The 71851-nt window shown below is 43.1% G+C and overlaps 5 protein-coding genes, 1 non-coding gene and 1 pseudogene across 6 annotated transcripts in view; 6 read left to right on the forward strand and 1 right to left on the reverse strand.

Annotated features, from left to right (window-relative positions):
• LOC121969534 (ACT domain-containing protein ACR6-like) overlaps positions 1 to 40 on the forward strand; it is a 2213-nt gene extending 2173 nt beyond the window's left edge. The window contains exon 7 of the mRNA XM_042519677.1: positions 1 to 40. This exon is cut by the window's left edge and continues 338 nt beyond it. The gene's annotated coding sequence lies outside the window, so the exon portion shown is untranslated.
• Positions 41 to 648: 608 nt separating this feature from the next.
• Positions 649 to 1450, forward strand: LOC121972234 (transcription factor bHLH52-like). The gene is made up of 2 exons (XM_042523928.1): positions 649 to 1140; positions 1250 to 1450. Exons 1-2 carry the CDS (start codon positions 649 to 651, stop codon positions 1448 to 1450), a joined length of 693 nt encoding a protein of 230 aa, XP_042379862.1.
• Positions 1451 to 9380: 7930 nt separating this feature from the next.
• Positions 9381 to 14510, forward strand: LOC121969535. The gene is made up of 2 exons (XM_042519678.1): positions 9381 to 9555; positions 12668 to 14510. The coding sequence occupies exon 2, from the start codon at positions 12676 to 12678 to the stop codon at positions 14236 to 14238; it is 1563 nt and encodes a 520-aa protein (XP_042375612.1). The 5' UTR covers positions 9381 to 9555; positions 12668 to 12675; the 3' UTR covers positions 14239 to 14510.
• A 936-nt stretch (positions 14511 to 15446) lies between these two features.
• On the forward strand, positions 15447 to 15527 carry TRNAL-AAG. The gene has a single exon. It is a non-coding gene; the product is annotated as a tRNA-Leu (tRNA).
• Positions 15528 to 15754: 227 nt separating this feature from the next.
• On the forward strand, positions 15755 to 16555 carry LOC121973127 (40S ribosomal protein S27-2-like). Its single transcript, XM_042524714.1, has 4 exons — positions 15755 to 15889; positions 15981 to 16082; positions 16157 to 16185; positions 16267 to 16555. Exons 1-4 carry the CDS (start codon positions 15887 to 15889, stop codon positions 16391 to 16393), a joined length of 261 nt encoding a protein of 86 aa, XP_042380648.1. The 5' UTR covers positions 15755 to 15886; the 3' UTR covers positions 16394 to 16555.
• A 1734-nt stretch (positions 16556 to 18289) lies between these two features.
• Positions 18290 to 51754, reverse strand: LOC121972235 (annotated as a pseudogene).
• A 4687-nt stretch (positions 51755 to 56441) lies between these two features.
• LOC121973128 (protein LIGHT-DEPENDENT SHORT HYPOCOTYLS 5-like) lies at positions 56442 to 57210 on the forward strand. The gene has a single exon (XM_042524715.1). It carries the CDS (start codon positions 56488 to 56490, stop codon positions 57058 to 57060), a length of 573 nt encoding a protein of 190 aa, XP_042380649.1. The 5' UTR covers positions 56442 to 56487; the 3' UTR covers positions 57061 to 57210.
• Positions 57211 to 71851: the final 14641 nt, after the last annotated feature.

The raw sequence follows: 71851 nt of genomic DNA on the forward strand, positions 1-71851 counted from the left end.
ATTGGATTGGTTCAAATGCAGGATGGTCGGCTTTGTTGTACATTCTTCCTCTATGGAATGCCTTCAATGTTGTACAGATATACAATGATCTTTTTAGCTCACTGCTATGGGATTAGACATAGATACAACAAAATACTATATAATCTACATAAGTAACTAAGTAAATGTCAAACCTGTAAGCAATGGAGAAGAGGACTTGCTCACTGCTCTCACTCTGTCACGGTCGATGGCGGCGCAAGATTCGGGCAGTGAACCGCAGCCACACTCGAACCGATTCGGCTAGCGAACCGGATTAGGACAAGAACCGTGCCATTACCCGGCTTGCGAATCGTTGACCGAGTTTTCCGGGAACGTGGGTCCGTGATCCGTGCTCAAGGGAAGGAAAATAGGAAGAGAACATATTTCACTCCCCTCCCAGTTCTTTCATTTATTACAGTACCAAATATTTTGAAAAGTACAATTTAACCCTCTAGCTTCCATAAAATCATTTCACCTGTCCTCCTCTCTCGTTTGTCGACGCCATTCAATCAGATCAAGTTTGCAAGAGGGATAATAAATAATTATAAGCAAAGAAGGAGTTAAATTGAGTATTTTTGTCGTATGCGATATATATATTACTCTGTTTTCTTGGTTCGTGTGATGCAAATCATGGAGACTGCGGATCAGTATTTCGACCTCGACGCCGTCAACAGCCACTCCGAATTGGACGCGACCATCCGCGCTTTCTTCTCCGACGGCGACGAAAATCGCCTTCCCGGACTCGTCGATCCTGTGGCGGACAGAATCGAGCCCGCTCTTCCCACCACCGACGGCGCCGCCGAGTTCTATCTCGGCCCTGGACGGTTCCCCGACTCCTGCTTCCTTCCGGTACCTCCTGCACTGGAGGTGTTTCCAGATCTCATGGATCCGCCACTTCCGCCTCCTCTACCGGAGTCTTCCTACAGGGAAAGGAAGGCAGGGAATGGCTTGTCGCCGCAGAGCATAGCGGCGCGAGTGCGGCGTAAGCGGATCAGCGAGAAGACGCGGGGGCTGGGGAAACTGGTCCCCGGCGGGAGCAGGATGAGCACGGCGGAGATGTTTCAGGCGGCGTACGAGTACATCAAGTTCCTGCAGGCGCAGGTCGGACTGCTGGGGCTCATGGTTCGTACGTATTCTTTTTTGTTTTTCTTCCTAAAATCTAATGAATTTTAGTGATAAATTATCTATCTAATCAGATTGTGAAAATAAAATAGAGAATAAAATGATGTAGGAATGGAATGCTCCCAGTAAGGTGGAGCAAAAGGTTCAGGTTCTCATCGGATCAACGCCGGTGCAAGAGAAGCTGACGGGGGAGGGACGGTGCGTGGTGTCGAAGGAGGTGGTGGAAGCCATGATGGAGGATGAAGACATTAAATCGAATCCGTTGATCGCAAGAGAGCTCGACCGTTTCGTTTCATCGATCTTTCGGTAGAATGGAGATAATTGCATGCATGTAAATTTGTTGTTATTTTCTTCCAAATTGTTATTGAATTGCGAAAAATGTTCTATTTTAATTTATTCTCCACGATTGAATAATTTCTCGTTCGTAAGTTACATTCATCTACTAAATTAGGTTTTTTAAAAGGAAAAATACCTTTCCCTTTAACCCCTTCTACTACTAAAGTAAAAAAAAAAATTATAAAAAATAATTACGTCCTTATATTTTTGTTTTTTTAATATTAACAGGAAAAAATATAATAAATTGATATAGAAAATAATTACATATATTTTCGGAGTATGGTACCCTTTGTCACTCATGTATGGTGTTCTTTGTCACTCACTCAAATTTGTGATTGATGTCAATTGAGGGTTGATATTGTATTTAAAAATTATACAGTCATTTTAAGGGAAAATTTGCATGCAGCTCCCATCGATGAAAATCTTTGTTTTTACTCCCCAGTCAAACATATTTACCTAATTGCCCATGATATTTTTAGGTACAAAAAGTTCAAAAATCAATATAAATCCTCTTAAATTCAGTATATTAAATTAGAATCTAGCATATTTTCTATCAAATTGAGTACGCTTCTATTTCACCTCAAAATATACTCAATTTTAATTTAATGTGCTGAATTTAATATGAATTATACTCATTTTTAGACTATTGTACCGAAAAATATGAGGGTTAATTTTAATAGAAAATATATTAGATCCTAGTATAGAATACTAGATTATAGTGTAAAGTGCTGAATTTAACAAGAATTATACTTATTTTTAGACTTTTTATACCTAAAAAATAAGAGGGACAATTTTGATAGAAAATATACTCGATTTTTAATATAAAGTACTGACTTTAAGAAGAATTATACTCGTTTTTGGACTTTTTGTACCTAAAAAATCTGAGGGACAATTTAGGTATCAATATTTACATGAGAGAGTTGAAACAAGTAATACTTTGTGATCATGTCCGAACGCTGAATCGATGGACGCTGGGCACGTAGCGCTCTTCCAACTGATGATGTGGATCTCTGACCGGCCGTATGGATCTCCGGCGAACCTGCAAAGAAGTCGGGTCGGGAAGGGGTTCCCGGCGACGACCCTCCGATGCTCAAGTCTGGCAAGAGGACAATGAAGTGGCTCCAAAGATGCGAGAATGCGTGATTGCGTACCTCTGGCGAAGTCTGAGGGCTCTTATATAGAGCTGTGGGAAGGCTTGTGCACAGCTACCGAGGCGTACACGTGTCCTGTACCATACCTTAGTATGGGCTTGCCAGAGGAGCATGCCTGACACCATACTATTACAGTCTGAGCACCTCTCTGATGGGACAGCAGAACCTTCCGCCGTAAGATTCTGCGTATGGCTTGGTCGTCGAACATGCCTGTTGTCAGAAGATGTCTCCCAATGTCCCCTTGTCCTTGTATCCTTTTTCCCCGGGCCGAGCGTCCCTCCGCTTGGCAGGCATCGATCCGATCGGGCGTAGGTATCGGTCCGACCGGGTGCTCGGCTGAAACTGTTCCTTCACAGTATTGTTGCTTTACGCCTCGGCCGAGCGGGCTGGCCGCTCGGCCCGGCGACCCTGTTCACCCTGAGTGTCGGAAACCCGACTCCCCGTCGGGTTGTCTTTGATTTCGCTTGGACTCGTTCGGCCGGTTGACCCTACTCTTCTCCGATCGGCTGTTTGACTTTTGACCTCCACGTGGCGTTGACTCCCCTCAAAGGGGGTCTCCTGTCTGTACATCCGGATCACTTGCCTCCCCTTCAAGTCTAGTCGAAGGAGGCGATTAGTCCGACTGACTGGACCGTTAGTTGCGCCGAGCGGCGTCTCCGTGAAACTATCTTCCGCTCAGCGCCCACAGGAGTAGCTATAACGTCAGTCAATGCCAACATTCCTCTGATCTCTTTGAAGTCTGCGCCAATCTTCGACATTAAGGTCGGGCACGCGCTCATTAAATGCACCCAGTGGCTGGCTGCCACATGTCAATGCTGCCGTCATCGTACGGCGGCGGCGTCGCGGGCGACGAGACCGAGGCGGTTTAAAATGGACGGCCCGATGCGTGCTCCGGTTCCCGTGACCTGCATCCGACGGTGGAGGTCGCTCGGGCTCAGCCCTATAAAGCCTTCACCTTCTCCGCCTTCTCGCCGCATTTGCGTCTTCGCGTGTCCCGTAACCTCCTTTGCCGTTTTAGTGCTCCGGTGATCTCGTTGCTACTTCTTCTGGCGATTCCGTGTTCCTTGTCGATCTCTATTCTTCTCTGTAAGGTTCTTCTTCTTTTCTATCTTTGGTTTTCTTTGCGTTTCTTTCCCGAGTTTTGGTCCTTTGGGCGCTGTCTCGTTTGTCGTCCTCTTCTTTCTATTATCTGCCTTTTGTGGTTTCGTCCGTTCGGACAATGGCCAGTTCTTCTCAACCTCAAGACCCAACCCTCAGCCCATGGTATACCACCATGAAGTCGCGCTTCGATCGGCGCGACGCCGATATTCTGATGGACACTTTTGAAATCCCTTCTAATTTTGAACTTATCTTACCCTCCCCCTCCGCTCGGCCACACAAACCGCCGCGCGGAGCTTTCTGTGTTTTCCGCGACCAGTTCATAGCCGGTCTGCGATTTCCAATTCATCCCTTCATCGTTGAAGTTTACAATTTTTTCGGCATTCCGCTCGGAAGCCTAGTCCCTAACACTTTCCGCCTTCTGTGCGGCATCGTCGTCTTGTTCAAAATCCACAACATTCCCCTCCGACCGGAGGTTTTCTACTATTTCTACTACCCTAAACAGTCCGAGCTGGGCACTTACATGTTCCAGGCTCGGCCCGGCTTAGTTTTCTTTAATAAACTGCTCTCTTCCAATAAGCATTGGAAAGAATATTATTTCTACCTTCGTCTTCCCGAGCGGGCCTCCTTCCGAACCCAGTGACAGGTCGGACCACCAATCTCCCCTGAGCTGAAGAGGTTCAAGACTCGACCGGACTACCTTCACACTGCCAACATGCTAGCCGGTCTGAAGTTTGACATCAATAAGTTCTTGCCTGAAGGGGTGATGTACATATTCGTCTTGAGTCCGATCAGGACCCCCCTCCCGAGCGGCTTCGGTAAGAATTTTACTTGTGCTTTCGCTTTGATTGCTAACTGATTTTCTCCTTTTTTCTTTGTAGTGGACATTGTCATGGAGTCCGTGATGGGCGGCATTTTGAAAAGGAAAGCGGCGGCGCTCGAGGCCGCGGCTGCCAAAGAGATGGAGGCACTTGGTATTGAGCCGGTCGGCTCACATGAAGGGGAGAGCGGAACTCACTAGGAGTCGGCCGCTCAAGCCTCTCCCCAGGATGTGGCAAGAGGAGCCACCCCCAGCGGAGGACCAACAGTCCAAGAGGAAGGCCCCGCTCAGGAGGAAGAGCGCTCTCTTCGACAAAAGAGACGCCGAACGGAGACACCACTCCGCTCGGCCACATCCGCGGTCCAACCGACCGAACGAACCACCGCCGATTCTCACGGCAAAGCTCCAGCGGTCGAGGCGATCTCGTCCGATCGGACCCCATCCCAGCTGGATGCGTCGGCGCACCCTCTCGAGGCCATTCTAGTCAGCGCCCTTCCGCCCGCTCCCCACCGAGTCGAACGTTCGGCCATTTTGTCCCAATTTTCTGCGCCGGCCTCCGATCCTTCCCTGGCTTCCGCCCAGACGACTCCCGGTCGGCACCGTACCATCCGGGTCTCCTTGCATCTCCCCACTGAAGAGTTGATGCCTGAATCCGATCGGCCCACCGCGCCCGAGCACATGATCACAATGAAGGGGCCCCTAGCCGAGATGTGGGCCGACGCTCGGGCGCGCGTCGCGATGATTCCGCTCAGCAATCTGGCCAACAGTCATATGCAACAGGCCACTGGGGTAAGTATATTTTCTTAAGTCCTTTACGGATTCTTTCCGGTCGGCTATTAACAATCTTGCTTATGTCAGAGATGGGTGGAGGAGATCGCCGTCTGCAACCGTCTGGCCATGGTGGACGAGGAGCTAAAGCGGCTAAGGAGTTCGGGCGGCGCGCCTTCCCAGGGTCCATCATATGTCGAGCTGCAGAAAGAGCTCAAGAAGGCCCAAGACTTGTTGGCAGCCGAGCAGAAGAAGACGGCCGACCAGGCTCACACTCTGGCCGAACTTGAGCACTAGAACAAATCACTAGATCGCAAAATAAGTCTGGCCACCGAGCGGAAGAAGACGGTCATCGCCGACCTAGAGAAGAAGAATGTCGAGGCTCGGGGGCTAGAGCAAAGGGTTAAGGAGCTGATGGATCAGCTGGCCGGTGAGAAGGCGGCCCGATCGAACGTGGTGACGAAGCTTGAGGCTGCCTTGCAAGAACACCAGGCCGTCGCCGACGCCTCCCGAGCGGCCCTCAAAGAATACCAGGAGGTTGAGCCAGGCCGGGTCGCCGCCTTGAGGCAAAATTACATCCGTTCGGCCGAATTCTCCGAAAAAGTATGCGAGCGGATGTATACTGCTTTTGAGCTTGCTATGACGGCCACCACAACTTATTTGAAGTCTAAGGGTCATCTTCCCGACTCCGTCCTCATCCCGACCCAAGACCAAGCGACGCTCCTCGACACCATCCCAAATGACGTTTATGACTTCCTTGAGTGGAAGTTTTTATGTAATTCGGTCGCTCGACCAAAAACTGTCCTTTTTTGTAATTCGGTCGCTCGACCTTAATTTCCCTGTTTTCAATGAAAAATTTATCTACGTTGTGCGCCTTCTTTTTTACTTTACTTTGCATGCTTGTGGGTGGTTGGTCGGAGCCTATGACACACAACTTGGCCAACTAGGCCTTCCGAGCGGGCGTAGGTGACATTCAACTTGTCACTACTTTTCCTCGCCGCTTATCTTCAAACGTCATTTATTCCGGCCGGAGGGTTTATAGTCGCAGGCGCGACTCTCGATATTTAACGTCGGAGCTCGACGGTCTTCCGGCCGGAGGGTTTATAGTCGCCGGCGCGACTCTCGATATTTAACGTCGGAGCTCGACGGTCTTCCGGACGGAGGGTTTATAGTCGCCGGCGTGACTCTCGATATTTAACGTCGGAGCTCGACGGTCTTCTAGTCGGAGGGTTTATAGTCGCCGGCGCGACTCTCGATATTTAACGTCGGAGATCGACGGTCTTCCGACCGGATGGTTTATAGTCGCCGGCGCGACTCTCGATATTTAACGTCGGAGCTCCACGGTCTTCCGCTCGGAGGGTTTATAGTCGCCGGTTAGACTCTCGATTTTTAACGTTGGAGCTCGACGGTCTTCCGCTCGAAGGGTTTATAGTCGCCGGTTCGACTTTCGATTTTTAACGTCGGAGCTCGATGGTTTTCCGGCCGGAGGGTTTATAGTCGCCGGTTCGACTCTCGATTTTTAACGTTGGAGCTCAACAGTCTTCCGCCCGGAGGGTTTATAGTCGCCGGTTCGACTCTCGATTTTTAACGTCGGAGCTCGACGGTCTTCCGGCCGGATGATTTATAGTCACCGACGCGACTCTCGATATTTAACGTCGGAGCTCGATAGTGTTCCGGCCGGAGGGTTTATAGTCGCCGACGCGACTCTCGATTTTTAACGTCGGAGCTTGATGATCTTCCGGCCGGAGGGTTTATAGTCGCCGGCGCGACTCTTGATTTTTAACGTCGGAGCTCGACGGTCTTCCGGCCGGAGGGTTTATAGTCGCCGGCGCGACTCTCGATTTTTAACGTAGCAGCTTGACAGTTTTCTGGTCAGAGGGTTTATAGTCGCCGGCTCGACTCTTGATTTTTAACGTCGGAGCTCGACGGTCTTCCGGCCGGAGGGTTTATAGTCGCCGGTTCGACTCTCGATTTTTAACGTCGGAGCTCGACGGTCTTCCGGCCGGATGGTTTATAGTCGCCGGCGCGACTCTCGATATTTAACGTCGGAGCTCGACGGTCTTCCGACCGGAGGGTTTATAGTCGCCGGCGCGACTCTCGATTTTTAACGTCGGAACTCGACGGTCTTCCGGCCGGAAGGTTTATAGTCGCCGGCGCGACTCTCGATTTTTAACGTCGGAGCTCGACGGCCTTCAAGGCTAATTTCAACATGGATGATATACGCCCTGCCGAGCGGCACGGGGTCTTCGTGTAGTCGCCCGTTCGACGAATAATGTCAAATGCGTTTTATCCCTTTACTTCCTGCATTAAAAGGACACAGGCGACCAAGACATACATAAAATGAATTACATCGGTGCACCTCTTACCCAGCTCAGTGAAAAGGGATCGGGGCAAGTGGTGCTTCCCCTTGAATGCCGACCGGATCTTTATCTCGGCCCCATGTTGAGATATTCTGTCGCTCGGCCTGCTGATGCTGACGGCCCCTGTTGCTCTAAGCGCTCGGCTTGCGCCTTTTGTTTCTGTTGCTCCACGAGCTTAGCTGCTCTTGCCTCAATTATAGCGTCGAGCTCCTCCTGGGAGAGCATCATGGTGTGCGGTCGTCCAGCTTCGTCCATCTCTTCCGCTCGGATGTAGGTGCGTTCCCACAGACGGCGCCAATTTGATCATGTCCGAACGCTGAATCGATGGGCGCTGGGCATGTTGCGCTCTTCCAACTGATGATGTGGATCTCTAACCGGCCGTATGGATCTCCGGCGAACCTGCAAAGAAGTCGGGCCGGGAAGGGGTTCCCGGCGACGACCCTCCGACGCTCAAGTCAGGCAAGAGGATAATGAAGTGGCTCCAAAGATGCGAGAATGCGTGATTGCGTACCTCTGGCGAAGTCTGAGGGCTCTTATATAGAGCTGTGGGAAGGCTTGTGCACACCTACCGAGGCGTACACGTGTCCTGTACCATACCTTAGTATGGGCTTGCCAAAGGAGCATGTCTGACACCATACTGCTACAGTCTGAACACCTCTATGATGGGACAGCAGAACCTTCCGCCGTAAGATTCTGCGTATGGCTTGGTCGTCGAACATGCCTGTTGTCAGAAGATGTCTCCCAATGGCCCCTTGTCCTTGTATCCTTTTTCCCCTGGCCGAGCGTCCCTCCGCTCGGCAGGCATCGATCCGACCGGGCGTAGGTATTGGTCCGACCGGGTGCTCGACTGAGACTGTTCCTTCACAGTATTGCTGTTTTACGCCTCGACCGAGCGGGCCGGCCGCTCGGCCCGGCGACCCTGTTCACCCTGAGCGTCGGAAACCCGACTCCCCGTCGGGTTGTCTTTGATTCCTCTTGGACCCGTTCGGCCGGTTGACCCTACTCTTCTCCGATCGACCGTTTGACTTTTGACCTCCACGTGGCGTTGACTCCCCTCAAAGGGGGTCTCCTGTCTGTACATCCGGATCACTTTGCATGCAAGGAGTAGAAACAAAATTTTTTGGATATGGGGATTGCATGCAAAGTTAACATTGTGATTGGAGATTTTTCTCTAATTTACCGTCATTTTAACCTACTTAATTTTATTTTATTCGTATAATTAAATATTAATTTTTATATATTGGTGATGATTACATATAATTTATTGATTTTAATTAGTAAATCAGTAGTTATGCACATATTAAAAATATGAGTATTAAATTATCTACAATTAATTTAGATATCAATAAAAAAATAGAAATACAGACAAAGGAATAACATAAATATTTTTTATAAATTATTTTCACATTTGACTTTATGAAATGAGTTAAATGTTATTTTTAAAATATAGAGAAGTCAAATGCTGACTGTTAGAAAATAGAGTCGGTTAAAGGTGTTTTTTCCCTTTAAAAATGATTTTTATTTAATTATATAAAATATTATAGAATTTTATGATTACAAATTTACTATATAACGTATTACTTAAATTATAAGCATAACAATAATATTAATAGTATACAGGAAACACTTTGCGTTAATTTTTTAATAAATTAGATTAAATAAAATTAGTTCATTTATGGTTCTTTTATAGTCACGTGTACCGAATGACTGAATTACAGGGAACACTTTCCGTCCCCTAATCCCTCTTCCCCACCCGTCTCCCTCCGCCTCCAGCCGCGGCTTCCTCTTCTTCGAGCTTTCTGTCGACCGGAGGTCGCAACTCTTCTCCGTTTTCTGCTGCTGGCGCTTTACTTTTTGGGAAAAGTCGCTGCGGTGTCACCTGGTTAGAACATTGACTTTCTAAATTTCAGATTCTTTTTCCAAATGACGAATTTTGTTTGAAATTCGATGCGTTTTGATATGTCTTGACCTATTCCTTATCTGTTTCCTTGCAAGTTCTGAATTGATGCGTAGTTAGAATCTCTATGGAAAGGGGCCTTTAGAGCAAGCTCACAAGTGAGAAATGTGTAGGAAAAAATATACCTTTACCCAGTGGTTGAGCTCGGTTTGATCCTTAGCCATCCAGGAAAAATATACACAATTATCTTGCTCTTAAGTTATACTTCACAAGGGATAGAATCATTTTCGTTCATAACACTACTGATTGGAAAAGGGATACCAAGAGTCAACTATGAAAAGAGCTGCATCTAGCAAGCAAGTGTAGTGGTCAATCTGTAATAAATTTCATATTTTAACATTTCAAAGATTAATAGCTAAATTGTGATCAATTTAGTTTGGTTGATTAACTTTTTGTATTCGGTCATGCATAGCTGTGCTGATATCCCTTGTAACCCATGCTAACCTCTTGCTCCTGCCTTTGCAATGCCAGAACAGATCTTGACAATGTGACAAGTGCTAGGAGTGAGGTAAACATTACAGTGTAACAAGTTTCTAAGTGGGACTTGTGGCATATTCTTAATTAGTGTGTTGAATAGGTATTTGTACTATTTTTCCCGATGGTGTAAATTATAGTCAAGAAAATTTCATGCTTGTTTGCGTATGTTGAATATGAACATTTCTTCTTACCCTTAAAATCCTAGTACAAACATTTCCACCTATCTTATATGCTAAGTTATCAAATATCAGTTAAAAGATTTTATTTGGGTGTTAACATAATATTTGGATTGATAACCAAGATTTTGGCCTAATTTTTAGTTATTTCATCAGCAATTGAACATACATTAATGTGAATTGTTGTATGCATATTGCTCATATGGACTATAACAATTGATCTCAAATCACAAGGTCAAACATCCTTCTTTCTGAAAGGTGGTATGCCAGGTTGTACGAATTATTTTGCTTTTTTTTTCCTTTTTTGTTATGCTTGCATTATCCGATCACAAGCTTTAGGCCTAGTATTGCAGTTTATTTTGTTTTATTCATTATTGACCTGGATATTTATAGAGCAATAGTAAATAAGTTTTAGGCAGATAAACAAGCTTTTAGTTATCTTGATTGAATTGGTCAGTATTGCCCGTTCTACACCATAGAGCCGCTGTTTGGTACAGAAGCAGGGCACACTATTGAAACTTGAACAATATTTGGATCCTCCACAACTAATCTTATAACGCTCTGAATCTTCTTTACCAAAAAAATCTAATGTTGTGGTGAATGCTAAATTGTTGGGATCGGAGCCCAGCAGAATACACATATTAAAATCTAATTTTCTCTTAAATCATGGATCTCGTCATGGTACATATAGTTTTAAATAAAATAACATGAAATAAAACATACCTTGCAGTTCTCGATAGAGTGAATGATATCACAAACAAATAAGAGTCCCACGTGTGACTCCTCTAGCGGTATCCACGCTCACTAGATCATGAACTTGATATGATCCGTTAGGTGCTAGCCTCTTGGATTTACAAAACCTTTTGGAAGCACTATCGATTTTTGATGGAAGAAAGAGAGAAGTGAATAATAGCTCATCATTCCACCCTTTCTAAGGGTGGCTATTTATATCCTCCAAGGAGGATAAAAAGTTAAGGTCTCCATTAATTCTTCATTTAAGTAGAATTATGCCATCCATTAATTAGGAAGATGAAGAGTTATGACTTCCATTAATTCTTCATTTAAGTAGAATTATGACCTTCATTAATTCTTCAGGGAAGATGAAGAGTTATGACTCTTCAAATTTTCCAAGGATCACAAGGATTGTGTCTATCCGAATTCTCTACTCCCTCTTCTTTGAATCAAATAAAATTATATTTGATCTTGACCGATATTAGCTTTCAATATTTCAGAATTAATTAATAATCTAATTAATTCTTATTGATTAATTTTAGTATCCACTAAAATAATCAATTATAGATAATGTTTATGTCTCCGTACTATGCATGTGACCCTTTAGATTTTATATATGAAGACAGTGTAAATCTATACACAGACTAAGGTAACCGTCTATCAACAGTTTTTAGTCACCCAACGTGATAAAATTAATATTAGTCTTAAACTATAAACCACCATGAACCGATTACTGTGTAGCCTACATCCCAATTAATTTGGTACATTATGCATCGTTACCAAATTAATTGTTTTACTTGATTTCTATGATATAATAGACTCCACTTGAATGATAAATCATTCCTCTTATGGTCATGGATTTTGAGTCACTAATATCTCTATTAAGCAGCCAGGATGTTAACTCCTAATCCAAGAGAGCGATGAATCCTCTATTGACTCAACACTATTTTCTTTACACTTTGCTATACACCCAACAACCATTTTAATCATAATTTGATTAAAGACTACTTTTAACGACGTCAAAGTACATAACTCCACGCATAGAATAAATGAAGGTCTCAAGTCAAAAGATCATTTGCACTCGTTCATAAGAGGAATGATCAATGATGCTTAATATCTGGTGGGTCGTGTCTAGTGTACCTCTAAACTCAAGGCACTCCAAGTACAACTTGGATATCCATTCCTTGGTCTATCTCGACCTAGTTATACTCAACGTTGATCTAAATATCCATGTCTCCCCTAGATATCTATTCGATCAAGACTGTTTTAAGATTAATATACTCATTGATCCATGGAACTTTATCATTAATCATATACGTACAAAAAAGTAAATGATTAACGATAAATACTTGTCTTTATGAAATAATTATCCATAAAATACATAAAGAGTGTCTTGGCACATAAGTGCACACACTAATATAAATATTGTTTTATTTTTTGCTTGACAAGGAAAAGGCGTGAGCAGTTCATTTGACTACACTGTTTTATGGCTTCCATATGTGACAGACTGAGATTTTATACCTGATAAAAATCAACTTTTTTTTTTTTAAAAAAATAAATATCGTGCATGCAGGTTTTAAGTGTTTCCAAAAACATTCATGCATATGTTTTTTCATGTTGGATAAGCAGTTGCAATTTTGTTCTTTCTCTAGAAAGCAGAATGGTTGGTGATAATGCAGAGATTAGTCATGCTAAAAGTGCAATCTTCAACAAAATCCATCAGAAAGATTATAGTGGTGCCAGGGCCCTTATTCTTGAAGCCTTGAAATCATCCTTATTGTTTGACCATGCCTCAGAATTGCTTGCAGTCTGTGATATTCTTTTCCATGCTGAGACAGAGAGCTATCTCCCACATTATGGCATTGATTGGTACCTGATTTTACAGCTTGGCCCTTCTCCCGAGCCTTCTGAGATACATGCCCGCTATTCAATACTTGTATCACAACTGAATCGTGTTAAGAATGATTTGCCAGGTACTGAGTTGGCACTAAATTATGTGAAGGAGGCATATTCTGTGCTTTCAAATCCTGTTAAACGAGCAGTGTTTGATTCCAAACGAAGTGGTTCTCGTGCTGCTCCATGCAGATCAAACTCTCAGTTTAAGGCCAGTTACTTTATGGATGCTGGCCATCCAGTGGTCATTGAAAGCAAGGTTTCAGAAAATACTTGGAGCAAAAATGGTTCTTCTACATTAACTAATGATGCTTCAGAAGATGCCACTGATTACCAGCAAAAGAAAAATTTGATGCATGTGTCAGGCTCTGTCAAATTCCAAGAGAGTTCCAATTTCGGTGATGGTTTATATTTGAAATTGCCAGATGAAAATGAATCTTCTCAACCACAGTCAGAGACAAGGAATATGACTACTGAAAGTAATTTAGATTTTGGTGGTTCTTCCAAAAGTAAAATGAGCATGCGTGAATCTTCCGAAGACGATGCTAATCAGCAACGAAAGAAGGTTTGCATTGATGAAACAATCTGCATCAAGGAAAAATACAGTATTTCTCAGTTCTCTAGTCCTGCTAGGACTACAGATTCCGGTGGGTCAAATGCCAGTGTCCCACACTGCAAGTCCAAGTTGTCTGCTAATGATTTCAAAGTAGACCAAGTTTGGGCTGTATATGATGAAAGGGATGCTATGCCTCGGTCATATGCCAAGGTAACATATATCGTTTCACCATGCACAGTGTGTGTGGCATTCTTAGAACCAAATCCAATGCTTGATGAAGAAATTCGATGGGTGGAAGAAAATTTACCATGTGCATGTGGTATTTTTCGAGTTGGCAGGGAGGCTCATTTGGACATTTCCAGGTTTTCTCATCGTGTCAATTTTGATATAAGCAAAAAGAAGTCCTTCTATAGAATTTTTCCCAAGGAAGGTGAGATCTGGGCTTTGTATAGAAACTGGAACAAGAGTTGGAGAAGCTCAGATTTTCTCCATTACAAATGTCGAGTGGTGGAGATACTTTCAGATTTCTCTGAGAGTGGAATTAGCATACGAAGCTTAGTGGAGGTGGATGGATACATGACCTTTTTCACCAAGCAGTTGGATGATGGTTTCCAATTGACAAAGCAACTGAACAGAGTAGAAATGCTCAGCTTTTCTCACAGAATCCCTGCGTACAGTGTAGTCGATATTAAAAACAACGCGATCCCACAAGGCTCATGGCACCTTGAACCTGATGCGCTCCCTCCTCGGTGGAGCATCCCTGATGCAGTCTGAACAGAATTTCTGACAGTAGCGTAGCTATAAGATATACTTATCTAGCTTTCAAGCTTAGTCCCACTTTTTTTTTGTTGAAACTGGTGCCGTTACGTACCAATGTATAGTCTTTTGTTTCCACAAAGCTTCTTGTTGTTCTTGATCGCAACATCTTCACTTGTCAAAAGCTTTGGCAGTGCATCTGAGTTTTGTGAATGTTGCTGCTGTGTTATTGTCCAAACAGTATATCACCTGTGGTATACATTAAGAATATGAATTTCTACAAAAGTTTACTTGGCAATTCTTCACATGGACATCAAAATTTGTACTCCAACTGAAAGGTAGTTTTTTTTTTTACAGTAATTCTTTCTCCCAAGTTTTATTTGGGACTTGAGGAAGAAACAAGTGACAGTGAGGAACAAGGAGAGGAAAGCACATAAAGGAAGCATTAGCTTTATCAACAACAAATCACCAACTTCCATGTAGCCTTCTTTGGACTCCACTATTGCTTTGGTGCTTTATAGAGGTATATATATCATGTTGTGAAGAATAATATGTAAATGGTATAGGAATTGGTATTGATATATAAGTGATTACTAGAATTGTTTGTTTGTCAATTTGGATTATGCATAGCAATTCTTGTGAATAATTTTTAATCTCAAAATCTACATGAGAAATTCATTGGAGCACACGCCTTTTTTTCTCATTATTTTACCTTTTTTATTGAAAATTATCTTATAGGTGCATTTTTATAAAATATTAAGAAAAGAAAGTTGATTAAAAATTTTCATTCGAATAAAATATAAAATATATATTTTATTTTATTTTTATTTATTTAAAGGAAAGAAAACAAATATAGTTGTTTTTTGAGGGTAAAAAAACAGAAGATTTTTTTTTAATTTAATAATCTTATTAGTTAGAAATATAAAAAAAAATTGTTTTAAACAGTACAACATGAATTAAAGTAAATTTATAGCGAATATTTTCTAAGTTCTTACCAAGTAAGTTTTTTTCATCTACACTCACGCTCCTAGAAAATAAAGCCACAAGAAAAATATTTTACTAAGTCTACCTTTTTTTTTTTTAAAAAAAAAGTAGAAAATCTTATATGAAAATGTCAACTACCTCTTTAATTAATATTATTTATACTAAAAAAAGATATGTAGCAACTTATAATGAGAAGATTTAATAAATTTAAATAAAATTAATATGAAAACAAATATGTCAATGTTGAGATGGCCGAGTTGGTCTAAGGCGCCAGATTAAGGTTCTGGTCCGAAAGGGCGTGGGTTCAAATCCCACTCTCAACAATTTTTTGTTTAATGGACCACATCAATTCAGGCTTTGTTTAATGGACAATATCAAATCAGGCTATCGTTAAATATTTTCAACGGACCAGATCAGATTAATTTTTCATGAAAAGATGATCAATGGCTAATTCATCTGCATATGGATAGTGTGCTTTTAACGGACGAGATCAGATCAGCTTATTATTAAACATTTCGATCAACGGCTGAAGCTCTACTCTCATTATATATATATATATTCGCTTTCGTTATTGCGACAAACTCTCTAGGGTTGCTCTTCCTCCTCGTCTACCTTCGAAAGCTTCTCGCTCGCCGCCGCCGCCTCTACTACTTTCAAGAATTCCTCTCTTTTTTCTTCGAAAATGGTAAAATTCCATCTCTTTTATTTGTTCTTTTTTCGTTTTCCTCGACTCATCGTGATTGATCTTTTGGTTCGCTTTGTTTTCGCTGGATTAGGTTCTTCCCAACGATATCGATCTTCTCAACCCTCCGGCCGAGCTCGAAAAGAAGAGGCACAAGCTGAAGCGTCTTGTCCAGTCTCCCAATTCCTTCTTCATGGTGATTGCACGTCTCTAACCCGTAAAAATCTCAACTTTATACCTCTCTTAACTTGGTTTTCTTTGAAATTGTAGGACGTGAAGTGTCAAGGCTGCTTCAACATGTAAGATCAGGGCTCCACGTTTCTTGGTTCGATCTGTTATTATATCATGGACCGTATTTGATCTTTTTCTCTCCCTTGCAGAACTACTGTTTTTAGTCACTCGCAGACCGTAGTGGTCTGCGGAAATTGCCAGACAGTGCTCTGTCAACCTACTGGCGGCCGCGCAAGACTCACCGAGGGGTGCTCCTTCCGGCGGAAGGGCGACTGAGCGTGTTTGCTCCATCGAATGTTGATCTTAAAGGTTTTGATCAGTTATTTCTTCTATCAGTGTAATCGAAACTGGTTCCATGTTTTATTTGTAGGTCTGTGATCTTGTTGCTCCTGAATTACTCTATATTTCAATCCTGTCAATGGCTTTATTTTGGGATTATTATGGTTTCCAATTGGTTCTTGTCAATGTTCTGTTCTTGGTTTTCTGATTGGGGAATTTGGTTTAATTGAATATGCCAAAGTTCATTACTCACAATCCGACTAATAATATTCAAATTATAAAAGTAAATTCAGAATATCGAATCTTTTGGAATATATATTCTTTTAATTCATTTTTGAAAACATATCCATTTCCTTCTCTGATGATTACCCATGTATTCTTTAAAAAGTGCATATGTACACATAATTAATGAGCAAAGTGAGTCAAATTTTAGGATTGAATTGGTTTAATTTGAGCTGAATGAATTGATACTGTTTACTATGTAGATATCTTATCATTATACAGTTCGTTTTATTGATTGTATAAAACATATGTTTAGTATAAATTAAACATGAGAATTTGAATCTGCCTATTTCATTTTTTGACTAAATTAAGGAATGAATATGTATAAGTATTTATTTATTTGACATCAGTGTCATTTCTAGTATCAATATGTAAAGACGAGGGTTTAATATTTCCTCCATTTTCCTCTCATGTATCTTTTTTCCTTCTATTTGCTGAACAAAGCGCTACATATTTAATGTTCCAGACTAGTAGAAAAAGATTCATAAACACTATAAATTTGATGGATGTACGATTCATTTACCGACTGGTTGTGTCAATTGATACCATAAAATCAGAAACGCATAAAAAAAAAAAAACATGAATCTAAAAAATACAACGAACCTCTAAATAGAAAAGATAAGAGGTTCTTAATTACACGATGATAAAAACTAGCCACCTTGTATGCCTGCATTGTTTAATCATTGTTTATTAAAATTTCAAGCATTTTAAACCATTGCTAATCATGCAATCTACAGTGGTATTTTAAACGCTCTCTTTGAATTTAACATGCGATTGCAGTAGCAAGCGGATTAAACTTGTATGAAAATCTAGTGAAGGGAGAATAAGTGGGATTGCGACAGCATTGATCTCAAGATAGTGCCGTTTGTATGCTGAATTATAACATATATTATCAGCAAATTGTGACATCTCGATGAAATTGTGACACCTTATTGTGCCAATACATAACTAAAACAAATCCTGAACTTATTAGAACTGAACTGTAACTTCTATAATAAGCGAGCTATGTAACTGTAATTTCTCAACCAAACTGGGACACCTGATGTAACTAAACCATGGTACCTAGTACAACCAAATGATGCCACCCTATAAATCTAAACCAGTGATATTACATAAAACCAAATTGCTTTGAAATTAGTAATGCACATGAAAGTCCCTGTTCACCTTAATGAGAGGCTTTATATAAGTTTTATCTGTAGTGAGTGCATTGTGTGACTGTTAGTCGGAGGATAAGTAAAAAACGAAAGCTCTGATCTGATTGATATCGTTGACAACCAAAGAAATTTGGATTATTTTTGAATTTTCATGGTGTAGAAAATTCAACAAGGCATGATATGAGATTTAAATATGAAAGGAAATGTTCAGGCATATACCTCCAAGTTGTCAAATTTCGAGCTTTTCTATCAAGTTGGATGTTTTCTAAAGCATTTGCTGCATGAATTACATCTTCTGATACTTCACCAACATTGTATTTCCATGCATAATCAGCCTTCCTAGACATGGGAATAGAGGACATTGACTTTTGATTTGGAAGCGCAAATGAGTAGAAGTCAGACATTGCTAAATTATAGCATGAAATATGAATATTTATTAGTTTTACCTGATGATTGATTAATATTTACCGGCCTGGTATTGCATAAACCGTTGAAAAGGAAAATCAATTAGGAAATTGTCCAAGCAAAAACTAACAAGGATAATCAGGAACTGAACCTGATCAATGCAGGAAAATCCTCCAAAAGCAGCAGGTGAGGAAGACCTTCGGACATTCCTGACTTCTAAATCAGATAGATGAATCATTATCTGGATCTAGTAATCTCCCACCAGCCAACCTATTTTGAGTCAAATTCTGTTCAACAAATGTCAAGGGCCAAGGAAACATATTTAAGGAATCTATAAGGGTGCGTTTGGTTTGTACCGTTTTCATTTTCATTTTCTGGAAAACGCGCGTTTTCTAGAAAACAGAAAATGATTTTTTGTCATTCTCTGTTTTTCTAGAAAACGATAGCCAATTTTTTAGAAAACGCGCGCGGAAAACACAAACCGAACACCGTTTTTCAAAAAACGCACGTTTTCCAGAAAATGAAAATGGAAAACGCGCATACCAAACGCCCCCTAAACAACTTATTTCTTATCTCTATTGGAGGTATGAAAATGCAAGAAAGAATAGGCACACACTAAAGGATCAGTATTTCCAAGAAACAACAGTCAAATAAAAGAGGAATTTGTGCATTTGGTTCATAATAATCATTCATCTATATCTACAAATGTAAATTGTCTACATGGAGTAAGAACTGCTGTCATATGTGTACCTCAAGGCATATTGTCCGATTAGAAAAAAAGGGTTTGAATTAACTTCATGAAAATTTAAACATAGCAATGCTTTGATTCTTTGCATGCAATTTTACAGATGGTTGAAATCACACAATATTTCCCTAGAACTTGGGATTTGACTAAAGGAATCTAATCCATTCATTGAAGTTTATGCAGGACTACAATGTTGTCATATTCAGATATTTTAAGTCACTTCTAGTTAATGCCCTATGGCTTTTACTTTCAATGCTAAAGGATTCAACTTATTCAGCACATGGAACACAATTTGCATCTGAGTGAGGAAAATAACATTGGATACATATTGTAAGGTGAGTGGGAATACTGTAAGAACAAAAATCATTATTTAAACCTAAATTCTGACTTTCCCTGGAACCAAGATAGGGAGTCAATCATAAGTAATAGTGTTGAACAACAAATTTTAAGAATTTAAAAGAATAGTAATGGAAAAAAGCAAGCTACAGTACTAAAATTTACATTCATTCAACATGAATTTTTGTTATACGGATAAACATTATGATCGCTAAAATGAAAACAAAGCAGAAACTACAAAAGGAACTACCAGTACTGTAACAGGTACAGTACCAAATTTTAATAAATCTATGCTCTAATCTAGCTTTCTTTTTATTAAAAAGATGTTCCATTTTGATTCATGTAGTAAATGTAAATGCAACAAAAATTACTCCAAGGTAACACAGTCTAGTTATGGAGAATGCATCGTCTTGATATGTTCAAGATTCAATATATGGTTAAGCAGGCAAAGTAATGAACATCAAATTGCATATCCAGAGGATAACAAAGTCAGAAATCTCACTTGAGATTACTTATATGTTGATTGCCTGATTTTTAAATATAGCAATCTGCTTTAACTCTGCTAGATTCATATAGTAAGACTAAGAAGAATAGTGTAGCACAAAATTGGATCAAATTGATACCTTATAAGTCTTTTTAAAAATCAAGTCTTTCAAATATTTGAAACTACCGAGTTTGGTTATTCAACATTGCTCTCCGTTTCTTTGGAAAAGGAATATGCACACTACCAATAAAATTATAAACTATACAGTTCTGCAATTATCACTAGCAGCATATATAGAATTGTGTATTTTTCTAATCAGCAAAAACAAGAGAAATAAACTCGATCACATAAGGGAATCAAGTCACAGAACCTCATATTTTAGATATCCTTCAAGAACATCTCATAGCAGTGGACCACTTTCACCATTTTTGTTTATTCTGGTATTAAAATCTCTCAATTCCTCTTTCCAAAAGTCTTTTGGCTGCCATAAGGGATAGGCATCAAGATAAAAAACTATACATTCTGTTCTAGCATATGAATCCCATGCAGAAGCAAGATGGAAAAGAAAAGCTAATGAGCTTACCAAATTACACTCAGGTAGATAAACTTTCAGGGTGTGACCTAACTGTCCCTTTCCAAGTATTCAGAAACTAATGCTGTTAGTAACCTTCCTGCAAGAAACACAATGCTAGTCTTACTGGAAGGAAATGGGCAATTTGCCATATCAAGGCCTTCACAATTGGTTTTTACCAAATGACGCCCTGATAATAATTATTATTTTTTGCCAAATCACATCCTTCATCAATAAAAATCGGCTTGTTTGATTTCCTTTGCATCTAAAATGTTCATTTTGAAGTCTCCCACATCTTAATAGTAGTCTAATTGACACAGAATGGTCCAGTAGGTTTCCAAATTAATTTGCAAGCTTGATTTTTACTAGAATTGTCTTGTTTGAATTTCTTTGCACCTTAAATTTTTATCTCGGAGTCCCTTGCATCACACACAGAGGGAGGGCATAATTTCGAAAAAAAAGCAGCATTTATTGAAAAAATTGCCTAAAGAAAAATACAATTCAAATGCAGTCTTCCTGTGCATAAATACCTAGAAAAATTCCTACAAATGTTGTATATGATAGGAGACTAAATAGATTGGGAGCAAAACTAGGAGAGTAGTTTTTATTCAATAGGAAAAAATAGAGGGATTTAAAAGTCAATCTAATAAAAATTTTCAAACTAAAAGTGAAAACTATTTGATCCTCAAGATGTTCCATTGCAGAATTCCAAAGACAAAATAACTTTAAAGTAGTTAACATAGAGAGATTCACTTGTAGAATATGAAACCCGAAGGAGAGGTTTGCAGTTGCTTTACCCAATCATTGCAGCTTCCTAATAAAGCAGGAGGTGTTGGTTGCTACTCGGAATATCGTATCGATTCTCCTGTACAAAAATTTTGTACAAGTCCTGAACCATTTCTAACAACCTATTGTGTTCTTTAGAAATTAAATTTGGAATCGCAAACAGAACTTAACATTATTGATTCCAAATTCAACTTATCTATTCTTAGAGATTTAGACTTGGATCTCAAACAATGTTTAACATTATTAATCCAAATCTACCTATGTTACAAATTTGATTAAATATTTATTTTAAAGTTCAGCTTCCAGGACAAACGTAGCGAGACACTAGGCCTTCTTGGGTATGAGATCATCCACCACTGCCTAGACAAAGCCTTACAAAGAAATTCAATATTTAATCTCCTTATAGTAACCATAGATTTAACCACTAAGAACAATCGAATCACAAGATCGAAAAGCAAAAGAAACACAAAATCGAAACATGAATTTGATAGCCTAGAATCGTTAGCCTCTTGTGTTTGGTATTTCAAAATCTAAACAAAAGGATGAATTAGTTATGATGTGGAAACTAATAACTAGTTATACCTTTTGTAGCTTATAGACCTCACGATCTTCTGTCGTATTCCTTTTCTTATCTCGGATGTCGTGTGGGCAACGATCTACCGAGACGAGAATCCACCCAAGCTTCCTTCTTCTCCAAACAAGTTTCGGCCACCAATAATTTTCAAGAGATGAAGAACTTTCGGCCACCAACCAAGCTCCAAGGGATGCTAAGAAATAAAGCCTCCTATCTCTCCTCCTTCCTCTAACAAGATCCGGCCACCAACCAAGCTCCTTGAGATGAAGATGTCGCCGGCCACACAAGGAAGAAGAATAGGAGAGGAAGAAGAAGAGAGGGAGGGTCGGCAACCACCAAGGAAGAGAGGAATAATAGAAGATATGTTGATGTAAGGTGAGGCACCTCTATCCTCTCTTTTATATTCCTTGGTCTTGGCAAATAAGAAAAGTTTTAATTAAAACTTCCTTATCTTCCTTGCCAATAAAAAGAAAATTTAATAAAAACTTCCTTTTATTCTTTCAATGGTCGGCCCCTACAGGTCCTCCTAATTAGGAAAGTTTTAAACACAAAATTAAAACTTCCTTATTTGTTTCCAGAAATTTTTAAAATAAAAATTTCTCTTTTAAAATTCCCTTCATGGTTGGTTATTAAAGGAAACTTTTATAAATTAAAATCTCTCTATTAAAACATGTGGATGATTACAAAAAGGAAAGTTTTCTCCAAAATTAAAATCTTCCTTTTAACTACAAATAAGGAAAGATATCAAATCTTTCTCTTAATCTTTTGTAGAAAAACTATAAAAGAAAAAATTTATAATTTTAAAACTCTCTTTTAAAATCATGAGGATGATTACAAAAAAGGAAAATTTTATCAAAAATTAAAATATTCCTTTTAACTACAAATAAGGAAAGATATCAAATTTTTCTCTTAATCTTTTGTAGAATGCTATAAAAGGAAATATTTAAATTTTAAACTCTCTTTTAAAACCATGGCTTCTACATAAGGAAAGATTTTAAAAATTAAAATCCCTTTTATTTTATTGTGGCCGGCCACCTAAGCTTGGGCTCCAACCTAGGCCGGCCACATCTTAATCCCATCCAAGGCTTGGTTTGGCCGACCCTTGCTTGGGCTCCAAGCTTAGCTTGGCTTGGCCGACCACCTAAGGATGGGTAAGAAGGTGGGTATGAGTGGGTATAAGACTTTATTGTTGGTGCAACCTTAGGTCAAGGTTGACCTGGTTGACCCGACTCGAGGTGACTTGACTCGAGTTGTATTTTGATGTTTGACTTGGGAAGATTGTTGGTGCAACCTTAGGTCAAGGTTGACCTGGTTGACCCGACTCGAGGTGACTTGACTCGAGTTGTATTTTGATGTTTGACTTGGGAAGATTGTCGGTGCAACCTTAGGTCAAGGTTGACCTAGTTGAGTTGCATGTTGATGTTTGACACTCGTGAGAGAGTTCTATTCTTGATATGGGACAAGAATAGATACTTGGGAAGATTGTTGGTGCAACCGTAGGTCAAGGTTGACCTGGTTGATCTGATTCGGGAAAAGTCCAAGCAGGGAGCTTGGCACTGGAAAAGTCCAAGTATGGAGACTTGGCACTGGAAAAGTCCAAGCAGGGAGCTTGGCACGCGAAAAGTCCAAGTATGGAGACTTGGCACGGGAAAAGTCCAAGTATGGAGACTTGGCACGGAGAAGTCCTGGTGAGTGAAGCCAGGCAGTGGGAAAGTCCTAACTGGGAGGTTAGGCAGTTGGAAAGTCCTGGTGAGTGAAGCCAGGCAGTGGGAAAGTCCTAACTGGGATGTTAGGCAGTTGGAAAGTCCTGGTGAGTGAAGCCAGGCAGTGAGAAAGTCCTAACTGGGATGTTAGGCAGTGTGGAAATCCTGGTGAGTGAAGCCAGGTGAAAGTCCTGGTAAGTGAAGCCGGGCAAGGGAAAATCCAGATGGATCGAGGGTGATCGGACATCTGGTGATGGGAAGTCCAAGTAGGTCATAGGAGTGACCCGATACTTGGTACGGAGAGAAAAGTCTAAGTGGGTCAAAGGGATTGACCGGACACTTAGCGGGGAGTCCTAGCAGGTCAAGGGAGTGACCGGATGCTAGGCGCAATGTACCAACAGGTCAAGATTGACCGGATGTTGGTTTGGACTTGGTTTGGGCGAAAACCATGAGCTGGATCGATCTGGTGATCGATCCAGTGATACCGAGAATATTCTGATCGGTCTGGTGACCGATCAGTAACACATCAGTAGCATACTGTGTGATAACTGATCGGTCTGGTGACCGATCAGGAGTCGATCAGAAGCCGAACAGGAGCGAGGCGCAAGAGGGGCTGATCGGTCAGGGGACCGATCAGCACAAAGCCTGATCGGTCCCCGGACCGATCAGGAGGTTTCCTGATCGGTCCATGGACCGATCAGGAGGTTCCCTGATCGGTCCATGGACCGATCAGGTCTGCAGACCGATCAGGGTTCTAGCCGTTGCGACGCAACGGCTAGTTTCTTCGTTGTTTCGCTGTTTCTTCTTCGCAGGTATAAAGGGGTCGAGGGCTGCTGCTGTATACCTCTCCTTCTTCCTTCTTTTCTCCCTTCTGCTGAAGATTTGTGGGCTGCGATAAGAGCTCTGTTGAGTTCTTCCGAAAGCTTCGCGTGAGCTTCCCGACTGGAACAGCTGCTGCTGTTAGGGTTTCTTGAAGCTGCTGCTTCATCTGGACTCCAGTCGACGAGAAAGCAAGATTGGTAGAGTGCTTGTGTATTCTTATTGTATTTCTTGCTTATTCTTTGTACTTGTACTCCTGTTTGCTGTTTGCTGTTGCAAATAAGTGTGGCGAGGTTTCTCCACCCAGAAGGAGTTTTTATTAGCCGGTTTTCCGGGGACTCATCCACCGACGGATTGATTGGGTTCGTCCACCTTACGGACACGCCGAGGAGTAGGAGCATCATCTCCGAACCTCGTACATAGCTGTGTTAAGGTTTGATATTCTTCCTTTTGTTTCTAGTTTATTTTTCCGCTGCGCTAACGAATTGTAGGAAGAAACGAGCGATTTGGGGCGGCTATTCACACCCCCCTCTCTAGCCGAGTACGAAGGATCCTAACAAGTGGTATCAGAGCGAGGTCGCTCTTCGCCGGATTAACACCCGAGGGAGCACAAGCTAGAGATGGATCAACTCGGAGAAGACATCACGATTCCACCCTTCTACGATCGCGACGACTTCGCGTTTTGGAAGGTAAGAATGAGATATTTTCTTATGACTAACCTTGAGAATTGGAGTTGTGTTCAATTAGGTTTTACTCCTCCATTGGATAAAGAAGGAGAACTTTTGGAGAAAAAGAAGTGGACAAAGGAGCAAGTCCACCAATCAACCGTCAACGATGAGGTATTGAAAATTTTTGAATTTTCTTTACCTAATGATGTTTTGTGTAGGATAGGTGGATACAACAATGCCAAGGAGTTGTGGAACAACTTGGCTAAGTTCCATGAGGAGAACTCCACTTCAAGCCATGAAGAGAAGTCAAGTGAGTCAAGTCGCTCACATCATGGAGGCATGGATTTAGAGGTTGAGGGTCACTCAACATCTAAGGATGAAGAGGAGGAGAATTCTTCTTCAAGTTTGGAGCAAGAAGAAGAAGCTTCTACCTCCGGAAGGGATGAAGGAGAGAGCGTTCAACCATCCTCAACCCTAGGTAACTCAAGCAATTTAATTTCTCGTAAATTACGTATAATGTGCTTTGAGTGTAGGGAGTATGGACATTACAAGAGTAAGTGTCCAAGGAGGGTTAGGAAGACTCCACCGGCGCCAAAGGTCAAGGAAGTCGGAGTCCCAACACGCAAGGGCAAGGAGCACGTGGTGTGCTTCCAATGCAAGCGAAGGGGACATTATCGGAGTCAATGTCCGAGGGGGAGGCAACCTCACAAGGACAAGAAGACGAGCACATCGATAGGGGGAGCTAAGGCAAACCCTAAGGTAACCTTTAAGGCTCATTATTGCAATACTAGTAAGATGCATGCTAGTAGTTTGATTGCAATTGACAATAATGATAAGCATGATAATTATAAAAATCGATACACATGCTTAGGTGCCAAACATGTGAGCCTAGATAAGGATAACACTAGGAAAGCCAACCCTAGGATCAACTCATCTAAGGTTAAGGATAACCTAGGTAGAAATCCCAAATCATCTAGACATATGCCTAGGAATACCTCAAAGAAAAATGATAAATTAAAGTTTGAGGTATTAGAGAAGGAGAATCAAGTCTTGAGGTCAAGACTTGATACTTTGGAAAAGGCTCTTAAGAACTTGGAGAAGTCATCTCTAGGGTTTAAGGGTCAAAAACCAATATCCAAGGACAAGAAAGGTTTGGGTCACAAACCTAAGTCCCAAGTGGTCAAGCCCACTTATCATAATGTTCCATTTGATTATGGAACAAAATCTAGGGCTAGGAAGACCATCACCAAGGTCACAAGGGGAGTCACCCCTAGAGTTGATCTTGATGAGTCCCAAATGACCAAGGCTTTAAAGCCTAGGAGGGTCATTAGGAGGGTTGCTAGGGAAGTCATCCCTAGTGAATATTTAGTGAACCCAATGAGCTCAAATAGGTATTGGGTTCCTAGGAGCGTGATTTCATCACGCTAGATGGATTAGAGTGTGCCAACCTTATTTGGATAGATAGTTAATCTATTCATAGCAAAAGGTGGCATTTGAGGAATTTTCAAGGTGTAATCAAGCCTTGAAAATGAAATGGAAAATTATTCCTAAGGTGATTAGGATGTGCCAATCTCAATTAAGGAGTTTTCTAGAGTCAATCTAATTGGCACATAGTGATCTAAAAATCTTTTGTATTTGATTTTAGGTCCATTACACTTAGGAATATAGAATTTATGGCAAAATGATCAAAATTATCAAAAATTGCAACTAAGACTAGAATTAGGTATTTTCTATACCTTTATATGCTATTTGCCATGTATTGTTTGCCATATGCCATGTCATGACATCATATTTATTTTATGATCATTTAAAATGTCATGATAATGCTTAGGTTAGTTATATGTCATGCCTTAGTTAAAGTTTCATACTTTATGCCATGACATCATGACATTGGCACATGTTATTATGTATGATATCATTTTATGCCATGTCATCATTTCTTGCATTAATGATCAATGAAATTGATTTAAGGATAAAAGCACATTTTGATATTGAGATCAAATTGGTGTTTAGAAAATGCATGAGAACTTAGTCTAAGTTGACCTTAACCCATATCTCACATCAAATTGACTTGAATGTGGTTTGATACATCTTAGATGTGTGTGAGATATTAGGATCATGAGTAAGGATCAAGGTGCATTGTCCTTGTACCTAGATGACCCTAATTCAAGAAATTAAGGATCATAGGGAAAGCTTGTGTACAAGTCATGTACATCTAGCCCTAAGATTATGGTCCTAAATTCAAATGGTTTTAAAAGTATTTTAAAATTGATTTGAAAAACCTTGATGAAGATTTCCTAGTGATAGCATTCATCATTGAACATTGTGATACAAAGTTGAGTTAAACTTGAACTATTTCAAAGTTTTTGAACTTTGTATCAAGATTGAAAAATGGAAGTTATTTTCATAGAAAACTATTTTTCCATGATAGTATATATTATGAGGAATGTATCCTCAAAATTTCACAATTTTTCGAATTTTCTGAAATTTTCTAGGAGTTTCTGAATTTCGGGAAGGAAATTTCAGAAATCTGCCTATCAGAGTCTGGATCGGTCTGGGGATCGATCCTGTGGACCGATCCAGTGAAGCATGGATCGGTCTGCAGACCGATCCAGTGAGATCCAGAAAGCGGGGATCGGTCTGGGGACCGATCAGTGCGTGCCAGTTTCTGATTTTCAGCTGTTGGTCTGAAATTTCAGCTGGAAGTTGGGTTTTGTGGATTTCTAAAGGTTTGGAACTCATAAAGACATTGTTGGTGCAATGGTCAAGGGGGAGTTAACCTTCAGGGGGAGTTTTACCTAATTGTCAAGGGGGAGTTGACTGTTGGGGGGAGTTTTTACTCCTTAAGACTTTTGAGAACTAGTGATATGGGATTATCACTAAGTTGATTGTTAAGTTTAGTATCAAGGGGGAAATTAAGAGTTTCAATGAAAGGTATAAGACTTTCATTAGGAAGAAACTCTTGACCTTGATACTCTCCTTTTTCTTTTTGATGTGTGTCAAAAAGGGGAGAGTGTTCATTGGAGAATTATTGGAGAACCCAAGTTAGGTTATCGGATTAACCTAAGCTAGGGAAAGAATGTCAAGGAATGTTCGAGGAAGAATATTGGAATTCTTTTTGATGTGTGTCAAAAAGGGGGAGAATTATTGGAGAACCCAAGTTAGGTTATCAGGTTAACCTAAGGGGAGAATGTCCAGAGAATGTTCAAGGAAAGAACATTGGACATTGGAAGATGGATGGAAAACTTAAGTTAGGTTATCGGGTTAACCTAACTTGATTATGGGTTTTGTCAAACATCAAAAAGGGGGAGATTGTTGGTGCAACCTTAGGTCAAGGTTGACCTGGTTGACCCGACTCGAGGTGACTTGACTCGAGTTGTATTTTGATGTTTGACTTGGGAAGATTGTTGGTGCAACCTTAGGTCAAGGTTGACCTGGTTGACCCGACTCGAGGTGACTTGACTCGAGTTGTATTTTGATGTTTGACTTGGGAAGATTGTCGGTGCAACCTTAGGTCAAGGTTGACCTAGTTGAGTTGCATGTTGATGTTTGACACTCGTGAGAGAGTTCTATTCTTGATATGGGACAAGAATAGATACTTGGGAAGATTGTTGGTGCAACCGTAGGTCAAGGTTGACCTGGTTGATCTGATTCGGGAAAAGTCCAAGCAGGGAGCTTGGCACTGGAAAATTCCAAGTATGGAGACTTGGCACTGGAAAAGTCCAAGCAGGGAGCTTGGCACGCGAAAAGTCCAAGTATGGAGACTTGGCACGGAAAAGTCCAAGTATGGAGACTTGGCACGGAGAAGTCTGAGTGAAGCCAGGCGGTGGGAAAGTCCTAACCGGGAGGTTAGGCGGTTGGAAAGTCCCGTGAGTGAAGCTGGGAAGTCCTAACTGGATGTTAGGCATTGGAAAGTCCCGTGAGTGAAGCCAAGCAGTCCTGGTGAGGGAAGTTAGGCGGTTTGGAAATCTGGTGAGTGAAGCGGTGAAAGTCCCGTAAGTGAAGCCGGGCAAGGAAAATCCAGATGGATCGAGGTGATCGGACATCGGTGATGGGAAGTCCAAGTAGGTCATAGGAGTGACCCGATACTTGACGGAGAGAAAGTCTAAGTGGGTCAAAGGTTGACCGGACACTTAGCGGGAGTCCTAGCAGGTCAAGGGAGTGACCGGATGCTAGGCGCAATGTACCAACAGTCAAGATTGACCGGATGTTGGTTGGACTTGGTTTGGGCGAAAACCATGAGTCGGATCGATCCGTGATCGATCCGGATACCGAGAATATTCGATCGGCGGTGACCGATCGATAACATCGAGCATCTCGTGTGTTAACTGATCGATCGGTGACCGATCGAGTCGATCGGCCGAATAGGATCGAGGCGCAGAGGGGCTGATCGGTCCGGGGACCGATCGACCTGATCGGTCCCGGACCGATCAGAGGTTCTGATCGGTCCATGGACCGATCGGGGATGGAACAGCGAAGGCTTCTTTCCTGATCGGTCTGCAGACCGATCAGGATGTTGCCTGATCGGTCCACAGACCGATCAGGGTTCTAGCCGTTGCGACGCAACGGCTAGTTTCTTCGTTGTTTCGCTGTTTCTTCTTCGCAGGTATAAAGGGGTCGAGGGCTGCTGCTGTATACCTCTCCTTCTTCCTTCTTTTCTTCCTTCTGCTGAAGATTTGTGGGCTGCGATAAGAGCTCTGTTGAGTTCTTCCGAAAGCTTCGCGTGAGCTTCCCCGACTGGAACAGCTGCTGCTGTTAGGGTTTCTTGAAGCTGCTGCTTCATCTGGACTCCAGTCGACGAGAAAGCAAGATTGGTAGAGTGCTTGTGTATTCTTATTGTATTTCTTGCTTATTCTTTGTACTTGTACTCTTGTTTGCTGTTTGCTGTTGCAAATAAGTGTGGCGAGGTTTCTCCACCCAGAAGGAGTTTTTATTAGCCGGTTTTCCGGGGACTCATCCACCGACGGATTGATTGGGTTCGTCCACCTTACGGACACGCCGAGGAGTAGGAGCATCATCTCCGAACCTCGTACATAGCTGTGTTAAGGTTTGATATTCTTCCTTTTGTTTCTAGTTTATTTTTCCGCTGCGCTAACGAATTGTAGGAAGAAACGAGCGATTTGGGGCGGCTATTCACACCCCCCTCTCTAGCCGAGTACGAAGGATCCTAACATTTATAAATAAGAGGCTACGACAGGGACTGAGAGGTGGAATTGGTTTTGGTCTCTCGATGAACTTGAGCTTCCCGTGTTCGCCCCGAACACCCAACTCTAGTTCATCTCATTCCACTAAAGAGTTATTATTGCACTACCGCACTAATCCCATATTATTATATGGGCTCCTTCTTATCATGAGTGTGTTAGTCTCCCTGTGTTTAAGATATTGAATGCCTCCTAATTAAATGAGTTACTGACAACTCACTTTAATTAATATCTAGTTCCAAGAGTAGTACCACTCAACTTTATCGTCATGTCGGACTAAGTCCACCTGCAGGGTTTACATGACAATCCTTATGAGCTCCTCAAGGGGACATCATCAACCTAGATTACTAGAACACAGTTTCATTCTATAATCAACAATACACCATATAAATAATATCATTTCCCAACTTATCGGGCCTATTGATTTATCGAGCTAAATCACACCCTTTGATAAATTAAAGAAATAAATATTAAGTATATGTGCTTGTTATTATATCATGATTAAAAGCACACACTTCCATAATAACAGAGGTATTGTTCTTTTATATAGTCAGTATAAAAAGAAACTACCTCAAATGGTCTACTCAATATACTCAGAGTGTACTAGTGTAATTTTATAGTCAAGATAAACTAATACTAATACTAATACTATGACTATTCCAATGATTTTTTCCTATTCATCTTAGTCGTGAGCAACTGTTTATAATTTATAAGGAACTGATAACATGATCTTCTGTGTGTGACACCACACACCATGTTATCTACAATATAAATTAATTGAACAACTATGCTTAGCATATAAATGTAGATATTTGACCAATGTGATTCTTTACAAAAAGCTAAGCTTTTAGTATACACTCTAACAATCTCTCACATATACTAAAAGACTATGCTGTCATAAACGCTGCTGATCCTGTCCGAGCGCTGAGTCGACGGACGCTGGGGACGTGGCACGCTCCGCTGTCTCCGACTGGTGGTGTAGCTCTCCGACGAACCTGCAAAGAAGCCGAGCCGGGAGGGGTTTCCCGGCGACGACCCTCCGACGCTCAAGTCAGGCAACAAGAGAAGCAGCGTAATGTGGCTACAGTAGAGATGTGCTCATACCTTCGTCGACGTCTGGGGGTCCTTATATAGGACCCCGGGGAAACGCGAGCACGCTTCCCGATGTGTGCACACTTTCCGATGCGTGCATGCTTCCCCAAACATACCTTAACAAGCCTGTGTCAGAAAAGTACCTCTGGCTCCATTCCGTAATCGTCCGAGCATATCCCGGATGTGACGGTGGAAGCTTCCACCGTATGATCCTGTGTACGGCTCGGCCGCCAACTCTGCTGCTTGTCGGCGGCAGGTGTCTCGAGGATGATGTTATCCTCTATCTCCTTTGTCCTCTTGCGTTCCCTGTCTGTTCCCGGGCCGAGCGGGTAGGCTGCTCGGCATGCGTATTACTTCTGTCGCCGGTTATAGGTATCGGTCCGACCGGGATAACTCCCGGTCGTATGCTCGGATGAGATTGCTCCTGCCTCTTTTGCCTGGTGCTCCGATCGAACGGACATCTCGCTCGACCTTAAAACCTTTTTACCTGAGCATTGTAAACTCGACCCCCAGTCGGGTTGTCTTCATTCGGTTTAGGGGATTCACGGCCAGTCGACCTACATAGCCCGAACGGTCGGCCCGCTTCGTCCGGTCGGCCAGTCTCAGGGTTGAATCTCTTGACCTTTTACCTCCACGTGTCGTTGACCTTCCGCCAACGAGGATCCCCCGTCCTTATCACGGGATCACATGCCTTCCTTTCAAGTCTAGTCGAAGGAGGCGTTAAGTCCGACTGACTGGACCGCCGATCAGCCTGTGTGATACCACCCTTCCACTCGGGAATAATCCTCAAAACGGTCGCTCGGCCACTTTTGAGCGCTGGCTTTGCTGCCGTGTCGATGGTCCTCGCTGACGTCCTTCGGATCTCCTCAGGATTTGTGCAAATCTTCTCCATTAAGACCGAGCACGCGCGCTGTGCGCCGTAATGGCGCTTATTAAATGCGCCCTTATGACATGATGCCACGTGGCGCCTCTGCTGACGTCATTGTACGGTTTGGCAATGCGTCCGATGGGACATCGGCGTTTTGAAATGAACGGCCCGATGGAGACCTCAGTTCCTGTGACCTGCATCGGACGGTCGAGGTCGATCGGGCTCGACCTTATAAAGCCGTCACCTTCCTCTCCCGTCACACCTTTGCCTTCGCATGTTCCGCCGCCTTCCTTTGGTGCTTCAGCATTCCGGCGACTCCGCCTCACTGTTTTCCGACAATTCCCCGCCGTCTTCCCTCAATCCCCAGCCCCTTTGTAAGGTTCCTCCGCCTTTCCTTTCTGTTTTCTTCGTCTTTTTTGTCAAGTTCTCGTCTTCTAGTCGCTGTCCCTTTCATCTTCTCCTTGCCTTGTGTCATTTCCTATTTTCTTGGCCTTTGCTTTCTTGCCCGATCGGATAATGGCCAGTTCATCCCGAACCGTAGATCTGGGCTTTAGGTCCTTGGTATACTACCATGGAGTCTCGCTTCGACTAGCGTGATGCCGAGGCTTTGCTTGATGGTTTTGACGTTCCGTCTGACCTCGAACTTATTCTACCCTTACCAACCGCTCGGCCTCACAAACGGCCGAGTGGAGCCATCTGTTTTTTCCGCGACCAATTCACAGCCGGTCTGCGGTTTCCTCTTCACCCCTTCTTCGCCGATGTTTGCAACTTCTTTGGTCTTCCGCTCGCCCAACTAGTTCCCAACACTTTCCGCCTTTTGTGTGGAGTGGTTGTACTGTTCAAGATACACCGCATCCCTCTCTGAATGGAAATTTTTTACTATTTTTATTATCCCAAGCAGTTCGAGCTGGGTACCTATTTATTCCAGGCTTGGCCCGGTCTAGTCTTCTTTGATAAACTTCCTTCCTCCAATAAACACTGGAAGGAGTACTACTTCTATCTCCGTCTCCCCGAGCGGGCTCCCTTCCGAACCAAATGGCAGGTTGGACCGCCTACCTCTCCCGAGCTAAAAAGATACAAGACCCGACCGGGCTATCTCGAGGCTGCGAATCTGCTTGCCGGTCTGAAGCTCGATATCAACAAGCTTCTGCCTGAAGGCGTGCTGTATATATTCGGCCTGAGTCCGAGCCGCACTCCAATTCCGAGCAGCTTCGATAAGCATTTCACTTGCACAAATACTTTGAGTGCTAACTGATTTTTTTTCTTTTTTCCTTTGCAGCAAATATCGTCATGGAGTCTGTGATGCTCGGGATTTTGAAGAGGAAAGCCGAGGCGCTTGAGGCGGCAGCCGCCAAAGAGATGGAGCGACTGGGCATCACTCCGGTCGGCTCTCACGAGGGTGAGAGCGAGACACATGCGGAAGAGTCAGCCGCTCAGGCCTCCCCCATGGAGGTGACGGGAGGCAATACTTCAAACAGGGAGCTAGCCGTGCAAGAGGAAGGCTCCGGTCAGGAAGACGAGCAGCCACTTAGGCAAAAGAGGCGCCGGACGGATACACCTTTGCGATCGACTACTTCTGCTGTTCGCGTATCCGAGCGGGCGGGGTCCGATTCTCGTGGGAAAACTCCAATGGTGGAGGCATTATCCTCCGATCGGACTCCGTCTCAACTAAACTTGCCCGCCAACCCTATTGAGGCTGTGTCGGTCAGCGCTCTTCCACCTGCCCCCAGCTGGGTCCAGCGTTCGGTTATTTTGTCCAAATTCTTCGCCCCGACCTTTGCTCCTTCTGCATCTGCTCACACGTCTCCCGGTCGGAGCCGCACAATCAGGGCCACCCTGCATCTTCCCACTGAGGAACTTTTGCCCGAGTCTGATCTACCGACTGCGCCCGAGCATATGATCACCATGAAGGGGCCTCTCGCCGAGATGTGGGCCGATGCTCGGGCCCGAGTCATGATGATTCCGCTCGGCAAATTGGCCAACAGCCATATGCAGCAGGCCACTGGGGTGAGTGCATTTTCCTCCGAAGTTCTTTACGTCCTCTTTCCGATTGGCTATCAATATTCATGTTTATGTCAGAGATGGGTAGAGGAGATTGCTGTCTCCAATCGGCTGCCCATGGTGGACGAAGAGCTGAAGAGGCTAAAGAGTTCTGGCGGCACCCCCTCCTAGGGTCCCTCATATGCCGAGCTGCAGAAAGAGCTCAAAAAGACCCAAGATTTATTGGAGGCGGAGCGAAAGAAGACGGTCGACCAGGCCCATACTCTGGCTGAACTCGAAAGACAGGTCAAGACACTTGACCAGAAAATAAGCCTAGCCCCCGATCGGAAGAAAACGGCCATCGCCAATCTGGAGAAGAAAAACGTCGAGGCGCGGGGCCTGCAACAACGAGTTAAGGAGTTGGTGGAGCAGCTGGACGGCGAGAAGGCGAGCCGCTCGGGTGAAGCGATCAAACATAAGGACGAACTGAAGAACTTGCAGGAAGCTCTTGAAGCTTCCCAAGCTGTCTTCAAGGAGTATCAAGAGGTCGAGCTAGGCCGGGTCGCAGCACTGAAGCAGCAGCACATCCACTCGATCGAATTTTCTGAGAAGGTCTGCGAGCGGATGTATACTGCCTTTGAGTTGGCCATTACCGCCACGACTGACTACATGAAGTCTAACGGTCAGCTTCCCGACTCCACAACCATCCCGGCTGAAGACTACATGGCGCTCCTCTCTTCCATCCCGAAGACCGTTTATGATTTCATCGAGTAGTGTTTTTTGTAACCCTTCCGATCGGCTCTAAGAGCCTGAATTTTAATGAAGATATGCCGTCTTTTTATTAGCTTACTTTTTTTTTTTGTCAATACTTGTGTCTTTCGATCGGAGCGCGCACTACCGCCGTTCGCACTCCCCCTCTTTCCTCTCGTTAATCGTTTCTCGTCTTGCTTTGCTTTCCCAAGAAATTTTTCATGAAGTATTCCCTGTAACTAGGCCGCTCGCCTAAACACCCCCACTTCTTTAAATGGAATTCCCGCTAGGTGTTCGCGAAGTACCTTTGGTAACTTGGCTGATCGGCCGCTCGACTCACAGGTCGACCTTTTTATTATTTTCTTCCGACCGGAGGGTTTATAGTCGCCGGTTTGACTCTAGGTTTTAATGTCGGAGCTCGACGGTCTTCAAGCCGGGGGTTTATAGTCGCCGGTCCGACTCTAGAGTTTAACGTTGCCGCTCGACGGTCTTCAAGCCGGGGGGTTTATAGTCGCCGGTCCGACTCTAGAGTTTAACGTCGCCGCTCGACGGTCTTCAAGCCGGGGGGTTTATAGTCGCCGGCCCGACTCTAGAGTTTAATGTCGCCGCTCGACGGTCTTCAACGATGAGCTTATAGCTCGGATAATATACGCCCGGTCGAACGACACGGGGTCTTCATCGTTGAGCATTTGGCTCGGATAATACACGCCCGGTCGAACGACACGGGGTCTTCACCATCGAGCATTTGGCTCGGATAATACACACCCGGCCGAACGGCACGGGGTCTTCGCCATCGAGCATTTGGCTCGGATAATACATGCCCGGCCGAACGACACGGGGTCTTCACCGTCGAGCATTTGGCTCAGATAATACACGTCCGACCGAACGGCACGGGGTCTTCACCGTCGAGCATTTGGCTCGGATAATACATGCCCGACCGAACGACACGGGGTCTTCACCGTCGAGCATTTGGCTCGGATAATATATGCCCGGCCGAATGGCACGGGGTCTTCGCCATCGAGCATTTGACTCGGATAATACACGCCCGATTGAATGGCACGGGGTCTTTACCATCGAGCATTTGGCTAGGATAATATACGCCCGGTCGAACGACACGGGGTCTTCACCATGCCTTTATACAACTATCCGCCAGGCGCAAAATGTTCATGCCTTTGCTTTGTTCTTATAACTTTCATTCCTGCAGCCAAAAGATACATCCGAACAGAATAATCATGAAAATATATTACATCGACGCACCTTTCATCCGGCCCGATAGGGCTAGAGATGGTTTGCGCTCCATGGCCTATCCAGCCACCGTCCATCCTCATCCTCCAAGTAGTAGGCTCCAGATCGGAGCTTCTCGACGACCTTGAAGGGTCCCGCCCAAGGAGCCTCCAACTTGCCCACGTCACCGACCGGCTTCACTTTCTTCCAAACCAAGTCTCCCACCTGGAATGCTCGAGGAATCACGCGGCGGTTGTAGTTCTGCTTCATTCTTTGCCTGTAGGCCATCAGCCGGACGGACGCTTTGGCTCGCTCCTCGTCGATCAAGTCCAATTCTATCTGCCTCCGCTCTGAATTATCTTCATCGTAGTTCTTCATCCAGACGGACTCCACGTCGACTTCGACTGGGACGACCGCCTCGCCTTCATACACAAGGTGGAACGGTGTTACTCCCGTTCCCTCCTTTGGGGTCGTGCGGATGGCCCATAAGACTCTCGGCAGCTCATCCACCTAGCTTCCTCCCATGTGGTCGAGCCGAGCCCGAAGAATTCGGAGTATCTACCGATTGGCTACCTCGGCTTGACCATTGGTTTGGGGGTATGCCACAGACGTGAAGTGCTGCTCAATGTCATATCCCTTGCACCATTTCTCGAGCTGATTTCCAACAAACTGTCATCCATTGTCCGACACGAGCCGACGCGGAATGCCGAACCGACAGATGATGTTTTGCCAGATGAATTTCTTGACCATGCGCTCAGTTATCCTGGCCAATGGTTCAGCCTCCACCCACTTAGAGAAGTAATCTACTGCCACCAATAGAAATTTTCGTTGTCCGGTCGCCATAGGAAAGGGTCCTACGATGTCCATGCCCCACTGGTCGAACGGGCAAGACACTGTGGACGCTTTCATTTCTTTCATCGGCTTATGTGAGAAGCTGTGGTACTTCTGATAGGAAAGACACGTTGCGATGGTCCGAGCGGCGTCCTCGTGTAGCATTGGCCAGAAGTATCCGGCCAGTAGGATCTTCCTAGCCAAAGACCGGCCGCTCGGATGGCCTTCGCAAGATCCTTGGTGCACTTCCTGGAGAATGTACTCGGCGTCTTCCGAACTGACACACTTCAGCAGAGGTCGGGAGAACACCTTTTTGTAAAGTTGATCCCCGATGAGCGTGAACCGGTCGGCTCTCCCCCTCAGTAGCTGGGCTTCCGCCCGATCGGATGGCGTGGCACCCGAGCGCAGAAACTCCGTGATGGTTGTTCTCCAATCGCTTGGGAAGGTGAGGCCATCCATCTGATCCACATGCGCTACTAGAGATACTTGCTCGATTGGTTGCTGGATGACGACCGACGATATTGAGCTCGCGAGTTTGGCTAACTCATCTGCCGCCTGGTTCTCCGCTCGGGGTATCTTCAGGCAAACTACCTCGGTGAAGCCGGTCTTGAGTTTTTCAAAGGCGTCCGCGTACAACTTGAGTCTTGCATTGTTTATCTCGAAGGCACCCCTGACTTGTTGAGCGGCTAGTTGGGAATCTGAGTGAATCACCACCCGACTGGCTCCAACATGCCGTGCGGCCTGCAATCCGGCTATGAGGGCTTCGTACTCTGCCTCATTATTTGTTGCCCGATAGTCCAGCCAGACGGACAAATGCATCCGCTCTCCCTGAGGCGAAAGTAGCAGGATCCCAATTCCGCTTCCGAGTCGAGTGGACGATCCGTCCACATATATTTTCCATGTAGCTTCGGGCTTGAGCTTTTGTACCTCGGTCATGAAATCTGCCAAGGACCGTGCTTTGATCGCCGTGTGAGGTTGATATTGGATGTCAAATTCGCTTAACTCCGTCGTTCACTTGATGAGCCGTCCGGATGCTTCAGGGTTCAGGAGTACTCTTACTAGCGGGCTATTCGTCATCACGATAATGGCGTGCGCCAAAAAGTAAGGGCGCAACCTCCGAGCGGCAAGGACCAGGGCGAAAGCCAACTTCTCGAGACCGGTATAGCGAGACTCAGCATCCTTTAAGATATGGCTCAAAAAGTACACTGGCTGTTTCTCTCCGCTCGGCCTTACTAATGCTGAGCCCACAGCATGCTCAGTTGAAGATAAATAAATGCGAAGCGGCTCACCTACGACTAGTTTCGCCAACACGGGTAAGGAATTCAAATAAGTATTTAATTCCTCGAATGCCCGATCACACTCTTCGTCCCATTGAAACTTGGTGGCTTTACAGAGAATCTTAAAAAATGGCAAGCTCCGGTCGGCGGTCTTGGAGATAATCCTTGACAACGCCGTTATCCGACCGGTGAGACGCTGTACCTCTCGGAGATTTCTGGGAGGCGACATGTCCTGCAATGCCTTTATCTTGCTGGGGTTCGCCTCTATGCCCCGCTCGATCACAATGTAATCCAGGAAGCGCCCGCCTTTTGCTCCGAACAGGCACTTCTGAGGGTTAAGTTTGACGCCATATCTTCTCAATGTTTGGAAGGTCTCTTCCATGTCCACGTAGAGATCGGCCGCTCGGAAGGACTTGATAAGTATGTCGTCCACGTACACTTCCAAGTTGCGTCCGATTTGCTCCCTGAAGACCTTGTTCATCAGATGCTGATAGGTGGCTCCTGCGTTCTTCAGCCCGAACGACATTACATTGTAGCAATAGGTACCATCCGCCGTGACGAAGCTGACCTTCTCCTGGTCTTCTTGGGCGAGCGGCACTTGATGGTAGCCTTGGTATGCATCCAGCATGCATATCAGCTCGCACCCGGCCGTGGAGTCCACCAGCTGATCGATCCGGGGAAGGGGGTAGAAGTCCTTCGGGCATGCCTTGTTCAAGTCCCGTAAATCGATGCAGACTCTTTACTTGTTGCCCGGCTTGGAAACCAGGACCACATTTGCAAGCCAACTCGGGAATTGTACTTCCCTTATATGGCCGGCCTCCAGAAGCTTTTCAACCTCCGCCCGGATGATTACATTTTGCTCCGCGCTGAAGTCCCTCTTTCTTTGCTTCACCGGCCGAGCGTCCGGCCGGACGTGAAGTTCATGCTGTGCCACGCTTGGCGAGACCCCTGGCAGCTCATGGGTCGACCAAGCGAAGACGTCGCAGTTCCGTTGCAGGCATTTGATTAGCTTCTCCTTCTACTTCTCCTCCAGATCGGATGCTATAAAGGTGGTGGCCTTCGGCCGGGAAGAGTCAATCTGCACCTCCTCTTTCTCTTCATAAACCAAAGAAGGAGGTTTCTCGGTTATAGTATTTACCTCGAGTCGCGGCACCTTCCGAGCGGATTTGGATTCGGTTCAGACCATCTCCACATAGCATCTCCGAGCCGCTAGTTGATCTCCCCGCACCTCCCCTACTTGATCTTCCACTGAGAACTTAATCTTCTGGCAGAAGGTAGAGATGACCGCCCGGAACTCGTTGAGCGCTGGTCGTCCCAAGATAACGTTGTACGCCGAAGGAGCATCAACCACGATGAAGCTTGTGGTCCTCGTCCTTCTGAGCGGCTCCTCTCCCAGCGATATAGCCAGCCGGACTTGGCCAACCGACAAGACTTAGTTTCCCGTGAATCCGTAGATGGGGGTCGTCATTGGCAATAGTTCAGCTCGGTCGATTTACAATTGGTCGAAGGCCTTCTTGAATATTATGTTGACCGAGCTGCCTGTGTCAATGAAAATGCGGTGAATAGTATAATTGGCTATTACCGCTCGAATGATCAGGGCGTCATCGTGAGGGACTTCAACTCCTTCGAGGTCCCTAGGCCCGCAGCTGATCTCAGGTCCGCTCGTCCTTTCCTGGCTGCAGTCGACCACGTGGATCCTCAACTGTCGTGCGTGTGCCTTTCTGGCTCTATTGGAATCTTTGCCAGTCGAGCCTTCGGCGATGATGTTGATCTCTCCCTGAGATGCGTTGCCCCTATTTTCCTCCTCCCGAGCGGAAGGTCGAGGTTGTTCGTGTGATGCTCGATGGTGAGCTACGGGCTGCTGACGATGCTGCCTCTCGGGGGATCTCCTTTCTATCCTTTGAATGGGGCTCCGTTGTCGGTGTTGCCGGTCTGGTGAAGGCGATCGACGACGGTAACTCCTCGGTGCGGGATGAGCGATGGGGGGGAGGCTCCGACAGTCGCAGGTGTTATGAGTAGCCGACTGATGGAGTGAACAAAACATCGGGGTCCATACCCTCCCGTGGGTTTGGGCCGATCAGCCGCGACTTGATGGACGGCGAGCGGCCGAGTGTGCTGATGAGGACGGGCGGCTTCAGCTCTCGGTCCTCTGGGTGGCTGGTGACTGATGGGCTGCTTCCGCTCGGCAGGAGCTGGTTGGTCACTCTGGGCTTCTTTTCTTCTCGCCGCCTGGGCTTCGTCCACATTGATTTATTCGTTGGCTTTATGCAGCATGTGGTCGTAGTCTCGGGACGACTTCCAGATGAGCGAGCGGAAGAAGTCACCGTCCACGAGCCCTTGCGTGAACGCGTTTACCATTGTTTCCGAGGTGACCGTTGGAATGTCCATGGCCACCTGGTTGAAGCACTGAATGTACGCTCGGAGAGGCTCCCTCGCGCCTTGCTTGATGGCAAACAGGTTGACGCTTGTCTTCTGGTGGTGCCTGCTGCTTGCAAAATGATGGAGGAACGCCGTTCGGAATTCCTTAAAACTTGTGATGGAGCCGTCCGACAGTCTTCGAAACCACCGATGCGCCGATCCCGAAAGCGTGGTGAGGAACACTCGGCATTTTACACCATCTGTGTACTGATGTAGAGTGGCGGTACTGTCGAACTTACCCAGGTGGTCGTCTTGGTCGGTTGTCCCGTTGTACTCCCCGATCACAGGGGGCACATAATGCCTCGGCAGTGGATCGCGAAGAATGTCATCTGAGAACTGCCGATTGGTCCGCTCGGGAGACGCGTCCGATCGGGGAGCCTTTCCTTTTCTGACGTCCCGGATGGGTGCTTCGTCCGATGAAGATCCCTTGTCTTAGTTAGCTTGTGCTACCTCCAAGGGCGTATGGAACAGAGCCCGATGAAAAGGTATCGGGGCGAGCAGCGCCCCCATCTGAGTGCCGACCGACCCCTTGTTTTGCCCCTATATTGAGAGCTGCTCCTGCCCGTCTTCGGGGGGCGCTCGGCCCTCCGAGGCTGATGTCGCCTGCTGCGCTGCCCACTCAGCCTGAGCTTTCTGTTGCTGCTCCATGTTTTTTGCGGCCCTCTCTTGGACGAGTGCTTCGAGCTCCTCGGGAGAGAGCGTTACCAGAAATTGACGTCCAACTTCTTCCATCTCCTTGGCTCGGATTCAGGTGCGTTCCCACAGACGGCGCCAATTTGATCCTGTCCGAGCGCTGAGTCGACGGACGCTGGGGACGTGGCACGCTCCGCTATCTCCGACTGGTGGTGTAGCTCTCCGACGAACCTGCAAAGAAGCCGAGCCGGGAGGGGTTTCCCGGCGACGGCCCTCCGACGCTCAAGTCAGGCAACGAGAGAAGCAGCGTAATGTGGCTATAGTAGAGATGTGCGCATACCTTCGTCGACGTCTGGGGGTCCTTATATAGGACCTCGGGGAAACGCGAGCACGCTTCTCGATGCGTACATGCTTCCCGATGCGTGCACGCTTCTCCAAACATACCTTAACAAGCCTGTGTCAGAAAAGTACCTCTGACTCCATTCCGTAATCGTCCGAGCATATCCTGGATGTGACGGTGGAAGCTTCCACCGTATGATCCTGTGTACTGCTCGGCCGCCAACTCTGCTGCTTGTCGGCGGCAGGTGTCTCGAGGATGATGTTATCCTCTGTCTCCTTTGTCCTCTTGCGTTCCCTGTTTGTTCCCGGGCCTAGCGGGTAGGCCGCTCGGCATGCGTATTACTTCTGTCGCCGGTTATAGGTATCGGTCCGACCGGGATAACTCCCGGCCGTATGCTCGGATGAGATTGTTTCTGCCTCTGTTGCCTGGTGCTCCGGCCGAACGGACATCCCGCTCGGCCTTAAAACCTTTTTACCTGAGCATCGGAAACCCGACCCCCAGTCGGGTTGTCTTCATTCGGTTCAGGGGATTCACGGCCGGTCGGCTTGCATAGCCCGAACGGTCGGCCCACTTCGTCCGGTCGGCCAGTCTCAGGGTTGAATCTCTTGACCTTTGACCTCTGACCTCCACGTGCCGTTGACCTTCCGCCAACGAGGATCCCCCGTCCTTATCACCGGATCAGCTGCCATTTGATTCCCAACCCCTCAACATGCCCATCAAAAGCTCTTGCCTTAAGAGCTTTAGTGAGAGAATCTTCCAGGTTATCATCTGATGCAATCTAGGTGACAACAACTTTTTCTCGTTATACGATATCTCGTATTGGGTGGTACTTACGCTCTATGTGTTTACCTGCCTTATGGGCTCGTGGTTTCTTCGAGTTTGTTACTGCACCACTTATTATCACAATATACTGTAATAATTTGGGCAAACCAGGAATCACATCTAAGTCTATCATGAAGTTTCTGAGCTATATAGCTTCTATGGCTGCTTCAGAGGATGTCATATACTAAGTTTCCATAGTGGAGTCCGGAAAAAGCACCTATGTTTAACACTCCTCTATAGTTATGACTTCACTTCTTAAAGTAAACACAAAACCCCGAGGTCGACTTACTATTGTCCCTATCTGTTTGGAAGTCTGAATTCGTATAACCTATAGGGAGCAAATCATCTGCCTTGTAAGCTAGCATATAATCTCTAGTCCCTATAAGGTACTTTAATATATACTTTACGACAGTCCAGTGTCCCGGTCCTGGGTTACTTTGATATCTGCTAACCATGCCCATGACAAAATAGATATCCGGTCTCGTTCACAACATATCATACATTAGGCTTCCTACAGCTGAAACATAAGGAACTACCTTCATCTCTTCTATCTCTTTTGATGTCTTTAGATAAAGATACTTTATGCCTAAAGGGTAGAAAACCTTTTTCTTTGAGTCTTGCATGCTAAAACGAGCTAGAATTGTATCGATATATAAAGTTTGGAATAAGCACAATATTCTTTTCTTGTAATCCCTTATTACTTTGATCCCGAGAATATGTGCACATTCTCCCAAGTCTTTCATATCGAATTACTTGGACAACCATACCCTTACTTCCGGCAACACTTTGATATTGTTTCCAACTATCAAAAATGTTATCTACGTATAGTACAAGAAATACCACCACGTTTCCATCACACTTCTTGTATGTACTCATCCGAATACTTAATAAATCCATAGGTATGGATTACTTAATTAAACCGGATGTTCCAAGACCTTGAAGCTTTGCTTCAGTTCATAAATAGACCGATTGAGCTTACACACTAGATGCTCTTTGCCCTTTGCAATAAACCCCTCTAGTTGTTTTATATGGATATTTTCTTCAAGACTTCCTTTAAGAAAAACTGTCTTGACATTCATTTGCCAAATCTCATGGTCTATATGAATAGCAATAGATAAAAGAATCTAGATAGACTTAAGCATGACTACTGGTGAAAAGATTTCCTTATAATCGATACCCTTTTTCAACAAGTCTTACTTTGAAAGTTTTCACCTTCCTGTCTGTCCCTCTTTTTCTATTGTAGACCTATTTACACCCAATGACTTCTACACTATTTGATGATTCTTCAAGCTCCCAGACATTATTAGAATGCATAGATTCTATTTTATTGCTCTCTGCCAAGATGCTGCATCTTTATCTTGGAGTGCTTCGTCATATGTACGAGGATCAGATTCATGTTCACTAGGGATCAAGTCCAAAGACTCTCCCAAAAACACGAATCTTTCAGGTTGCCTAACAACCCTCCCACTACAACGAGGAACTGTCTGTAATTGTGCATCATTTGTGATACGTGTTGCAGTTTCTTGTGGTATCTCATCTTGTACTGTTGGTACTAGATTATACATGCCCCTTATTATTTCCTTAAGAACAATTTTACTCATGGGCTTGTGGTTCATTACATAGTCCCCTTCTAAAAATCGAGTATTGGTGCTAACAATGACCTTTTGATCTTTGGGACTATAAAATAAACCACATTTCGTTCCTCTAGGATTACCCACAAACAAACGAACTTCCGTACGTGATTCCAACTTATCAGTGTCTCCCTTTAGCACACGTGCTGGACTATCCCAAATCCGAATATGCTTTAGACTAGGCTTATGTCCATTCCACAATTTTATGAGAGTAGAGAGTACTGACGTAGAAGGTACCATATTCAAAATGCACACTGCTATTTCCAGAGCATATTCCCAAAATGAACTTAATAACTCATCATTGATCTAACCATTTCCATAAGGCTACGTTTGGTAGGGTGTAATCCACCTTGTAATATAATTAGGATTACATTACAAGGTTGATTATTTTGTTTGGTTTAATTTTAAACTTGTAATGTAATGTAATCTGAATTACAAAAGGTAGTGAAGTTTTGTAATAAGGATTACAAAGCAAATACTATGTAATCGGATTACATTACGAGGTCACCGTTTAACCAAAATTTAAATGCCGAATATATCCCTAGTCCACCGTGGCCGCCATCCGACGGCATTGCCGTCGGCTGCCGCTGCCCACCGTCGTCGACCCCGCTTGTCGGTCATCGCCGGCCGCTGGCGACCACCGTCGTCCGTCGGCGACCACCGCCCGCCGGCCGCCGGCGACCACCGCCCACCGCCCGCCGGCGGCGATCGCCTGCGCGGCCGCCGACGACCACCGTCGGCCGCCGCCGGCGACCACCGTCGGCCGCCGCCGGCGACCACCGTCGGCCGCCGCCGGCGACCACCGTCGGCCGCCGCCGACGATCACCGTCGGCCGCCGCCGGCGATCGTCGCCGTCGCCGGTGGCGACTGCCGACGGAGGAGGCGACGACCGTTGGTTGCCGCAAGCTCCGGCAAAGGTGTGGCAACTATCGGTAGAGGTTGCAGGATATTTTTGTCATTTCATAATAATACGAATTACATTCTTTATGAAAAATAATGGACACCAAACAAAAGAATGTAATCATCCTTGTAATAAAAGATTACATACATTACATTACCAAACGTAGTAATGTAATCAAGATTACATTACATTACATTACAAATTTGATTACATTACAAGTAAGATTACATTACACCCAACTAAACGTAGCCTAAGAGTCTTATACCTTCGTTCTGCCATACCATTCTGTTGGGGTGTACCAAATGCAGTCAGTTGAGATTGAATCCCAACTTCTGATAAGTGACTCCTAAACTCTCCTAAGAGGTACTTACCACCATGATCTTACTGTAGTGTCTTGATATTTTTACCATGATGTTTCTCCACATCAGCCTTGTACTCTTTGAACTCATCAAAGCACTCAGACTTGCGGTGCATCATGTAAATGTACCCGTATCTCGAATAGTCGTCTATAAAAGAGACGAAATATTCGAAACCATCTCTTGTCTGGATAGTCATAGATACAAATCAGAATGAACCAACTACAACACGTCTTTGGCTCTATACCCCTTAGTCTTAAAAAGCTTCTTGGTCATTTTCCCTTCTAAGCAAGACTCGCAGGTTGAAAAGTTTTCTACCACTAATGAACCCAAAAGTCCATCGGTTATTAACCTTTGAATCCTACTCAAGTTAATATGACCTAGTCTTAAATGCCAAAGATATGTTTGGTTCATTTCTGAAGGTTGCTTTCTCTTATTAAAATTAGAAGATGTGTTATCTGTTGCATTATGGTAGTATTGCATATTAGAACAGATAACTTTCCTATTTTTCTTGATAACAACTTTGTCATCAAAATAGACAGAATATCCATCCTTAAATAGTTTTAGAAACTGAAATCAATTTCTTTCTAAAACTTGGTACGTAAAGACAATAAATGTTTTATTCCTATCAAAGGATAAACATCTCCCACTGCAACAGCTGCTACTTTTGCAGCAGTACCCATGTAGACGGTATTTTCCCTTTCATATAGTTGTTGGGTTTCTTGGAACCCCTGCAATGAATTGTAGACATGATCAGTGACTCTTGTATCTACACACCAGGTACCGGTAGATAACACCACTAAACATGTTTCAACAACTAATGAATAAAATACACCTTTATTGTTCTTATTTCTGAGAGGACGGTCACCTTACTGTCTAAGTTTTGTTTTCAATCATTATAGTTGGGACTACTAAGTCTATTCTATAGTATAACAGCTAGGGGATTGAAAAACATTTGAAATTCTAAGAATCACAAAAATATTTGGTCAAGACCAACACCTTAAAATCCCCATGACTTTTGTATGTCACGTTAGTGTAGACGCATACAAATTCATCATTTGTAAGAGGAGATTTTATTAATTTTATTGTCTTGTCAACCTATCTTTATAACAAATAAAATTAATAGTTAGTCTGTCTTCGATCAAATATTTGGTCAAAACTTTAGAATTTAAAATAATATTGATTTCTCAAAACAATATCATTTAAATTCATCAACACCTCAAACACCGTGAATTTTATATGCCACGTTAGTGTGGACGTATACAAAATCAAACATTTGTAAGAGAAGGGTCTTACCTAATAATTATCTTGTCAACCTTAAATTACCTCAAATACCGTGAATTATGTATGCCACGTTAGTGTGAATGTATACAAATTCAAACATTTGTATGAGGAGGTTTTACCCATTAATTTTATTATCTTGTCAACCTAACTTTATGACAAATAAAATTACCTCAAACACCGTGAATTATGTATGTCACATTAGTGTGGACGTATACAAATTCAAACATTTGTAAGAGGGGGATTTCACCTAGCTTTATGACAAATTAATAGTTGGTTTTCCTTTGGTCACACAAATAATAGCAGTGACTCCGTTGGGGAGGATACTATTAAATGTGCCTAAGTGTATACCATTAATTGATACTTAGTCCATTAAATAGGATTGTGCCCCTTCAACTGGAGAAGATCACACGCTCCTAAATAATTTCTTATAACCATCCATAAAGGAAGTTTGATCTAGTGATCCACAAACAAACTCATCCGTTGTGGAGAGAGGCACTCAGAGCTAACACGTAAGTTTGTTGCATCACGTAGAAATCGGTAATGGAGACCGTGGAATTTATTTACTAATCCCTCTCCCACTTAGTTTTTTTTAAGATGAGGATTTTATCATGTAAGCACACATCACAGCAAATAAAAGTAATAAATATGAAAAAATAATTTTCCAACTATTATGGCCTCTTCCATCATTGTCCTCCGTGTGCTGCCAACCCTACCTGCTGTCATCTTTAGCCACTACAATCGGGTCTAGTCATCACATCTATCTTGCTTCCTTTTTTGCTGCGCCTTTGGCACTCAAATAACACCACGCCTCCCAAGGATACGATCTGCGATAAAAATAGAATTTTATATTTATCGATCCTATATTCCACGAAGGAATGTACATGTAATCTAGATCAAACAAAAAGTAAAATCCTAAAACTAATACAGCTCCTACTATATTTAATACATACAATTATGGGCACACATAAAATGCCCTCGACATGTCCGAGGGTCCAATCACACACAATCACATTAAGGCCATAATAGTTGGATCTAGGATGCCTGTAACTATAGAGTTAAATCTATTTGCACATCCTACTATTATCCTACCTAAAATATGTATGACATATGCATAATTAAATTGAAAACCAAACACACAGAGGCAAACCCTAGCTCTGATACCAATTGTTGGTTTCTACTTGGAATATCGTACCAGTTCTCTGTACAAAAATTTTGTACAAGTCCTGAACCATTCCTAACAACCTATTGTGTTCTTTAGAAATTAAATTTGGAATCGCAAACAGAACTTAACATTATTGATTCCAAATTCAACTTATCTGTTCTTAGAGATTTATACTTGGATCTCAAACAATGTTTAACATTATTAATCCAAATCCACCTATGTTACAAATTTGATTAAATATTTATTTCAAAGTTTGACTTCTAGGACAAACGTGGCGAGGTACTAGGCCTTCTTGGGTATGAGATCATCCACCACTGCCTAGACAAAGTCTTATAAAGAAATTCAATATTTAATCTCCTTATAGTAACCCTAGATTTAAATACTAAGAACAATCGAATCACAAGATCGAAAAGAAAAAGAAACACAAAATCAAAACATGAATTCGATAGCCTAGAATCGTTAGCCTCTTGTGTTTGGTATTTCAAAATCTAAACAAAAGGATGAACTAGTTATGATGCGGAAACTAATAACTAGTTATACCTTTTGTAGCTTATAGACCTCACGATCTTCTATCGTATTCCTCTTCTTATCTCGGACGTCGTGTGGGCGACGATTCACCGAGACGAGAATCCACCCAAACTTCCTTCTTCTCCAAGCAAGTTTCGACCACCAACAATCTTCAAGAGATGAAGAACTTTCGGCCACCAACCAAGCTCCAAGGGATGCTAAGAAACAAAGTCTCCTATCTCTCCTCCTTCCTCTAATAAGATCCGACCACCAACCAAGCTCCTTGAGATGAAGATGTCGCCGACCACACAAGGAAGAAGAATAGGAGAGGAAGAAGAAGAGAGGGAGAGCCGGCCACCACCAAAGAAGAGAGGAATAATAGAAGATATGTTGATGTAAGGTGAGACACCTCTACTCTCTCTTTTATATTCCTTGGTCTTGGCAAATAAGAAAAGTTTTAATTAAAACTTCCTTATCTTCCTTGCCAATAAAAAATACTTTAATAAAAACTTTCTTTTATTCTTTCAATGGCCGGCCCCTACAAGTCCTCCTAATTAGGAAAGTTTTAAAAACAAAATTAAAACTTCCTTATTTGTTTCCGGAAATTTTTAAAATAAAAATTTCTCTTTTAAAATTCCCTTCATGGTTGGTTATTAAAGGAAACTTTTATAAATTAAAATCTCTCTATTAAAACATGTGGATGATTACAAAAAGGAAAGTTTTCTCCAAAATTAAAATCTTCCTTTTAACTACAAATAAGGAAAGATATCAAATCTTTCTCTTAATCTTTTGTAAAAAACTATAAAAGGAAAGATTTATAATTTTAAAACTCTCTTGTAAAATCATGAGGATGGTTAAAAAAAGGAATTTTTTTTTCAAAAATTAAAATCTTCCTTTTAACTACAAATAAGGAAAGATATCAAACCTTTCTCTTAATCTTTTGTAGAATGCTATAAAAGGAAAGATTTAAATTTTAAACTCTCTTTTAAAATCATGACTTCCACATAAGGAAAAATTTTAAAAATTAAAATCCCTTTTATTTTATTGTAGCCGACCGCCTAAGATTGGGCTCCAAGCTAAGCTGACCACATCTTAATCCCATCCAAGGCTTGGTTTGGTCGACCCTTGCTTTGGCTCCAAGCTTAGGTTGGCTTGGCCGACCATCTAAGGATCGGTAAGAAGGTGGGTATGAGTGGGTATAAGACTTTATAAATAAGAGGCTACGACAGGGACCGAGAGGAGGAATTGGTTTTGGTCTCTCGATGAACTTGAGCTTCCCGTGTTCGCCCTGAACACCCAACTCGAGTTCATCTCATTCCACTAAAGAGTTATTATTGCACTATCACACCAATCCCATATTACTATATGTGCTCCTTCTTATCATGAGTGTGTTAGTCTCCCTGTGTTTAAGATATTGAATGCCTACTAATTAAATGAGTTACTGACAATTCACTTTAATTAATATTTAGTTCCAAGAGTAGTACCACTCAACCTTATCGTCATGTCGGACTAAGTCCACCTGTAGGGTTTACATGATAATCCTTATGAGCTCCTCAAGGGGACATCATCAACCTAGATTACTAGGACACAATTTTATTCTATAATTAACAATACACCATATAAATAATATCATTTCTCAACTTATCGAGCCTATTGATTTATCGAGCTAAATCACACCCTTTGATAAATTAAAGAAATAAATATTAAGTATATGTGCTTGTTATTATATCATGATTAAGAGCACACACTTCCATAATAACAGAGCTATTGTTCTTTTATATAGTCAGTATAAAAAGAAACTACCTCAAATGGTCTACTCAATATACTCAGAGTATACTAGTGTAATTTTATAGTCAAGATAAACTAATATCAAATTACACTATGACTATTTTAATGGTTTGTTCCTATTCATCTTAGTCGTGAGCAACTGTTTATAATTTATAAAGAACTGATAACATGATCTTCTGTGTGTGACACCACACATCATGTTATCTACAATATAAATTAATTGAACAACTACACTTAGCATATAAATATAGATATTTAACTAATATGATTCTTACAAAAAGATAAACTTTTTGTATACACTCTAACCGGAAAAATGTTGTCTTCATTTTCAAGAGCTTGATCTTCTTCTTCTATGGCCTCAAATACACTAGCTCTGAGCTCAGCCTAACATGAATAAGAGGAAGCCAAATGAGCAACAATCAAAGTGTGATTAAGTAGAATAATCAAAGACCAACAAAATTACCAATTAATTATTTTTAACTCATTAAAATTTCTTGTTGGGCATCGCAAAAGAAATTTTTCTTGATGTATCCTAATTTTTTTTTTTTACAATAATTAATTCTCAGAACCTATAACGACCCGACCCCTCGGTCCCTTGGACGGCCCAACTGGCGGTCCCTTATGTCGTCGACCAATAACCCTCAGTTGTGCCTTTGCTGACTAGGTCTTCTTACCCCTGGCCAGTGGATTTTTACCTTCCCTAGGATTCGAACTCTAGACTTTCATGTTAAGTACTAGAGTTTGTGAATCCTGGTAGCCAAGTGAGCGGCTAACAGGATTCATAAACTCTAGTACTTAGTCTGGAGGTCTAGAGTTCGAATTCTGAGGAAGGTAAAAATCCACTGGCCAGTGATGGGATGACCTAGTGAGTAACGGCACGATCAAGGATCGTCGGTCGATGATATAAGGGGTTACCAATTGAACCGCCCAAGAGACCATCAAAAGACCACCAAATAAGTCACCAATTAGACCGTCCAAAAGACCCAGGGGCCAAGTCGTTACAGAACCAAAAGTGGATGACCCCGTCAACAGCAAAACACAATTGATTTAACCTTGCCATAACAAATAAAATTGGAGACAGCATAAAACAAGAAGATGAACCACGACAAAACTGCCCCTTTCCCAGTGGTAAAATTTAAAATTGTTAGAATAAATCTTTATTCTGAGTAGCGTGTGGGCTTAGTCCATGACATATCTATCTGGTCCATTAAGCTGAAGATGGACTAATCAGACCGGGCCGATTGAATCGGAGCAACGTTGAAATAGTAGAATCTTCGAATAAAATTACAAAGCTAATTAGCCGATTGCCCTTGAATGGAAGTCAATGACGAACTTATGTGGAGATGGAAGAGGGGTCCACAGTTAAAGCGTGGGCGGTGCAACTTGCGCCCAAGATTGTTGACCAAGTAATCGAATTGTATCCTCTGACTTATTCCTAGTTATCTCTTGTATTACATGGGATTGATGAAAGGGAAATATACACACAGAAACTAAAGTGAAATAAAAATTATAAATGTTGTTTAAATTTTTTACCATGTTTCATTTCGCACGACATTGCCCATTTCCTCCCCCTTTTCCTCATTTTCATTGCATTATTATAATATGAACTTTGTGTATGAGTAATGAGTAGGTTAAGAACACTTTTCAAAGTCCATGCCAATAGACTTCCCCCATATCAGCATCACCCCACTCCGTGTAGCACCACAAAAGAAATCAGCGTGCGACTCGCGTGATCTCCGGCCATAAAAATACGGAGTAAATCTCATCGTACCTCTGCAACCACTTTCAGCACTCTGTTACCGTTTTCCAATTTCAATTCCTGGGAGATGGAGAAGGTGAAGAAGCCCACCGGGAACGCCTTCCCCAAACGAGGGCAGATCAAGGTCAAGATCTTCAAGCAGCTCGTCTTCGTCTTCATCTCGCTTCGGAATGACAACCCGCCGGCGCGCGCAATAGCACTGGAGAAACTGAATTGGCCGCTGGTGGAGACAGCTCAGCCTCCTCCGCCTCCGCCGCCAGCCCTGGTGATGCCTCAGATTAAGCAACCTTGAAATATTTCTGTCTAATCCTCCGATTGCTAGTTTTAACAGTGCAACCGCATACTTTAGATCGTTGTGCCATAAGGTTGGAGAGATACCTCTGTGGATGTGTTTTTATCAAATGGTCACAGTTGACGTGTCTTTCTTTCTCTGTTTCTAGTTGTGTTCTTGTTGAAAACTAAAGAGTAAATGAGTGATTGGTGATGTTGGTCTCTTTTCTCTTGTTAGTATAAGTTTTACCTTCCTCCGTTATATTTGGAGGATTGGTGTTTAGCGTCAATTTGTTTTCAGAAACTGTTCTGCTTTAATTTCAGTAATATTGTTTCAGTTGCCGCTGTAGAGACCTCACGTGTATTTTTTGCTTCACTTGGAAATTAAATATAAGAAAATCATGCTCAATCTTTGTCTTCCAAATCATCAGCAAGATTATGTGGCACAGACTTTTGGCTTTTTTTTTTTTTTTTCTTTTTCAACTTTTCTCCTTCCATCTTATCGTCTTAAATGGAGCATCATCATAGTAAAGCGATGGCTCTTTTAACAATTAATGCGATGACTACAGCAGCATGGCAAAATCCCACAAGTTAGTAGATTCTGATATGATTAAATGTCTTCGGCGTCGAGATATGGATTGGGATTTGGGATTGGATTTTGTGTTATGAGCTACAGCGACGACTTTTCTACCTGGGGTTTTATTATACTATAAATAAATCCCACCCCACTGCACTGGTAATTAACGTTTATAATTTTTTTTTATAAACCGTTCGAAAATCTTAGCATTGGATTTATACTTTAAAAAAAACTGTAAAAAAGATTTATACACTTGCTGTTCTATTTAATATATATATTTTTAAAAATATTTATTTGTATTTTTTCATTAAACATTATTCTATTTTTATCAAATTATTATTTTTACATAAATAAGTGTATAAAATTTAAAATACTAATATAATAATAGAATTGATGCACATATGTAAGAGTATAAATAAGTGTATAAATTAAAAAAAAAAAGTTATTGAAGAGGTTTAAAATAGTTGAGAGGTTTTTAATTTTTTATATGATAATGATGTGACAGAATATGTAAGAGGTTTACGATTACATATGCCTTATTCAATTTATTTATTAAGAATATGGTATTAGAAAAAGACTTAAATAACTGTCAATTTTTTCTTTAAACAAAAATACACTTAGTAGACATAATCGAAAAGTGCTTATGAATTAATACCATACCATTTTTTTTTTAAAAAAAAAGCAATTAAATTGCACATTGCTTGACCACTTATTAATTAATTACGTAATGCATGGAATCTCAATCTCGTTGTGACCAAGTCTCCAAAAGCTTGCAAACCTAAATGGAAATTATCTACTTCTTAATTGCACTTAGATGTTATTTTTAATTAAAGTTATGTTCATCTATATATTTGTCCAACTACTGAGAGGCCTTCCACTAAGACACAGACTGTTTAATTTTATACGTAAGTGAGAAAATAATTAAAAGGAAAGGACGAGGACGTTCTTCTCGATGTCTGAGCACTTCCTTCCTGCTCATCCATTCTTCTACTTTCCGTCCAGATCTCTAGTTTTGCTGAACTCGCTTGTTGCCAGGAAACCACGGAATTGGCTGTCCAACTTATTAATATGTACGAGTTAAAGAGTAAATGAGGCTAATGGGAAGGAAAACCTTAACATTCTTGTGTTCCTAAACATCATAAAAATTGCTTAAAACCGGAGATTAAGTATTGCTCCACATTAAGATGAATAATACTGTTACTTAATTAGATTGCCCCACAGGGTAGTGAGAATATATAGCTAGTCACTGAATATGGAAAAAGTTTTAATCAAGCTAATAGGAGGAACCTACAAAAACTAAAGATTGTTGTAGGCACGGCTGCAGATCAAGTTCCAAAGTCTAGGAACCTACAAAAAATAAAGATTGATTTAATTCAGCCAATAAGGTATTATACTTTCCTTTCTTTCTACTCCTTGAAGTTTCTCAGGGTTCCCTTGTATCTTGAAAGATCATGTCTCAGTTCCTCATGCATTATTCCTGCTATATTCTTCTTAATTGTATGATAGCATTGGTTCAGTCACTTGTCATGTCTAGTCCACACGATTTGAACATGTAGGTTCATATATCCTACCTTGTCAGGCCAGATATTTCAGCCGTTTTATAACCAAAATCATGACAGCACGCAGAACATGGTTCATTCATGCTATTTTGTGTGAATACTGTTTGTCTGTTGCCTATCCACCCAACTTTAGACAGACATACTTTTTTTTTTAATATGTTTCTATGTAAATTTTAATCCAAGTAGCTAGTGATACACTTGCTCACTGCACTGAATCAAGTAGATCAGATTTAAGGGTGTCAAAGTGAGGGAATATATTTATCAAAACTACTATGCACCATGAGGAGGCCGGAGATACTTCAAAATACATGCACAGTGGTCTTAAACTTTGCAACGTGGAGTCATTGGAAGACAGAAATTCCTGTCCCCTTCCTTGGAATTGAAAGCTCATGCTTGCTCCAGTTTATTTCTTGCTGTGCAATCTGACATGCCACTGCCTCAGCAACAGTAGCACACTGCAGTCATTTGAAGCAAATCTAACTGTTTGCGTAAGGAAAAGTGACTGCACTTTTGTACCATATTTACTGCAACTTGATAGCTTTGTTGCAGATACATAAACGAGGTTAAATTACCGGCTTTTCTCCCTAGTTTTTACAGAAACACTCTCTGATCACTTTGATTTTAATGAGCTCGAGAAGCCAATTCTGAAATCAACATTTTGGGTGAAATTAAATCTCGTAAAAATTATTTTAAGCAATTAGAAAAAAACCATTAAACATGTCGATTTTGTTTGGTAAAGAAATCCGCTAAAAATACAACAGATACAAAAGAGAGCTTCAGGTAATTAAGTTATCTTCAAACTTTAGATTTATCCCAGGAGCTTGATGCTCTCTTCCTTTACCCTTGATCCATGTTGATGTGATCGATCACATTAAATAGCTTTTGTCTTATTCCTTTGAATCGAACTACGTTCTCTGAGAAACTGGATAGAGCCAAAGAAGACCACACATCTTGAATTAATTCCACATACATATGAACTGAAGGATGAAGGATAGGATTAGGTGGTGCCCATTCATTCTTCCAAAATAAATAATATGTTGATTATTTGATATATACACACACAGTTCTTTTACTCAATATATATATATATATATATAGTGTCAGTGGCTTTTATCTGCTTTACCTGGATAGTGAAAGTAATTAATCAAGCAGTGTTAGTTTGCCTGGGTCTTTGACTCCATCTCCGTGTCTGCTCGGCTAGGGTTTCATAATTAATGCACAAGGTATGTGAAAAAGTGCGATTGGAAGAGAGAGTTTTGGAGGCATGCATATAGATGACTGAGATCAGGTTTAACTTAATGGACAGAACGTACATGCATGAATTGGCCCTCTCTCCTTAACATGGCTCAACCTACTGTATTAATTTGTCTGGAACCTGTACTCAGGGAACAGTGGTTGGGACATGCATAGCCTGGTGCAGCTCATCACAGTGCAATATTGATATCTCATCTACATCAGAACCTAACTCTAATATTTCAATTTGCTATAAATACATTTCTGTCATCAGATCCAAAATTGCACCTATTTTTTTTTCTATCTGTTTCTTCTGTTTTGATTGATTATTAGATAAAAAAATTAATTAATATTTTTTTCCTAGACTAATCAAGCAAAGAAGACATTATTTTGAGACATAGAGATCGGCTATAATTTTCAGAACTTACAACTCCTCCAGATTTTATATAAATACATTGCTTAATTAATTATGAGCAAGATGATAAATTACGGTGCACTTCCTATTTGAGTGGTTCCCTAGATTTATCATAAAGTTAAGGCTGAGTATTATTTTCAAATCTTCGAATATGTGCATCAATTCTATATAACCACAAACTCTAAAACGTGTTAAATGGATCGTATCACAGCTCATACTTAAAATATGTGTTAATTCAATGGCTCTCATTAAAAGGGCTTTAAAAAATTAAGGGAAATTTTACATCAGATTCTACACCCCAATTAAGTTTATCCTTTATTCATATTGAAAAATTCTTTCCAACATTTCATGATTGCAAAATCAGGAGTGACATTTTAACAATGTTGAAAATATTAAGGGAACTTTTGCAACAACAATAATCCCTCAATTACGAAGGATATAATGCATTTTTGTTTAAAAAATTATAAACCTTAAGATCTCTTAGGTATACGTGTATAAATTTGTATACAGATAAATAAAATACATGAGCATTATAGAGACGGCAATGACCCACTCATGAACCAATTCGGGCCCACCATGTGGCATCTCGCTCTCCTCTCACAGTTCGCTCTTTAACCAATTAGCCGGCTCTCCTCTCCTTCGCTACTCCACGCATTTCCTAACTATACTTAGCTTCCGGCCGTCGCATGGAGTCGTCGTCGTCCGCGGGAGGAGGGCCGTCGTCGTCTTCATCGCGGCCGAGCCGGTACGAGTCGCAGAAGCGTCGGGACTGGAACACGTTCCTGCAGTACCTGAGGAACCACAAGCCGCCGCTGGTGCTCTCGCAGTGCAGTGCCGCCCACCTCATCGAGTTCCTGCGCCACCTCGACCAGTACGGAAAGACCAAGGTCCACCTCCCCCGGTGCCCCTTCTACGGCGCCGCCGCCGACCCCACCTTGGGGATAGCGGACCCCACGTCGGCCTGCGGGTGCCCGCTCCGCCAAGCCTGGGGCTCTCTCGACGCCCTCGTAGGCCGCCTCCGGGCCGCCTACGAGGAGTCAGGCTCCGGCACCGCAGAGACCAACCCCTTCGCGGCCCGCGCCGTCCGCATCTACCTCCGCGACGTTCGCGACGCCCAGGCCAAGGCACGCGGCATCCCCTTTCACAAAAAGAGGCGCAGCAAGGGACCCAGCTCCACCGATCCAGCTGCCGGAGGTGAGTCTGTCTCCTCCTCCAACGCCATCAGCGGAGACAGCTCCGGTGGCTCCGCTCGCGGTTAAAGATCTCTGTTTCTCTCTTCTATCTGATATCTCGTACGCATGCATTGATTTGATGATTTCTATTCGCGGATCAACAAATAATTAACTAACGGAGAGATTTCATTGAAAAACACTTGTGGTTTAGTTAAATATCTTCGAGTTTATTTTTTAGTTTTCAGCATCTCTCAAAATTTAAGTCAATCTATATTTTGTTCTGTAGTTTCTTTGGATATAGAACATTTTCAACTCTTCTTGTCTCAAAACCAAAACTTTACACCAGATTTTTGCACTCAAAAAGATTGAGAAAAAAAAAAATGCTTTGAGGTCGCAGTGTAGATTTTCAAGTTCATGATACATACAAATGTCTATGTAGATATTCGAATCAGGTCCATTAATGATTAATTTATGCATTATAACCAGATTTTTTTTGGGGAAAAAAATAAATTATAAACAAACTCACAAGGTTTTGTTTTCTGATTTCTGGATAGATCTGACAGTACTGATCTGATGCAACAAAAGCACATAAAATTTCAGTCTTAGGTTTTGTTCTCTGATTGAGACCTGAGATAGCGTTTCTGCAATGTCTGACTATTTGCTGTAAGTAGCTAAGGTTAACCCGAAGAGAAATCAATCGATCAATCTTTACGCTCGTACTTGCTCTTCATTCATGATCTTCTGCCTCTAAAAGCTCGTTGTTCTCTTTCATCAGTCTCTTGGCAATTTGCAGCCATTGCTCACTGATAATGCACCATACCTAATATCTAGCCTGCCCTTCCCCCTCTCTCTTTCTAGATCAATCACTATAATATGCAGATCTAACTCAATATGAATGTTTTTTTGTTTAAAAAAAAAGATCGAATTCGAGATAACTAAAGATTTGATGTATTATATCCCTCACTCTTTTTGCCTGTAAGCAGAAGATGAAATCCTCTAATAAACTTTGTTGCAATCTCGCTTCCATTTGTCATTGCTTTTCTTTTTGTACATTTCTTCTATACTTCATTCTCTGCCTTCTTTAATTTCCACAGCACGTTAACTCTTGGGCAAAGCAGCCCCATGATGTTGATCCTCGACACTTACATATTGCAATCTGAAATGCGATCATATGCATCATGGATACCTCAACTATTCATGTCTAGTTTTATAAGCTGATCGATTAATTCAGTAATATGTTTGCACATTTCTATGGTATGCCTATAACTTCGAATTGTTGACCCTCCATCATCATCGTTATCACTTTAGCTTTGTCCATGGCTAGCTAGCCACCTCTGCAGTCTGAATTTCTCCTTTTCATGACTCAGTTTTTAATGTTACAGTTCTCCTTTTATCACTAGCTACCAGCTCCAGTAGATTAGTTGTGACTGTAGAATCTAGTACAGTCTTGGTTCATTTACGTAGAATTTATTGAATAACATCACTTTTAGCAAAGAAAGTATATGAACAATGAGCATATAGTACGCAGTCACTTCTTAAGCTTAATTCGTCTTCACCAATGGTGTGTGCAATTGATGAGATCTACTAATTTCTCTACAACTCAACGTCATCATTCCCCGTTTTGCAGTTTGTACTACTGAAAAAAGGTATATAATCCAATTATTGAAGTGTGCAAATATAGTTGCAGAAGGTTCGCATATAAAGAGGTTGAAGGCTATTGCTTGGGCAGAAATGATATATTGCTCGTCTGCCGGCTCTTGATATGACCCATATCCACCATGTGATTCGGTGTGTTTTCTAGCTAGATTATGCCTATATCCAACTTTTATCTTGCTTTGTCGATCTAAAGTATACTAGTTTAGTTTGGAATGGTTTATTCATCCAAACTTCCGGAGACAATGGCAAATTAAGCACCATATATTGCACTACTAAAAGTCATGACTACTAAGCAGCTAGTCAATGCATCCCTTTTTATCGGTCTTATAAAAATTAATACTTACAAATACTCAAGTTAGTATTTCTTTGTTTATTAGTGTACCCATGAATTATATACGCAATAAAGAATCTAACTTAGGATGGTAACTTATAAAATAACTCCATGAAAGAGGATTGGATTTCTAGAGAAAATTAAATTTTTTTTTGTAATTTTCCCAAGTCAATGTTTACTAAGTTGATTAAATTTGAATTGGTTGAGCTGGATTTTTGATATTTGATAATATGAGAGGAAGGAGTTAAATATGTGTTTCAGATATTACTGTTGCAATTGTCTGTTTAGGGAAATTATTGGTGCAATTCTCTTCTCATCAAAAGTTGACCAGTTTGATGTGTAGAAGAGTCAAGTAGGTTAGTGTTAACCGGATACTTGACTGGAAGTCCAAATTGAAGTTTAGGCAAGGGCAAGTCCAACGGGAAGGTTGGTAGAAGAAGAAAATCCAAGTGGCTCAGTGTTGACCGGACACTTAGTGTGGAAAATCTTGATTAGTGAAGCCAGGCAGATTGGAAAATCCTAGTGAGTAAAGTTAGGTGATGAAAATCCCTAGTGAGTGAAGCTAAGCAGATATGAAAAGTCCTAGTGAGTGAAGCCAGGTAGATTGGAAAATTCTAGTGAATGAAGCAAGACAGAAATGAAAAGTCCTGGTAAGTGAAGTCGGCTGAAAATCCCTAAAGAGTGAAGTTAGGCAGTGAGAAAGTCCTAATGAGTGAAGTCAGACAGATTGGAAAGTCTTGGTGAGTGAAATCAGATAGTTGGAAAACCCTAATAAATGAAGCTAGGTAATAAAGAAGTCTTGGTGAGTGAAGCCAGACAGTTGAAGTCCTGGTGAGTGAAGTCAGGCAGTTGAAGTCCAAGTGGGTCAAGCCTGACCAGACATTTGACATGAGGAAGGAAGTCCAAATGGGTCAATAGTTGATCAGACATCCGATGATTCGAAAGTACAGGTGGGTCAAAGAATTGACTAGACATTTGGCATGAGGAGAAAAGTCCAAATGGGTCGAAGGATTGACTGGACACTTGGTGGACAAGTCCTATCAGGTCATGGTTGACCGGATGTTAAGCAAGGGAACTCTAGACTTGGATGAAATAAGTTAGGGCTGGACAATTGATTGAGGTAATCAATTGATCCTAAGCTAATCAATTGTGTAATCGATTAGAATGTTCTTATGAGAACACAGAAAGAGACCCGAATCGATTGGTCAATCGATTGGGCCAAGCCTAATCAAATGATCCAATCGATTAGGGCAAGTTGTTTGCGAGAACAGAAGGTGACAGAATCGATTGAGCAATCGATTCCGACCATGCTAATCAATTGGGTTAATTGATTAGGAAGTGTTTTGTTGCGAGAAGAGGGAATCGATTAAGAAGGGTTAATTGATTAGGATAATCGATTAAGGCATTTTCGCAAGTGAATAGAGAGTTGCGGAATCGATTGAATAATCGATTAAGACTTTCTGAATAGATTGGAATTACTCACCAATCAATTAGGGTTCAAAAAGAGTCGTTCTGTAGGTGTGCGAACGATCGGATGACATGACAATTGATTAAGAAAAAGCTAAATCGATTAGAGACATCAAGTGAACCCTAGAAAAGGGTTTTTCGCCAAGACTTTGAAGCCAACGCTTACATGATTCTTCTCCATTATTGTTTGTCGGACTTTGAGCTTGGAAGATAAGTGTTGCAACACTTTCCAACTAGTCCAGAGGCATTTTCGTCAATAGGATATCAAGCAAGAAGAAGATTTTCATTTTGTATTCGTATATTTACTTCTTGTTTCGAATTATATCTTTGTTGTTGAATTGTACAAGGTTTCTCTGTCTCTGGATTGTTTCCGAGAATGAGTGTTTTGATAGTGGATGTGTGAGAAAGAGCCGGGTCCTTGGATTAGTCACCTCGTTCGAAGTGGATACCAAGTAAATCCATCTTGTTAGTATTGAAGGAGCTTGCTTTAAATATTCCGCTACAAAATTATCATCATCGAAGCAAGCGAGCTATTCACCCCCTCTAACTGTCCTAACATTTTCAACATCAAGTTGAGAAAGATTTAGATACATTAGATCTTGGCCATATAACAATCAAATACTGCTTTATTTTTCAAAAACCTAAACCTTAATTCGATCAATTCCTCGGCTAATATATATATATATATATATACACCTGGATTCAGATCAGAAATTTGATGATTAAAGCGTGCACCAGAACCAGATGTAACAAGCAACAGCAAAGAGAGAAGAAGGGCGATGGAGAGAACTGAGTGTTTGGAAGCCATTTTACATGATCTCCTGAACCAAACTGATGTGATGAGACGAGAGAGTGAAGAGTAAGGATTTTCGTAAAGAGTGAAGAGTAAGGATTTTGCTAATTTGATCGACAGTTGTTTGCCATCATTTATATCCACATGAATTGATATTCAATTAAATGTTGGAGATCTCATAATTAAGATTTGATTGCTGTGGCCTGTGGGCTCTAATCCTTCCATTTTATCTTTTTCTCACTGTAATTTTTCTGTTTTTGCCTGCAATTTTTATTATTAAATAAATGCCTTCCATTAATGGCTAAAATTGCGCTATTTCAATAAAGATACCGGTGATTACTTTTATTTTGGTAATTTTACTGTTAAATGCAGTCCATTTCACTTTTAAATCTCCGTATCATATTCGTTCATCAACTATATTAATTGCTCAATAATTTAATTCGACTGTCAAAAATCATAAACGCACTTTGTTCTTTCTAGGCACTATGGTCTAGGGGAAAAAATTTGCTCACAAATCTTTGAATTTATATAAAATATAAAAATATCTTTTATTAGACAAATTCATACAATCAAATAAAAGCATTTATAATTTAATGATTTCTTTATCAAAGTAAATGTACTTTCCATAAATTATGGTTAATTTGTCATTTTATTTTACCATGAATCTGTTATAATTAAATAAAAATATTGTTACAATTAAATATAATTGTAGCAATGAATGAAACTAATTAAGACTTATAGCATGAGTATGAGTTTTATTACAAGACCTTCCGTCAAAACATTAAGCACCATATTGCACTACTAAAAGTCATGACTACTAAGCAGCTTGTCAACGCATCCTTTTTTATCGGTCTTATAAAAATTAATACTTACAAATACTCAAGTTAGTATTTGTTTATTAGAGTACCAATGAATTATATACGCTCCTGATCCAGTAATGATAAGGGGTCTCACCTAGGTCAAAGTCATGAAAACTGGCTGACTGGGAGGAAAGAGTCAAGACTACTTGAGGCCGAGCAGACTACTTGAGGCTGGGCGGGCTTAGCATTGCCGAGCAAACTGCTTACCACCCGAGCGGATGGTACCAGCAGGGAAGGCAAGAAGTCAGGCTCTCTCCCGATCGGGTAACTGGCGCGCCGATGACAATGAGTTATAAGCAGCAGATGGTTTGGCCGACCGAGCTTTACACCCAGTCAGAGCATGATAACTGCAACAATCAGGAAGCAGGGAGTCCGCTTGGCATGCCTCGTGAATAGGCCGAGTGAAAGTAGACCAGTCGATCGGACTCCTCGATCGGTTGCCCATGTTTCAAACCAGTATCCTCACACATCTTATTTGGGAGTTAGTGCTGCTGACAGCGAGATTGCTTCAGCCGACAGAGAGTACTTTAGAAGCTTCTAACCGTCGTGTCAGAGGATGGTTGGTTTGCTTAAGGAATAGTGTCAGGGACATTTTCTGGAGTTGTCTTTTCAGAGGACAAATGGAAAAATGTGTCCACACTTTGAGATGCGTGCATAGATACTACAGGACTCTTATAGGGGGTGGGGGTTCCTTCACCGGATCGGTATGCGCAACATCTTCTACTCTCACGCCCTAGCTACAACATTTTCCCCTTCACCGGATCGGTATGCGCAACATCTTGAGCGTCGAAGGGCCAACGCCGACAACCCCTTCCCAGCTCGGCACTGACTTTCCCCTTTGCTTTCAGGGAGCGTACGGAGTCTACTTGTGGACAGTCGATCCCCATGGAGTCTTCATCGAGTCAAGTTGTGAGCTTCGTCATCAGGTCGCCATCTCCTTAGATTTTGGATAGGATCAAATTGGCGTCATTTGTGGGAACGTAGCCTGCATCCAAAACATGAAGATGGAGAACGCTAGACGGCTCACAACAACCACACTCACACAAGAGGAGCTAGAGGCGTTGATACAAGCCCATGTGGTGAAAATGTACCAGCAACAGCAGGAAGTGGCGCTCAGCATTCGAGCGCCGAACGACCAAGTGGTATCGGCACCTGGTCAGCAAGTCGATCGCTGTTCCCGAGCCGACAACCCTCCCGATCAATAGACATACAATCGACCAACAGGGTGATCAGGAGGCACCTAACGCGCCGATCTCCTTTCATCGTGCGCTATTTTGTACTCCACAAGAGGAGCAAGGACGCGCTGAACAGGCACAAGGATCATCTTCAGAAGAGATCCCTGTTCGGGACAGTCGAAAAGGCAAAGCTCCACGGCTCAATGACTCCCCCGAATGGGTCAACCATCAATTTTGTAGGGCCATTCATGAGGATGAGTTGCCATCCAACTTCAGGCCATTGACGATCGGGAAGTACAACGGGTCAACCAACCCCGAGGACCACTTGCTCGAGTTCAATACGGTATCCACCCTGCACTAGTATTCAGACGGAGTTAAATGCTAAGTATTCCTTACTACGCTCTCAGGGTCGGCTCAGAGGTAGTTCCAACGACTGTCAATTGATTCCATTCATGGCTTCAGGGACTTTCGAGTGGCGTTTACCCAACACTTTGCCAGCCGCCGTCGTTACCAAAAGAAGGAGGTAAACCTCTTTGCGGTTAAGCAAGGGCCCAAAGAGCCGCTCAGGGTCTATATTAAGAGGTTCAATCAGGTGGCTATGGGGGTCCCGACAGCCACCCAAGAGGTTCTGCGGAGCTCATTCTCACATGGACTCATAGAGGGCAAATTCTTTCGTTCACTCATCATGGAGCCCTCGAAGAACTTTGAGGAGCTGCTCGGGTGAGCAACGAAGTACATTAGCTTGGAAGAAGCTCAGGCTGCTCGGAAAAAGGAGGGGGCCATTGCTTAGCCGTCTGGCTAGGACAACATGAAACCGCCCCCACCTGCAGGAAACCCATAGAGGCTCACACGGATCTTCCGGCGATCCAAGAGAAAAGAGCAGGGCGAGAAGAGGATCGATCACCGACCGGGAGGCGTAAACCATTTTGTGACTATCACCAATTCCATCACCACTCTACCAACGAATGCCATCAGCGTGCTAAGAGGCTTCGTCGAATGGCAGAGTCAGAAGGAGGTAAATAAAAGAACAACCCAAGTCAACTCTTGATCGACCTCGCTATGTAACATCTGAGTGGGCCGAAGAGACCTGCTGAGGATCAAGGGTGGTCTCTCATCTAATATATATAAAATGAACTACAAATCAGAATTTCCAAGTCCAACGGTTGCCTGGTCGCAATCGTTAGATTGGTTCATATAGCCAGTCAGAGGCACTCAGGTTCATACACCGTGCCTCTAGGAGTTAAAGGAATTTGGGTTCATACACTGTACCTCCAGCAATCGGCTGATTGGTTCACATAGTCGGTTGGACCATAACTTTAAAGATGAAGGCACTAGGGTTCATACACCGTGCCTCTGGGAGATAAAGGGATCCGGATTTATACACCATGCCTCCAGCAATCGGCCGACCAATTCACATAGCCGGTCAGACCATAGCTTCAAAGATGAAGGCACTTGGGTTCATACACTGTGCCTCCAGGAGTTAAGGGCATTCAAGTCATACACGTGCCTCCTGCAATCGACCAACCAATTCACATAGCTGATCGGACTATAGCTTCAAAGATGAAGCTACTCGGGTTAATACACCGTGCCTATGGGAGATAAAGGCATCTGGGTTCATACATCATGCCTCCAGCAATCGACCGACCGATTCACATAGCCGGTCGAACCATAGCTTCAAAGATGAAGGCACTCAAGTTCATACATCATGCCTCCGGGTGTTAAGGGCATCCAAGTTCATACATAGTGCCTCCAATAATCGGTCGACCTGTTCACATAGCCGGTGGGACCATAGCTTTAAAGATGAAGGCACTCGGGTTCATACACTGTGCTTTTGGGAGATAAAGGCTTCCGAGTTCATAACCGTGCCTCCAACAATCGGCCAACCGGTTCATATAACCCATCGGACCATAGTTTCAAAGATGAAGGCACTTGGGTTCATACACCGTGCCTCTGGGAGTTAAGGGCATCCGGGTTCATACACCGTGCCTCTAACAATCATCCGACCGATTCACATAGCCGGTCGGACCATAGCTTCAAAGATAAAGACACTCAGGTTTATACACTATGCCTTTGGGTGATAAAGGTATTCGAGTTCATACACCGTACCTCCAACAATCGACCGACCAGTTCATATAGCTGGTCGGACTATAACTTTAAAGATGAAGGCACTCGGGTTCATACACTGTGTCTTCGGGAGTTAAGGGCATCCGGGTTCATACACCGTGCCTTTAGCAATCGGCTGACCAATTCACATAGCTGTTGGGTTTTTCGGGCCGCAAAAATCACTTTTTGCGTTACAGAAACCCCAAAATCCCCATGCCACGGATCCGTGCAAAGAAATAAAATTTCGTAAAACTTTCACGTACAAGTTTTCTAAGCCTAGATTTACTTTAGATCTACAAGATAAGAATTTACCTTTGATGCGAAGCCCTTCGCTTAATCCCGCTCGTCCACAGTTCGCCGGATCTCGAGAGTATCAAAGTAGATACTCCTCTATGTGTATCCACACAAGCAAGAGATGGAGAAACCTAACACAAAGGTGTGCTAGCACCTTTGTAAGGTTCGACCAAAGAGGAGGAGAGGGAGAGAAGAAACCTAGAGAGGAAGAAGAAGAAATGAATGAGAATGAATTCTCACCTTGTGTAACTCCCAAGTGGCCGACCACTTTAGGCTTATAAACTCCCATGGAATATCAAGAGTCAAGTCTCTTGATCTCCTCCATGAGGTGGCATTTGGTCAAGTCAAACTTGACCAAATGAAGAAGCCTTGATGATGTGGCATTGGTCAAGTCAAAGTCAAGTCAAAACTTGACTCTTCATCTTCCTACTTAAGTCAAGTCAAACTTGACCACTTCTCTCCCTTGGTTGATCTAATCTAACCATTGGTTCAAGTCAATTTTAATTTAATGAATTTCTATTCATTGAATTAAATTAATTAAATGAGTCTAAGTCTGAATTAGATTCACTTAACACATGAACCAAATTGAGTCCAACTCAATTAGCTCAATTTGGATTACTCTTAATCCAATGTGGTTCATCACATGAACCTAATCCTTTAGGTTTATCAAATGAACCTAATCTCCATCTAATTGCCCTTTGTGTGTGACCCTATAGGTTCTTGTAACGTTGGCAATGCTCCTAAACCCATTTAGAAGCATAAGTAATGAGCGGTATCTAGCAACACATCATTACTACCTAAGTTACAAGAATGTTGAGATCCAACATCATCTTGTGACTACTAATTGTGACTCCTCACAATATATGACATTGTCCTTCTATCTTAGACATCTGGATTGATCAATATGAGGCACAGACCGTGTCATCCTCTAATCAATCTAAATCTTGAACTCCAAGTAGACTCACTCAATCAAATGAGCTCAATATCTCATATTGACTCATTTGGGCATGACCATGCACTTAGTGGTCTCACTCTATCAAGAATATCGATGTCACTCCCGCCATATAGGAGGGATAGATCCCATCTACATCACTCACATCCCTTCGCATAATTTGTTACATACCCAGTAATCGCTTTTATAGTCCATCCAGTTATGAGTGACGTTTGACGAAGCCAAAGTACGTAACTCCTTATGTAGGGAACCATGGTGACTTTAGGTCCAAGGACTAGTAGTCATACTAATAGCTACATAAAAAAGTATATGACACTCATATAACGATCCATGATACTTTCTCATGGTGGATCATTCAGTATACATTCTCTAATGCATACCCACATGTCAACTTGATATCTCTATATCCATGACTTGTGAGATCAAGTCATCGAGTTGACCTACATGCTAGTCTCGTCGCATTAACATTGTCCCTGAATGTTAATACTCGACTAGGAATGATTAAGAGTAGTGTTCCCTATATCATCTCACTATCGATTCAACTAACCGATTGATATAAGTAAGAACCTTCTACTCAAGGACGCTATTATACTTAGTTATTTGACACCAATACAAGTAAGCATAATAACCATAAACAAATGTCTTTATATATATAAGAATATGATACAATGAGTCTATACAACAATCATCAAATGATTGGCTCTAGGGCTCTAACTAACAATCTCCCACTAGCACTAGTGCCAATCAGTATAGGCTTTAAGGCCCAATGACCTAGTGTGACCATCATGCTTTCTTTGTGCCAAAGCCTTGGTCAAGGGATCTGCGATGTCAGCCTCAGTGGGTACTCTGCAAATCTTCACATCTCCTCTATCGATGATCTCTCGAATGAGATGGAAGCGTCGTAGTATGTGTTTGGTCCGCTGGTGTGAGCGAGGTTCCTTAGCCTGTGCTATTGCTCCATTGTTGTCATAATAGAGCTCTATGGGATCAACTATGCTAGGAATCAGCCCAAGCTCAGTAATGAACTTGCGGATCCAAACTTCCTCCTTTGCTGCTTCTAATGCAGCAATATACTCGGCCTCTATTGTAGAATCAGCTACTGTGTCCTGCTTCGAACTCTTCCAGCTCACAGCACCACCATTTATGCAAAACACGAACCCTGACTACGATCGATAATCATCCTGGTCGGTCTGGAAGTTGGCATCACTGTAACCTTTTACAGCTAGCTCATCATCGCCTCCATATATCAAGAAATATTCTTTAGTCTTTCTCAAGTACTTAAGAATATTCTTGACCGCTATCCAGTGACTTTCACCTGGATATGACTGGTATCTACTCGTCATGCTCAAAGCATACGAGACATCAGGACGAGTACATAGCATGACGTACATGATAGATCCTATGGCTGAAGTATAAGGGATCTGATCCATACGGTCTCTCTCCTCTCTAGAAGAGGGACCTTGAGTCTTCGAAAGACTCACACTATGTGACATCGGCAGGAATCCCTTCTTGGAGTTCTGCATGGCAAACCGTAGTAGTACCTTGTCAATGTATGTACTCTGACTTAGGCCAAGCAATCTCTTAGATCTATCTCTATAGATCTGTATGCCTAGAATGCGGGATGCTTCACCTAAGTCCTTCATTGAGAAACAAGTCTCTAGCCAAGTCTTGACAGACTGCAGCAAAGAGATGTTTTCCCCAATGAGTAGTATGTCATCCACATATAATATAAGGAAGACAACTGTGCTCCCAACAACCTTCTTGTAGACACAAGGTTCATCTTCATTCTTGATGAAACCAAACTATTTTATTATATCATCGAATTGAAGATTCCAGCTCCAAGAAGCTTGCTTTAGTCCATAAATGGACCTATACAGCTTGCATACTCTACTAGTATGCTGTGGATCTACAAAACCCTCAGGTTGTGTCATGTACATATCCTCGAGCAGGTTTCCATTCAGAAACGCGGTTTTGACATCCATATGCCAGATCTCATAATCGTGGTACGCTGCAATAGCAAGCATGATCCGAATGGATTTAAACATCGCTACTGGAGAAAAGGTTTCATCATAGTCAATACCATGAATTTGCTTGAAACCTTTAGCTACCAAGTGACCCTTATAGATAAGTTCATCCATGTCAGTCTTTCTCTTAAAGACCCACTTACACCCAATGGGTTTAACCCTTTCAGGTGGATCAACCAAAGTCCATACTTGGTTAGTGTATGATCCGGCAGTAAGGTCGGGGGACCCCCTCTGGAGGGTAGTCAACGCCACGTGGAGGTCAAAAGTCAAAAGGGTCAGCATGAGGTCCGGCCGATCGGAGAAGGGGTTGGTCGACTGGCCGAACAGGTCCGAGCGGAATCAAAGACAGCCCGACGGGGAGTCGGGTTTCCGACGCTCACGATGAACAGGGTCGCCGGGCCAAGTGGGCCGAGCGGGCAGTCCGCTCGACCGAGGCGTAAAGCAGCAATGGTGTGAAGGAACAATCTCAGCCGAGCACGCGATGGAGTGGAATATGCCCGGTCGGACCGATGCCTGCCGAGCGGATGGACGCTCAACGCGTGGAAAGAGGAGGCAAGAGGACAAGGGGACATTGGGGAAGATCTTCTGACAACAGGCATGTTCGATGACCAAGTCATACGCAGAATCTTACGACGAAAGGTTCTACCGTCCCATCAGAAAGGTTCTCGGACTGTAGAGTATGGTGTTAGGCATGCTCCTCTGGTAAGCCCATACTAAGGTATGGTAAAGGACACGTGTACGCCTCGACATGTGTGCACAAGCCTCCCTAGAGCTCTATATAAGAGCCCTCAGACTTCGACGGAGGTATGCGAGATCTCATCTTTGGAGCCACTTCATCATTTTCCTCTTGCCTGACTTGAGCGTCGGAGGGTCGTCGCCGGGAATCCCCTCCCGGCTCGACTTCCTTTCAGGTTCGCCAGAGATTTTAGCAGCTGGTCGGAGATAGAGGAGAGCGCCACGTCCCCAGCGTCCGTCGACTCAGCGTTCGGACAGGATCAAATTGGTGCCGTCTGTGGGAACGCACCTGCATCCGAGCGGAAGAGATGGACGAAGCTGGACGACCGCACACCGTGATGCTCTCCCAGGAGGAGCTCGATGCTCTAATCGAGGCAAGAGCAGCTAAGCTCGTGGAGCAACAGAAACAGAAGGCGCAAGCCGAGCGACTAGAGCAACAAGCGACGTCAGCGTTAGGAGGCCGAGCGGAAGCACCGCCTGCCACGATTCCATTTCATCGGGCCCTATTCCGTACGCCTCCTGAAGTCGCACCCGCTAACCTCGATCGAGGATCTTCATCCGACGAGGTGCCCAGGCGAGACTACAGAAAAGGCAAGGCTCCCCGAACGTACGCCTTCCCCGAGCGGACCAACCGACAATTTTCAGAGGCCATCCTACGGGACCCTCTGCCAAAGCATTATGTGCCACAGGCGATCAGGGAATACAATGGAACCACCGACCCGGACGACCATCTGGGTAAGTTCGACAACACAGCTACCCTACATCAATACACAGATGGAGTAAAGTGACGGGTGTTCCTTACCACCCTCTCGGGATCGGCGCAACGGTGGTTTCGGAGGCTGCCAGACGGATCCATTACTAGCTTCAAGGAGTTCCGCACGACCTTTCTCCACCATTTTGCAAGCAGTCGACGTTACCAGAAGACCAGTGTCAGTCTATTCGCCATCAAACAAGAGCCCAGGGAGTTGCTCCGAGCTTACATCCAACGATTCAACCGGGTGGCCATGGATATTCCGACGGCCACCTCAGAAACAATGATGAATGCGTTCACGCAAGGCCTCGTGGGTGGTGACTTCTTCCGTTCACTTATTCGAAAGCCGCCCCGAGACTATGATCATATGCTACACTGGGCCAATGAGTACATTAATGTGGAGGAAGCCCAGGCGGCCCGAAGAAAAGAAGCTCCATCTGAGCGGCTAGCCGCTGCCGAGCGGAAGCCGCTTACTGGCCACCAGCCGCCCCGAGGACCGCGAACCGAAGCAGTCCGCCCTCATCACGCAAGGTCCCACGCCATCCAAGAGGTAGCCTCCGAGCGGCCCAAACCAAAAAAGAAGGTGTGGACCCTCATGTTTTGCTCGTTCCACCGGACCGACACGCATAACACACGAGATTGCCGAAGCCTTCCCCTGATCGCCCACCCCGCTCCCTGGAGTGGCCGCCGTCGATCGCCATCATCCGACAGGCGACAGCGACACCATGAAGCCGGTCGGCGGATATCCAGAAAGTCACCCGAGCGCTATCATCCTCAGGAGCACGAGGACAATCCCCGGGTATCTAAGGAGCGGCCTAGGCCGTCCGCACAGGAGGAAGAAAATAGAAGCACCACGTCCCAGGGCGAAATCAACATCATCATTGGCGGACCGATCGGAGGTGACTCCAACAGAGCAAGGAAGGCGAGTGTCAGGCAGCTCGAGATCCATGCGGTCGGCTGCAGCCAAGAACGGGCGAGCGGGTCCGAAATCAGCTTCGGGCCCGGGGACCTTGAGGGAATCGAAGTGCCACATGACGACACCCTCATCATCGAAGCGATAATAGCTAACTATACTATTCACCGCATTTTCATCGATACAGGAAGCTCGGTCAACATCATATTCAAAAAGGCTTTCGACCAACTACAAATTGATCGAGCTGAGTTGCTGCCCATGGCAACCCCCCTCTACGGGTTTACGGGCAATGAAGTTCTACCGGTCGGACAGGGCCGGCTGGTTATTTCGCTGGGAGAAGAGCTGCTCAGAAGGATGCGGACTGGCAACTTCGTCGTGGTCGACTCTCCCTCAGCCTACAATGTTATCCTGGGGAGGCCAGCGCTTAGTGAGTTCCGAGCGGCCGTCTCCACCTTCTACCAAAAAATTAAGTTACCGGTTGAAGATAAAGTTGGAGAAGTGCGAGGAGACCAGCTGGCGGTTCGGCGATGCTACGTCGAAATGGTCCGAGCCGAAACTAATTCCGCGTGGAAGGCGCCACGGATCGAGGTGAACGCCATAACTGAAAAACCACCCTCTTTGGTTTATGAAGAAAAAGAGGAGGTGCAGATCCACCCGACCTGATCGGAGGCCACCACGTTCATTGCGGCTGATCTGGAGGCAAGCCAGAAAAAGGAGGTGATCAAATGTCTCCAGAGAAACTGCGACGTCTTCGTTTGGTCGATGCATGAGCTGCCGAGAATTTCGCTAAGTATAGCACAACATGAGCTTCACGTCCGACCGGA

The sequence above is a fragment of the Zingiber officinale genome, chromosome 4A, assembly GCF_018446385.1.
Source record: "Zingiber officinale cultivar Zhangliang chromosome 4A, Zo_v1.1, whole genome shotgun sequence".
Taxonomy (NCBI): domain Eukaryota; kingdom Viridiplantae; phylum Streptophyta; class Magnoliopsida; order Zingiberales; family Zingiberaceae; genus Zingiber; species Zingiber officinale.

Excerpts from the sequence above, each read along its gene's own strand:
- LOC121972234 (XM_042523928.1), top strand. The coding sequence starts at position 649 with ATGGAGACTGCGGATCAGTATTTCGACCTCGACGCCGTCAACAGCCAC. Across the intron at positions 1,141-1,249 it reads TCGGACTGCTGGGGCTCATG|GAATGGAATGCTCCCAGTAA; the intron begins GTTCGTACGTAT and ends AAAATGATGTAG.
- LOC121969535 (XM_042519678.1), top strand. The coding sequence starts at position 12,676 with ATGGTTGGTGATAATGCAGAGATTAGTCATGCTAAAAGTGCAATCTTC.
- LOC121973127 (XM_042524714.1), top strand. Across the intron at positions 16,083-16,156 it reads CTCCCAATTCCTTCTTCATG|GACGTGAAGTGTCAAGGCTG; the intron begins GTGATTGCACGT and ends TTGAAATTGTAG. Across the intron at positions 16,186-16,266 it reads TGTCAAGGCTGCTTCAACAT|AACTACTGTTTTTAGTCACT; the intron begins GTAAGATCAGGG and ends TCTCCCTTGCAG.
- LOC121973128 (XM_042524715.1), top strand. The coding sequence starts at position 56,488 with ATGGAGTCGTCGTCGTCCGCGGGAGGAGGGCCGTCGTCGTCTTCATCG.